Source organism: Cornus florida, unplaced genomic scaffold (genome assembly GCF_030987335.1).
Source record: "Cornus florida cultivar Cherokee Brave unplaced genomic scaffold, ASM3098733v1 CherokeeBrave_3.0.0_Hap2_Chr05, whole genome shotgun sequence".
NCBI lineage: Eukaryota > Viridiplantae > Streptophyta > Magnoliopsida > Cornales > Cornaceae > Cornus > Cornus florida.
This window is the reverse complement of record NW_026775575.1, coordinates 58,999,371-59,071,459: the sequence shown is the minus strand read 5'-3', so window position 1 is coordinate 59,071,459 and position 72,089 is coordinate 58,999,371. Positions and strand designations below refer to the sequence as shown.

At 35.3% G+C, this 72,089-nt stretch overlaps 1 protein-coding gene, 1 long non-coding RNA gene and 1 pseudogene across 3 annotated transcripts; 2 read left to right on the top strand and 1 right to left on the bottom strand.

Annotated features, from left to right (window-relative positions):
- Positions 1-15,611: 15,611 nt before the first annotated feature.
- On the top strand, positions 15,612-15,710 carry LOC132310821 (small nucleolar RNA R71; annotated as a pseudogene).
- Positions 15,711-40,433: 24,723 nt separating this feature from the next.
- Positions 40,434-53,614, bottom strand: LOC132306570 (uncharacterized). Of its 2 annotated transcripts, XR_009482045.1 has the most exons (4): positions 53,122-53,614; positions 51,841-52,018; positions 46,768-51,750; positions 40,434-40,929 (listed from the first exon to the last, which is right to left on the bottom strand). It is a non-coding gene; the product is annotated as an uncharacterized LOC132306570 (long non-coding RNA). The 2 variants fall into 2 exon arrangements; XR_009482044.1 differs by having other exon boundaries at positions 46,768-52,018.
- Positions 53,615-68,170: 14,556 nt separating this feature from the next.
- On the top strand, positions 68,171-69,390 carry LOC132309329 (secreted RxLR effector protein 161-like). Its single transcript, XM_059807646.1, has 2 exons — positions 68,171-68,428; positions 68,854-69,390. The coding sequence occupies exons 1-2, from the start codon at positions 68,171-68,173 to the stop codon at positions 69,388-69,390; spliced, it is 795 nt and encodes a 264-aa protein (XP_059663629.1).
- The last annotated feature ends 2,699 nt before the right edge of the window (positions 69,391-72,089 follow it).

The window sequence follows — 72,089 nt, the reverse complement described above, 5'->3', positions numbered from 1 at the left end:
CTCACGCCAAAAGGTGGAGGGCCCAAACTCTAGGTTAATAATTGAAAAAAAAAAAAAAAAAAAAAAAAAAAAAAGAGAAGAAGAAGAAGAAGAAGAAGAAGTTGCAAAAGCAAATAAAAAAAGTAAGGACTTCTCCCCAAAGGTGAGAAGTGGGAAATGATTAGATGTAGGTTATTTTGATTTGTAACCTAATTGATTTGAGCTTGTAAGTCCTTAGGAGTGTTTGAACACCTAATGCCCTAAAACCGTCTGGTTTGGGAGTCATTGACCTAACACTAGATCTCATTGATCGCTAGAAAGCTTAATAGATCAACACATTGCACTATGCTTCCATCTTTGATCCTTAAAATAAAAAAAATAATAATAAAAAAAAAATTCGAGTGAAAAGAATAGGCGTACCTAAATGAATAAAACTTTAATAAAAGGTCCACTATTTGTCTTGATGATCGGTACTAGATTTATGTGCTAGTTTGAGGATAAGGATGTGATCATTTCTTTAGTTGGCTTAGATAGCAACATATTTGATGCCAGTCCACTCGAAAAGGATTCTAGTATTGTTTTAATTTGCATGATCATTTTCTTGATGTGTGGAGGACCATACTTGTTTGCTTGATACTGAAATTTTGGGAGATTGCTTTGAAAGGGTTAAAAATTTGTATACTTGAGGTAGTTTTATCCCAATGCTTGTTTGCAATAATGGTGCCTCTTTTGTCAGAATGAGGTTAATGTTTGTGGGTATCATTTCTGGAAACCCTCACGAGACTATACTCGTCCACTAGGGGTAACCTAGGGATTTAAAAGGCTTGTTGCATGTGCTAAATGCAATCACGTTCCTTACGAAAGTGGCGTTATCCATTTTTGGCTTTCTAGTTCATAGTTGTATAGTTGTTCATTTCATCCTTTACTTTGTAGTTCACTGCTAGGGACTAGCAATATTTAAATTTGGAGGTATGATTGAGCACTGAAAATTGCGCATTTAAACCCTTTAAGTTTGAGGATTCTAGGACATTTTTCTATCTTATTTTCCCGTTTTACACTAATTTCATGTTATTGCCCTTTTCAGGCGCTTAACCCCAAAATAAGTCAATTCAGCCAAATTAGAGCATAAAAGAAGCAATCTCAAGCTAAATGGAAGAATGGAGCAAAGTGGTGGAAAACAGCAAGCTTCGATTGATCAGACATATTTTTGATCGATCTCAAAGTGATCGATCCAGCCCTGCCAAGATGGATCAAACCCACTTGTCCTTATCTTCAAGAATTTCCATCTTCGATCGATCCAACTTTTTTCAGATCGATCGAACTTCCTTAATCTTATCCCCACCTACCACTTTTGTCTTTTTCCCAAAATATCCCAAAAATATCTCAAATTTATCTTATTCCAAAAAGGCGCCGCCAAGGATTGATTAATCTGGCCTTACTTCGATGGATCTGGCCACAGTTTGATCGATCTCATCTGAATTCGATCGATCGAACCTCCTCAAGTCCGAAATAAAACAGAGTCCAGCTCATTAGAAGATGGCTCATGGTGCAATCATTGGAAGGGACCCTAGTGCACGAGACCTGACCATTGGGTGTGACGCTTGAGCTACCTATATAAGGATTTTGAGCCATTTTTACATCATATCTCAATATATCTCATATCATAAACTATCTTGGAGAAGAGGTTAGAGATTAGAGAGACATACACTATTTGGGAGTTCTTCCATTCTTCTAGGGTTTCCATCAAGAAGAAGATCATTCCTACCATGGAGATGGCCCATGAGAGTTGGATGACTACATCAATGAGTGGCCAAACATCTTCTTGGGGCTAGAGTTAGCCCTTAACATGCCTTCTAGACCTTGATGTTTTGTATTTTGAAGGGATTTGTGTTGTAATGTTGTCTTGACATTTGATTTATATATACGAATCTTGTTTTTACAATAATTTGTGTTGATTAATACTTTCAATTGATCATTTCATTCTATTCATATGTTTATGTATGCTAGAATAGATGTTTATGTGTTTATCTCTTGGTTTTGTGATATTGATGAATGTCTATGTGTATTGATGCTATGAATCTAGAGATTGTCAAGGCATAGTGCTTAAATAGAATATTCTTGTGATTTGTTTGATGGTCCATACTCATTTCTTGATGAATTGTGCCTCTACCTTAGTTTAATTAGTTTAATTTTCATGTCCTTAGCTTAGATGTAGTGTAGTTGCTTTACTTTCTTAGATGTGAGGACAATCCATACTTGTTATTTGATGTTCTATACTGTAATACCCCTAGTTTCAAAAGGATATAATTGAAAATTAATTCTTTTATTTTATTGTATTTTAGTTGTTTACGTGGCTATGTGTTTATGTGGTTTCATGTTATTTGTTTATTTGTGTATTTGCTTGCTTTTCATTAATCAATTTATTGTTTTATTTAATTGGATGGTTTGTTTAATAATTGGTTATTTAATTGTATTTTTATTTTCTTTAATTGAATTAAATTAGTTTTTAATTGTTTAAATGTTTTGTTAGTTTATTTAAATGAGTTAACTAAGTTTAATTATTAGTGTATTTAATTATAATGTTAAAATAAGGTTTTAGTCTTTTATGACTCACATATTGGCCGACTAGACTAGGAGTTAATTAGGTTTTCCATCTCTGATTAGAATTGGACCTAGGTTTTTATTAGTGGCTATAAATATACTATTATACGTCTTCAAAAAGGGTTGGAAAAACCCTATACACGAATAGTTTTATAGAGAGAGAAACAGAGAGGGAATTGGAGAGATAGCAATTAGGGTTTCTACTGTGGCTTAAAGGACGGACTTAGGAGGAGGGAAGGTTAACTAGTAGGAGGTTGACAGTGAACGGACGTTGTCGGAAAGCTTAGGAAGACGGCGACGAGGTTTTGATTCAAAACCACACATGCAAGTTCTATTTCTTGCTCTCTCTCTCTTTGACCTGTGTTCTATGCATGCCTAGGTAATCTCCAGGAACTGAACAGATGTTAAATGGATTAAGTATGCATGTTAAATCTATTTTTAAACTGTAAAATACGTGCTGAATGATTAAATTTAATTATCTAAATAACTTGGTTAAATTATGTTTTAAATTTCTATTAATGATACATATTGTGTTTTAAATATTTTCTGGGCAACTTGGGACGTTGACGGATTTCTGGGAATTTAAATAAGACATTACAGAGTGTTTATATCCATGTCGGAGGCGAAAACGATGACAGAATGCAAGGACAGAGCCGGCTCTCAAAGGAATAAAGCCGGCTACAAAGGAATTTGGACTACGGCTCTCTATGAGAGAAAGAGAGCCGGCTCCATGGAACTATTGAGCCGGCTCCCTAGCTCACAGAGCCGGCTCCCAAGGTAGGGGAGCTGGCTCTCAAGGGTGAGAGCTTGCTCTCTCATTTGTGAGAGCAAGCTCTTTTGCCAAATTTGCTACAGGAATGATTTTTCTATGGTTTGTAGTTGAGAGCTTGCTCTGTTAGTTTTGAGAGCATGCTCTTTTAGTTGAGAGCTTGCTCTGTTAGTTTGAGAGCAAGCACTTTTGCCAAAAATACTTACTGGAGTGGTTTCCCTACCGTTTTTTTTTTTTTTTTTTTTCAGAACTGTTATGGGTTGATTAAATTGGATTCTAAATGGTTCTTATGAGATATTTGGATCCCTTTATGCATAATCTTTATCAATATGCTAATGTCTTGAGTAATAGGAAAGTTTAACAATTTCGCATGCAGTTAATGGATAATAAATATTTAGTTGCTTAACCATATTTCAGCAACTTAAATGACTGGAAACTAATTTTTAAATCTATATGGAATGCATAATAGAGTCATATACATGTTAGATTTTGTTATGTGTATCTTAGATTTCAATTGAAGAATTAATAAATTATATTCTGTTAATTACATGGATGTTGGTCTGGATTTTAATTTGACGAAATATTAAATTATATTCTGTCAATTACATGAATGTATTCTAGATTTTTAATTATTGAACTATTAAACTCTATTCTGCAATTACATGGATTAAATGCTTTGGATTCTAATTGCTAAACTATTAAATAATGTTCTAGCAATTATAGGGATGTTATTTTGGATTGTAGTTGATGAACTGTTTAAATTCTGTTTTTATCAACTATATGGATTACGTGGATTTTATTTGATGTACTGTTTGAGTTGTTGCATCATTTACGGATCATATGCATTATATGCACCAGTATGGGACGGTGGAATATTAGGGACGGATTAAATCAAAACGCTAATTCCTACCTATTCATACATACGGAATGGATTAACTAAAATAGTTAAATCCTACATGATTGCATGTCCTGTCAACTAAAACAGTTGAACAACATATTGGATGTTTGTTTATATTTCTATATTAGGAAGGAAATGGGTTTAATTAAAACATTTAAATCTTAATTATATGTCATGTTTGGACGACGAACAGTTAACCGACATAACATTGTATTTGGATGGAAGTTATATATATATTTATGATAACGTGATATGAGCTTGAGTCTCAGGATCGTTGGTTAGAGAGCGTATATGCGTTGGGATGTGAAACTGGTTATGATGGTTGAGGTATACCCTGTTAGGTCTAGGTACTCATGCCCACCTATGGGTGCATTTTTGCATATTGCCTTCTATTTAGGTTTAGACCCCCATTGTAATCCAGTGAGAGTCCTACAGTGTGGATATATATATATTTACGGACTATATAGATATGGAAGAGATATCTAGGATGTATCTGCGTATCGGGTCTCTATTTAGATTGTAATTAGAATAGAACTTGTTCGTGGGCCTGACCTACTATTATTTTTTTCAGGTATCGGACGGTTCCAGCTTTAGAGCTTATTCATGCTGAGTTGAGACGGTCACTCACTCTTCCAACTGCGTAGGACTGCTATTTATATTTAGTTTTGGATTTCCTTATTTAGTTTAGTTTAACTTCAGTTGGGTTTTGAATAGGGGTCCACTAGATGGATTCCGGAGTTGTATTCATGAAGGACCAGTTGTATCAGAAGAGTTTATTTATTAATGGAAAGTTATTATAAGGTTTCATTTTCTGGATTATCATTTTAGTTTCTTTTTAGCAATTTTATTTATTCCTGTTTATCTTAATTGTATCCTGTGTTCGTTTATTGCTAATTGGTTTGATATCCTTGGGTAATCGGGCGTGGGCCTGGCCAACCCGCATTCGGAAATCCGAGGGTATCATAGTTGGTATCAGAGCATGCATTCCAGGTTCAAGTGTCCTTGGGAGTGTCTTTCGTTATAGGACTTCCGCGTTGCGTCTCTTAAAACTTAGAGCCATATTAGGATTCGTTGTATTCTATTTACGGTTCGTTAGGAGAAGTTAATGTCAATTATATTCTGTAGTTACAAAATAGTTGACACTAGGAGGAGGATTGGGTCTAAGGCGAAAGCAATAAAGACCCAAATGAGTAAAGGAGTACGTTATCGATTTCTTTGTCAGAAGACAGAATTAGGAATCGAAAGTTTAGTTTCGGTTGGTGCTACTTTTAAAAGTATAAGCTAAGGAAGGATTTAGGTGTACGTATAGGTCACCACATATCGGGGCCAACATTACTTTAGTTGTTTACAAAAGGGGGACAAGCGAAGTATAGGAATCCGAAGAGGATCCTAAGGGAGGAGATTTCAGCATATCCAAGAAAGATGATACTAAATCTTGAAGATGAAGGATCACATGGGAGTGATTTTATTCACTAGTAGTATAGTGAATGATATTAGTAGAATTGATGTGGATTAATTTACATGAAGTAAATTTTTGTAGCATCTCTAAAAGAGTTATGTAAGAAGTACTCTTCTGGAGTTTGGGGATGTAATGGAGTTCTTATCAGAATGAAGAAATGATTTTATATCATGTTCTGGAGAGTGGGGAATTAGGTTGTGACATACTAAGTTGCTTTATAAAGCCATATTAGAAGGTTTGCATTCCACGTATAAGGAGGATGAGGGTTAAGTCATTTGGTATTTGTTTGGGCAAATAAATGTTGCTTTTAAGCTATGTTGAAGGATATGTTTTGAGGTTGGATGATTACTTACGAAACTATAAAAAGAACTTTTGTGAAACGGTTTTTGCAAATTGTTTTTAAAGGAGGATTTCTTTTCTAGAATGGACGATATCTTAAGTAAAATTATATTTTGTTTTTGTTTTATTGTGTATCATACGTGTTTCATTTTTCGTTGTTATTCAAGATGTGGAATATGGTTTAGTTGGGGACACAAGTTTGTGATCAGTCAACTACTGTGTTTAATAACATGGAGTAATAGCGCTATGTGCGCTAGGATTGTGCACAGGTGGTCAGAGGATTTGGTAGAAATACATAATTCTTGCCAATTTATTTAACCTAGACATGCGTCAATAGGGTATGTTATTTAGGGTGGGATAGTTAAACCATTAATACAAGTCAAATAATCTAGTATGATTAGTTTAACGTACTTTATGCTAGATGGTGGTGATCTCGGGTCGTCATTCCCGAAACCCCAACAATTTGTGTGATACCACCAAAAGATAGTGGTATAGAGCTATGATGAATGTGGCCAAGTTTTACATTTAGAAATTGCCACTACTACTTTTCACTAAAAATATAGCTAGGGCAAGTAGGGATCGTCCGGAGGGATTAATGAGTCGTACTAGGTTGAGGAATCAAGATTAGGGTTAGTAGGTCGAGTGATCAAAAGATTGGTTGGTGGTTGAATTACACTAAGATATAATTTAAACTAAAGTAGGCAATTAAATGTAATGGAGAGAAAATAAAAGAGAGATCTTGGGGTTTAAAGATCACCACTAAACATAGGTTTTCTACACCCTTAATAAATATTTTATGAGGGGAAAAACATGTATTGCAATAAGGTATGTGTGTGTGGTTGTTTCAACAAGCATAGATGACAAATTAAGCATATATTGTCTAAGCAACATGGTGGATAGCACAACATATCAAATTAGGCCATTAATCCTTTCTTTAAGCTTACAACCAAACACATCACAAGGTTAGAGATATATGTTACTTGCTTTCATAAGTATGGAACATCAAATAACAAGCATGGATTGTCCTCCCATTTAACATCTAAACTACAACTACACTACAATTAAGCTAATGACATGAAATTAAACTAATTAAACTAAGGGATAGGTACAAACCATCAAGAAATGAGTATGAACCATCAAATAAATCACAAGAACATTCCATTAAGCACTATGTCTAGACAATCTTTAGATCTATAGCATTAATACACATAGACATGCATCAATAACACAAGAATAGAGACAAACACATGAACATCTATTCTAGCATACATAGACATATGGATAGAATGAAATGATCAATTGGAAGCATTAAACCATGTAAATCATTGAATAGACAAGATCTATATATATATAAGTGTTAAAACATGTATCACAATACAAATCCCCTCAAAAATACATAAATCAAGATGTAGAAAGCATGCTTAAGGCTAACTCTAGCCCTAAGAGGATGTCTAGCCACTCATGGATGGTGTCTTCCAACCCTCAAGGGCTAGCTCCATGGAAGAAATCTGCTCCTTGGTTGATGAAGAACCTCTAATCCTGTGTCTCTAGCCTCCTCCTCTTTTCTTCCTTGCTAAGATATGAAAATTATGCTTCTCCCCCTCTCTCTAAGTATCTCAAAAAGTGGCTCATATTCCTTATATAGGTAGGTCAAAATATCACCCCAAATGAGCTGGGCTCATACACCAAATATTCCTCCAATGATTGGATATGAGATAACTTTTAATGAGCTGGAATTTGGATTTTCTCGGGATTTAGGAAGTTCAATCGATTAAACTTGTGGAGAGATCGATCGAACATGGCTGAGATCTATTGAATTGAAACTGGATTGATCCTCTATGGCGGCGCCATTTTGGATAAAAACAAATCTGAGATATTTTGAAGATATTTTTGGGAAAAGGACAAAAGTGGTTGGTAGGGTGGTACAGCTGGATAAGATCAATTATTTAAATAAAAACAAGATAGTTCTATCGATCAGAGAATGAAGTTGGATTGATCGAACTTTGAGATCTTTGAATAGGGATAAACATGGCTCAGATCCATCTTAAAGTGCTGAGATCGATGAAAGTTGGATCGATCAAACTTTTCTTGAGATCGATCGAAGTTGCTGAAATTCCACCATTTGCTTCCTTTTGCTCTACTTTGCTCATTTCTTTGATTCATCCCAGAATTGCTTCATTTCTACTCTTATTTGGCTGAGTTAGCTTATTTTAGGGATAAGTACCTGAAAATGGAAATAGCATGAAATCAATACAAAGCGGGAAAATAAGATAGATAAAGATTCTAGAATACCTAAGCTTAAGGGGTTTAAATGCGCACTTTTCAGCGCTCATCATACCCCCAAACTTAAATATTGCTAGTCCTAGTAATGAACTAGAAAGTAAAGTAATGAAATAAACAACTATACAACTATGAACTAGAAAGCAATAAATGGATATCGCCACTTTCATAGGGAACACGATTACATTTAGCATATGCAATAAGCCTTTTAAACCCCTAGGTTAACCCTAGTGGACGAGTGAAGTCTCGTGAGGGTTTCCAGAAATGATACCCATAAACATTAAGGTCATTCTGACAAAAGAGGCACCAATATTGCAAACAAGCATTGGGAGAAAACTACCTCAGGTATGCAATGTTTCAACCATTTCCAAGCAATCTTCCAAAATTTCAACATCAAGCAAGCAAATATGGTCCTCCACACATCAAGAAAATGATCATGCAAATCAAAACAACTCTAAAATCCTTTTTGAGTGGACCGGCATCAAATATGTTGTTATCTTAGCCAACTAAAAAAATGATCACATCCTTACCCTCAAACTAGCACACAAATCTAGTACCGATCATCAAGACAAAGAATGGACATTTTATTAAAGCTTTATTAAACTAGATGCGCTTATTCTTTTCACTCGATTTTTCCTTTTTCTTTTTTTTTTTCTTTTTTTTTTATCCCTAAGTATCAAAGATGGAAGCATGGTGCAATGTAGTGATCTATTAAGCTTTCTAGCGATCCATGAGGTTGAGCGTTAGGTCAATGACTCCCAAACCAGACGGCTTTAGGGCACTAGGTGTTCAAACACCCCTAAGGACTTACAAGCTCAAATCAACTAGGCTACAAATCAAAACAACTTCCATCTAATCATTTCCCACTTCTCACCTTTTGTGAGAAGTCCTCACTTTTTTATTTGCTTTTGCAATTTTTCTTTTTCTTTTTCTTTTCTTTTCATTTTTTTTTTTTTTCAAGTTTAATTATTAACCTAGAGTTTGGGCCCTCCACCTTTCGGCACGAGAAGTTTAGTGCTTGATGAGGCTAAAATCCCGGCTACTTAGTGAAAAGGGGTTGTTATCCACATTTATCAAGAATGAAAACTTTCAATGCACTACTAGCCCAATTGGGATATAACCAATTCAATAATCAATAAAGCATGTACCCCACAAATGAATGCTAGTGTGCGCCTGTGCTAGTGTAGAATATTAGAGTGAATCTCAAAACAATCACAAAATCAGGATGATGTGGACCACAAGTGCAAGCATGATATCAATCTTTCAAAAAATTTACTCCTAAATGGCATCCATAAGGCATACAAGGAGTATTGGACTCTCAAGTCAAGCAATTTTAAAATTTTAAGCAATATAGTCCTCAAAAGATCAAAATCATAGCTAGTCATGGACCAATCATAGAAAATCCCTCAAATACACAAGTCATGCTCAAAATTTTGAATTTAAAAACAAACACTGCAAAGCACCATTAGCCCCAAACTTAAATGGCAAAGTGTCCTCAATGTGCAAAGAGAACAAAAGGGAAAGAGTATACCAGTGCAACTAAGTCAAAGAATGGCTGGGATAGAAGTATCCAAAGTAGGTGGCATAGCTCCCCCAAACTTGGGATTAACTGTGATCCTGAAATTTTAGCATTTAGATAAAACTCATCAGATAACAAAAGGGATAATAACAGTGCACAGTGGATATGCAAGTGTAAATGGGATAGCAACGGAAAATAGAAAGAGGTATAAGGGTGGTCCTGAAAATTTTGGGCAGTACTCTCTCTCACTGATGTCACTGCGATGTACCTGATGGATTCAATCACAAACAAATATATCAATACAAGGTATGACATCCAAAATATCATGGATAAAATAGAAAAACAGAATAAAGCACAGCACATCTAGTGAGATATCAAGGCCAACAGACTGGCCACAAAAATAATATAACAGTATCAAAGATATGCAGATATCACAGATATATAAGAGGAGTAAGAAGATATAGAAATTATGAAGAAGAGGTAAGACGGGCAGGTCGCACTCCGCGGATGTCTCTAGATAGATCTCTGAATGCGGTCATGACATCCGTGCGGAGGGAAGCAATGTCAGCTCTAATGGAGACAGTCTCTGCATGAATAAACACCACGGTGTCCTTCAGAGTCTAAAGTCGCTCTCCGAAGTCGGGAATGTGAGCAGGAGCCTCAGGTGTGGCTGGATCAGGAGAATGATGATCCTGAGCCTACTCCTTATCGTGAACGGGTGACCCAACTGGAGAGTGCTGCTCTAAGTCCTCTGCAGACTGCTCCAAATCAATATCATCCGTCGCCTGCGCTGCTGCTGCCTACTCCATCTCCTCTCTCTCTAATTCCTCAGCTGTCTCGGCAACGTCATCCTGCAGACTCTTGATAAAAGCGTTGTAGCTCTTATCCCAGTCCTTCTTTTTGAATGAACAGGCCCCAGACTTAGTCTGCTCCCGTGGCTGGAAGGGTATGCACTGGTCTCTCAGAATCTGTGTGATGAGATGGCCAAATGGGAGATACTTAGCCCTTTTGGGCTTAGCTTTGCTGATGTGGTCGACTTCATCATGACGTTCTAAATGAGCGTTGGGATAGATAGCCAATGCCCTATATAGAATGCGTGCAAAGCTGTCAGATAGTCGCCGCGCCTCTGTGTCTTGTGGCCTGCCATGAAAATATTTCGGTATAACACCGAATCGAAAAACCACAGGTCGTCTGGCAGATAAGTCCGGGTGGCGAAGGTCTCGCCACCGGTATAATGACCTGTGAGTAAAACGGCCATGTCTACAAATGATGGCCTGTAGAGAGTGGGATATGTGTCCTGTAGATCGGAAGGGTAGACGTGTGGACAGTGGCATGATCTGGATAATGTATCCACTTTGATAGTGATAGGATGGCCGTTGATGGTAGTCCGCAACTCCGCCAGGTTACTCGGGGCAGGCCGAAGGTTCTAGAAGAACATCCAGACCAACCTCGGGTACACTGGGTATGTGACAGGGGAAAGAATGGCTGTAAGGCCCCTCCGTAATATATCATCATATGTTGATCGGGTAAGTACCAATCGGGAAAAGAAATCTGTATCGAAGACCAACTCGTGCGCCACTCAAAGGCATGAGTATCTATGTAATGGCCGGTCTAAGTGCTGGGCTCGTTGAGCTGGCGGTGGTGATGGAGATGGTATGTACTCAGCCGCAGCGTCAGCTTGGGAAGAAGATGCCTCGGCAAAAAACTATAGTCGACTGTCAACTGGAGACTGAGGTGGAGTGGGCTCTGCTGGCTTCTCCTGAATAGGGTCCTGGGCATGAAATGGACCTGCCTCATCGTCCAAACTCTGCCTGCCCCTACAGTGATAGTGTCCGTGAGCTACAGTCTTAACCCTAGCCATGGCCTACAAAATAAAAGGAAAACTTGCAAAATGGGAGTCAATGCCAACATAAAGAATGAAAGCACAATTTATAGAATCATGTATGTCAAATAGGATAGACAAAACAAATAAGGAACATGAATCTATGCAAGTAACAAGGAATGAGTGACATGATGTTAAGCATGCTAGATAGTATAAGTATGGAATGCATCCAATGTGGAAAACACAGGCATTGGGCATGTAGAAAATAGCATGAAACATAAGAGATGGTGTGTAAAATATGTGAAGTATATCTGTGAAGTTCGATCGATCACAAAAATGTGAGATCGATTCAAGTTCGATCGATCAAGAATAAGTGAGATTAATCTGTTACAGATCGATCGAGTAAAAAGTTCGATCGATTGAACTATGAGATGAAACTCGAAAAGTCACAGATATGTGACATGGATGGCACGGGGCCTTCACGAACATGGTCATGGGCCCATCTACACAACAAATTAACAAATTGGGTCACTTGGTTAGGCCCATAACTCCCAAAATCAAATCAAATCAAAACCAATTCAAAAACATATATACATATATATACATAGAGCTCAAAGCTTCATCAATGGAGATATTCATCATCATAACAACTTAGATCTAACATTTAAAGCATGTATTTATTAAATCGAAGCATAAAATCACAAGAGTAGGATTCGAATCTCACCGGAATCAAGAGAGAAGTGGAGATGCGAAGGAGATCTACTATGGAAGAGAGAGGATCGATGCCTAGGATGGTCGCCAGAGTCTCGCCGGAGATGGAGAAAAGTTGGGATGCAGTGGCGAAGGGTGAAACGAGGGTTTAAGATCGATTCTTATGAAATCGATCGAATGACCCCGAATCGATTTTTAAAAACATTCCCTTACCAGTTCGATCGATCAAACTGAATCCTCAGATTGATCGAACTGACATCGATCTCTCCTCTAAAGTGACAAAATATTTTTGGGATTTTTGAAAAATAGAAAAATAAAACAAAAAGTAAAAATATTTTTAGAATTTTTTTTTTTTTTCAAAAATATTTATTTATACATATATATATATATATATATTATATATTTTTGAAAAATAAAAATGACAATAAAAATTAAATAATAATAATATATATATATATTTCTGGAATTTTTGAAATTAAGAAATTAAAACAAAGTCAAAACAAAGTCAAAATTGAAAAACAAAGAACAAAGATCGATCTCTCCAATATCGATCTCAGAATACTTTCAATCGATCGAGAATGCAAAGATTTGAAGAAATGTTCGATCGATGAGATAGAGAGGCTTTTGGATGCAGGTGATGCAGGTTCAAAAAATTTCTAAGTGTTGGAACTGCAGATCGATCCAAGATAAAGTTGGATCGATCGAAGAACTAAAGATCGATCTAGGAACAAGTTCGAACGATGGGACAGAGAGCTGAAATATGCAGGTTTTGTTCGAACGATTGGACAAAGAGTGATTTGGATGCAGGTTTGATGCAGGTGGGAAGTTCAATCGATCGAACCTCTTTTTAGATCGATCGAACAGACACAAAATGCCCATTTTCAACATGAAAGTGCATGCAGTCCTAAATCACAGTTCCTAGCAATGCATATGAACCCAAAGCCAATACCTAGACTTCGCAAGAAATGAAATTAAAGATAGAAATGAGGGAGGAATAGGGTTTTGACACTTTATGAAATATCTTATTAGTCTTTAACGTCTCTAGCAAGACGTTAGGCTCTTTTAGCCCGGATCAAAAATCTTATAATGCATCCCCTCCTTGTTGGGGTGATAAGTGTGTTGAACTCCACCCAACAAATGGTTCCCTAGGGAGCTTGTTGGATTAAGCTCAAAAGACATTTTCAGTCCTTCGTCAAAACAACCTTTAGGCTTCCATGCCCTTTCAAAACAAGACTTTAAAATAATTTTCTTAGAATGCAGGGTTGAAGATGAACCTTTTGAAACTTTGGTTTTACTCAAAAACTCTATTCCTTCACTTTTAAGGTCATGACATTTTTCTATAACATTAATCTCTTCATGCTTGTCAAATGAATTGGGAGTCGGATTGAAGATATTTAACTTCACCTTCATGTGGCCAAATGAGATCTTCATTATCCCCGTCCTACAATTAATGTTGGCATTCGCGGTTGCCAAGAAAGGACGGCCAAGGATAACGGGAATTTAGCTCTTAGGATTTGGGACCGGTTCCATGTCAATGACAACGAAATCAACAGGAAAGAAGAATTTATCAATCTTAATCAATACGTCCTCAATGATACCCCTAGGCTTTTTGATGGATCGGTCGGCAAGTTGTAAAACTACCGACATTAGTTTCAAGTCTCTTAAGCCTAATTTGACATATACCGAGTATAGAAGAAGATTACCACTTGCTCCTAAGTCAAGAAGAGCCCAATTAATGATATGATCTCCAATGATGCATGAAGTGGTAGGTGAACTGGGGTCCTTAAACTTTGGAAGAGTGTTATGCTGCAAAATTGAGCTTACTTGCTCGGTTAAGAATACTTTCCTAGGTGCTTGGCTTTTGTTCTTTCTCTTTTGGGTGCATAAGTCTTTTAAAAACTTGGCATAAGCCAGAATTTGCTTGATTGCATCCAAAAGTGGAAGATTGACTTTCACTTGCCTAAACACATCCATAATTTCATTTGTTTTGGCCTTTTGCTTGTCAATTGAAATGGATCTTTTTAAGGCATCCGAAAATGGAGCTCTTGGCTCAAAAACCTTTCAGACATTTTCTTTGAAGTCTCTTCAACACAAGAAGTTTTGAAATCATGTTGTAAATCTTTCTTTTCAAAATCACTTTTCAGATCACTTTTCAAGATATTCTCATTTGAAAAATCATGCATATGTAATGAAGGAGGAATAAGATGTGAAACGGGACGGGTGTCAACTTGTGGTTGCACCAGTTCACTCTCTTCATTGGACATACCCACTTGGTTGTCCACAATCTTCCCACTTCTCAAGGTTGTCACCACATTGACATGCTCTATTGTGTGACCTTCCGATGAGGAATGAGTCTCCATGACACATTGTTGCTTTAGTGGGGCATTCAAAGGCATTTTTCCTTTCTCTCTTGCATTTAAAGTGCTAGCTATTTGCCCGACTTAGGTTTCTAGCTTAGCAATGGATTGAGAATGAGAATGAAGCAATTGAGTGTTCGCCTCTAGAGCGCCTAGAGCGGTCAAAACTTTCTCTTCAAAAGCAGGACTTCTAACATTTCCTTGGGAATATGATTGATTGGGAAAATGAGAATTTGAAAATTGGTTTCCTAGTGATTGGTATGATGATCTAAAACCTTGGGAACCTGGGCCTTGCATTGGAGGTGGAATGTACTTTCCTTGAAACCCACCTTGGGAAGGGTTTGAGCCCTCCCATTGGCTTTTCCAAGAGAAGTTCGGGTGATTTCTCCAACTAGGATTATAATTATTGCCATAAGGATTGTTCCCTTGATTCACAAATGTTGCATTTACTTGTTCATGATGTTCACTTTGCACATGTCCATAGGGACAATTGGAAGTAGAATGTAAAACACTTGAACAAGTCATACATGTCTCATTAGATGCATGATGAGAATGGTTAGGGAAAGAAGATACTTGATTTGCCAAGTTTTGGTTGATCAAGAATTGATCAAACCTTTGAGATAATGATTTCATCTCGGCGGCAATTTCATTGGACTGGTCGACTTAATGTAAGCCATCACTCTTCCTACCACTAGAATTTCTACCATTCTTCGAAGATAAAGTTCGATGTAAAGAATTTTCACTCATGCTCTCATAAAGACGCCACACGTCATCCTCATACCTATCAATGTAAGAGCCACCCATAAAAGCATCAACCATGCCCTTGTAATTGACCGATAAGCTCTCAAAGAAATATTAAACTAATTGTCATTTGGGCATGTCATAATGTGGACACTTCCTAAGCAATTCATTGAATCTTTCCCATGCCTCATGGAATGTTTCCCCATCCCCGTGTGAAAACTCTCGAATTGAGGTTCATGGCATTGGTCTTAGAAACCGGATAGTACTTCTTCAAGAACTCTTATTGCATTTCTACCCAAGAAGTTATTGAAAAAGGTCTAAGATTGTTAAACCAATATTTTGCTTTGTCTTTAAGGGTGAATGGAAAAAGTTTAAGCCTTAAGACCTCTTCCGGCATGTCCGTGTATCTCACGGTGGAACATACTTCAAGATACTCATCCAAATGCTTGTAAGGTTCTTCACTTGGAAGTCCATGATAGTTAGGAAGCATTTGAATGGTTTGTGGTTTGATCTAATAGTGGTGTGCTCTAAATTGTGGCAATTGAATGCATGTGGGTGCATTATATTCATTAGGCACATAATGATCTCTTAAAGCAAGGGGAGGATTAGCAATTGGAGGTGCAACATGGGCACCTTGACTGCCTTGAATGATGGGTGGTTGTGGAGCATAGATTGGCCTTGGTATTCCTAATGGAACTTGGCCTTGTTGTTGTGGTTGGTGAATGAATGGTCTTGGCATGCCTAATGGTACTTGCATGTTATCATGATACACATTGGGATGGAGGATACCTTGTTGGTCTATGTGACTAAGGTCCTCGACATGGTCCTCATTGTTTACTTCCATTGTTGAAATGGATTAACTAGAACTTCCTCTTCCCCTAGGGTTTCGAACAATAGATTCAATATGAAAATTTAGAGGGACAAGAGTGGGTCTCAATGATCTACGACCATACATGCACAATGTAACACAACAAGCAATAATGACAAACACTTCACCTTCACAACAAATCAATAATCAACAAACGTCCTCCACATACAATGATCCTATACTCCCATGCTTTTAACAATATGCAAGAAAAGTAAATTGCCTCCACGTGGGCTCACGATTTATCTAAGAATTGAAATATAAGCCTCCACGCGGGCCAACGATTTAACTAGAGATTGAGTTAAGAAAGAGCTCACAAAGGGTCCTTTAGCACTTCAACTCCAAAAAATTTTAGCTTTTAGCTTAGCAATTTTTTTAGATTTTTAGCTTTTTCCTTCTTTGCTTAGCCCCTTTGCTTGGATGCTCATTTGCTCACCTTCTTACTCAATGCACCTAGTCAAACAAGAACCAACACAATAAGTAATGAAAATGAAAACAAAGTAAAGACACAATCAAAAGAGTATTAATTCCTAATTGATTCCACAAATACGATGTTGCCAATCAATCAATCCCCGGCAATGGCACCAAAAACTTGGTGGTGATCCCAGGTCGTCACTCCCGAAACCCCAACAGTTTGTGTGATACCACCAAAAGATAGTGGTATAGAGCTGTGATGAATGTGGCCAAGTTTTACATTTAGAAATTGCCACTACTACCTTTCACTAAAAATATAGCTAGGGCAAGTAGGGATCATCCTAAGGGATTAATGAGTCGTACTAGGTTGAGGAATCAAGATTAGGGTTAGTAGGTCGAGTGATCAAAAGATTGGTTAGTGGTTGAATTACACTAAGATGCAATTTAAACTAAAGTAGGTAATTAAATGTAATGGAGAGAAAATAAAAGAGAGATCTTGGGGTTTACAGATCACCACTAAGCATAACTTTTCTACACCCTTAATAAATATTTTATGAGGGGAAAAACATGTATTGCAACAAGGTGTGTGTGTGTGGTTGTTTCAACAAGCATGGATGACAAATTAAGCATATATTGTCTAAGCAACATGGTGGATAGCACAACATATCAAATTAGGCAATTAATCCTTTCTTTAATCTCACAACCAAACACATCACAAGGTTAGAGATATATGTTACTTGCTTTCATAAGTATGGAACATCAAACAACAAGCATGAATTGTCCTCCCATTTAAAATCTAAACTACAACTACACTACAATTAAGCTAATGACATGAAATTAAACTAATTAAACTAAGGGAGAGGTCTAAACCATCAAGAAATGAGTATGAACCATCAAATAAACCACAAGAACATTCCATTAAGCACTATGTCTTGACAATTTCTAGATCTATAGCATTAATACACATATACATGCATCAATAACCCAAGAAATAGAGACAAACACATGAACATCTATTCTAGCATACATAGACATATGGATAGAATAAAATGATCAATTGGAAGTATTAAACCATGTAAATCATTGAATAGACAAGATCTATATATATAAAAGTGTCAAAACATGTATCATAATACAAATTCCCTCAAAAATACATAAATCAAGATGTAGAAAGCATGTTTAAGGCTAACTCTAGCCCCAAAAGGATGTCTAGCCACTCATGGATGGTGTCTTCCAACCCTCAAGGGCTAGCTCCATGGAAGAAATCTGCTCCTTGGTTGATAAAGAACCTCCAATCTTGTTTCTCTAGCCTCCTCCTCTTTTCTTCCTTGCTAAGATATGAAAATTGTGCCTCTCCCCTTCCTCTAAGTATCTCAAAAAATAACTCATATTCCTTATATAGGTAGGTCAAAATATCACCCCAAATGAGCTAGGCTCGTACACCAAATATTCCTTCAATGATTGGATATGAGACAACTTTTAATGAGCTAGAATTTGGATTTTCTCAGAATTTGGGAAGTTCGATCGATCAAACTTGTAGTGAGATCGATCGAACATGGTTGAGATCTATCGAATTGAAGTTGGATCGATCCTCTATGGCAGCGCCTTTTTGGATAAAAACAAATCTGAGATATTTTGAAGATATTTTTGGGAAAAGGACAAAAGTGGTTTTTAGTGTGATGCAGCTGGATAAGATCAATCATTTGGATAAGGACAAGATAGTTCGATCGATCAGAGAATGAAGTTGGATTGATCGAACTTTGAGATCTTTTAATAGGGACAAACATGGCTCAAATCCATCTTGAAGTGCAGAGATCGATGAAAGTTGGATCGATCGAACTTTTCTTGAGATCAATCGAAGTTGCTGAAATTCCACCATTTGCTTCCTTTTGCTCTACTTTGCTCCACTTTGCTCCTTTCTTTGATTCATCCCAGAATTGCTTCATTTCTGCTCTTATTTGGCTGAGTTAGCTTATTTTAGGGATAAGTACCTGAAAATAGAAATAACATGAAATTAATACAAAGCGGGAAAATAAGATAGATAAAGGTTCTAGAATACCTAAGCTTAAGGGGTTTAAATGTGCACTTTTCAGCGCTCATCACTAAGTCTGGATTTGTATCTTTTTACAATATCTAGATTATAGTGGTTATTGATACTTTGGTACTCATGAGGTTGTGGTAGATAAAGACCACTGTAATGCCACTATGGTTTATCAAAGGTGTCGGAGGTGCAGAACATCTTCTTGGAAATTTCAGAAGTGGCCACCAAGATGGAAGAAGGATTTAGTACTCGTTTAGGTATTAGTACTCGTTTAGGTACTTATTGGCATGACACCTATTGAGGATAGTAGACTGATTAAATCTTCACCAGTCTATTTTTAATCAAGAATTTTATTCAGGAGTGTGTGTTATTAGAAGGGAGTTGCCAGGGTTGCATATCAAGGAGGAAGCAAGTCTCTTCGTTTGCATAAATAATATGAATTTTTGTTTTTTTAGGTCATATGTCGCAAAATTAGCTGTTGCTAAGGAATTGATGACTATATGGAGGATGGCAAAAATTTCCATATTCATTTGAAGCGAGACAAGGAGTCAAATTGACACTTACTTATATTAAAGAAGTAGGGTGTGTCAAAGATAAGACAGTGAGACTGATCACTAATAATAAGGAAGAGGTGCACGGTGCGTGCGGAAAAGTCATAGCTAGTTAACTATCAGTGAAAAGAATTACCGGTTGATTGTCATTATCAGTAAGTTTATCACTGAGTAGTGATGCATGGATTCAGTTGCAGAGTTAGCTTTTGACGATGTTCCAATTTAAACAATGGGTGCAGACGAAAGCTAGTGCTACCAGACTAGATGGTACTTTTTGTAGACAAATGGGGAGGAGGATGTAAGGACTGAGATTCACAACTCTTAGTTCTCTATTCATCCTGGTGAAAATAAAATGCTTCACAATATGAAGCAGATGTGTGGAGGATAGGCAAGAAGAGGGACGTAGTGATTTTGACACCATTTCTAATATTTATTAGATGATCGAGCTGGATCATTCGAGATTACTGGATCCTTGCAGCCATGTTATATACTACAATGGAAATGATAGAGCATTGTCACGGATTTAGTTGAGGGATTGTTGACTTTACAAAAGGGTCCAGATTTTGGTTGGGATATTGGATTAATTTCTAAATTAAATCAGCTAAATTCTTGTTTATTTTAAACTGGTAGGATATCAGTTCATATGAATAGAGTGGATTATGAGACGACTTAGATGCATCAAAGTGGTGATTCACACTTTGCATTAAGTTCTGTCTGGTGGAAGAGAATATAGACGTGGACGCTCTCAACAACCGATAGGATATTAATATCTTTCGATTCATTATTGAGTTCGTTGTTGGAGTTTTAGCCTGTCTAATAATGACACTGGCTATTATTGCGGACACTAAGGAAGTCAACTTCAATTATTGGGGCTGATCTTAGTGGAGGTGTATCTTACTTTGATAGAGCTTAAGGTACTAGAGGAGGATTAGTAGTTCTGTAAATGATGTCGGAGTGAATGAGATGTAAAACTTTGTCAATTCTTCTCAATGCAATCAGATTATTGTAAGGTTCATCAAGATATCAACTATCTATTCTAATGAACTGGTTAGTGTAAGGACATGCTTAATTGGTCTATCTGGATAAATTGGTCTTAAATTAATGCTATGCGTATGATATGCATGCTATGACTATGTGTAATTTAGTTCATTGTTAATTTTAAAACTCGGGACATGGTTAAATTGTCAGCATGGTCTATTTGCCAAAGTATAACTAAATATACTTAACGAGGCATGGTTGATTTGCCAAAGACATGGTTGAATTTTCGGCATGGTTGATGTGTCAAAGTATAAATAACTATACTTAAGGAGGCATGGTTGAATTGCTGAGCATAAAAAAATATATTCTTAATGGCATAGTTGATTTGCTAAAGCACAATGAAAAATTGCTTGGTTAAATTCGTTTTGGCTTTCGGTATTGCATATAGATTGGCGTTACCAAATTTGTTAGCCCTAGATGTATAGGAATGTTGCGCGATAATCCTATGGAACATGGAGGAATAGGGATCATTACCTTAACTACATATTAGGTACGATTGAGTCGTTGTTAGCTACAACCTATGAGTTGTATAATTGTGTGGTGTTTCTTAAATTAGGAACCTGGTTTAGTTTTGGATGCATTGGAATTCGGTGGAGCCTATACACAGAGGTTGAGTCCACACGAGAACGGAAATGAATTATAAAAGTAAATAATTCAGAGCTTCGTCAATTCCGAGGACGGAATTCCTTTTGTTAGGGGAGAAGAATGTAATACCCCTAGTTTCAAAAGGATATAATTGGAAATTAATTCTTTTATTTTATTGTATTTTAGTTGTTTACGTGGCTATGTATTTATGTGGTTTCATGTTATTTGTTTATTTGTGTATTTGCTTGCTTTTCATTAATTGATTTATTGTTTTATTTAATTGGATGGTTTGTTTAATAATTGGTTATTTAATTGTATTTTTATTTTCTTTAATTGAATTAAATTAGTTTTTAATTGTTTAAATGTTTTGTTAGTTTATTTAAATGAGTTAACTAAGTTTAATTATTAGTGTATTTAATTATAATGTTAAACTAAGGTTTTACTCTTTTATGACTCACGTATTGGCCAACTAGACTATGAGTTAATTAGGTTTTCCATCTCTGATTAGAATTGGACCTAGGTTTTTATTGGTGGCTATAAATATACTATTATACGTCTTCAAAAAGGGCTGGAAAAACCCTATACACGTACAGTTTTATAGAGAGAGAAACAGAGAGGGGATTGGAGAGATAGCAGTTAGGGTTTCTACTGTGGCTTGAAGGACGGACTTAGGAGGAGGGAAGGTTGACTAGTAGGAGGTTGACAGTGAACGGATATCGTCGGAAAGCTTAGGAAGAAGGCAACGAGGTTTTGATTAAAAACCAAACAGGCAAGTTCTATTTCTTGCTCTCTCTCCTTGACCTGTGTTCTGTGCATGCCTAGGTAATCTCCAAGAACTAAACGGAAGTTAAATGGATTAAGTATGCATGTTAAATCTATTTTTAAACTATAAAATACATGCTGAATGATTAAATTTAATTATCTAAATAACTTGGTTAAATTCTGTTTTAAATTTCTATTAATGATACATACTATGTTTTAAATATTTTCTGGGTAACCTTGGGACGTAGACGGATTTCTGGGAATTTAAATAAGACATTACAGAGTGTTTATATCCATGTCGGAGGTGAGAACGATGATAGAATGCAGGGACAGAGCTGGCTCTCAAAGGAATGGAGCCGGCTGCAAAGGAATTTCCACGACTCTCTGTGAGAGAGAGAGCCGGCTCCATGGAACTAGTGAGCCGGCTCTCTAGCTCACAGAGCTGGCTCCCAAGGTAGGGGAGCTGGCTCTCAAGGGTGAGAGCTTGCTCTCTCATTTGTGAGAGCAAGCTCTTTTGCCAAATTTGCTACAGGAATGATTTTTTTATGGTTTTTAGTTGAGAGCTAGCTCTATTAGTTTTGAGAGCATGCTCTTTTAGTTGAGAGCTTGCTCTGTTAGTTTTGAGAGCATGCTCTTTTAGTTGAGAGCTTGCTCTGTTAGTTTTCCTACGGTTTTGTTTTTTTTTTTTTATTTATTTCAGAACTATTATGGGTTGATTAAATTGGATTCTAAATGGTTCTTATGAGATATTAGGATCCCTTTATGCATAATCTTTATCAATATGCTAATGTCTTGAGTAGTAGGAAAGTTTAACAATTTTGCATGCAGTTAACGGATAATAAATATTTAGTTGCTTAACCGTATTTCAGCAACTTAAATGACTAGAAACTAATTTTAAATCTATATGGAATGCATAATAGAGTCATATACATGTTAGATTTTGTTATGTGTATCTTGGATTTTAATTAAAGAATTAATAAATTATATTCCGTTAATTACATGGATGTTGGTCTGGATTTTAATTTGACAAAATATTAAATTATATTTTATCAATTACATGAATGTATTCTGGATTTTTAATTGTTGAACTATTAAACTCTGTTCTACAATTACATGGATTAAATGCTTTGGATTCTAATTGCTAAACTATTAAATAATGTTCTAGTAATTACAGGGATGTTATTTTGGATTGTAGTTGATTAATTATTTAAATTCTGTTTTATCAACTATATGGATTATGTGGATTTTATTTGATGTACTGTTTGAGCTGTTGCATCATTTATGGATCATATGCATTATATACACCGGTATGGGACGGTAGTATATTGGGAACGGATTAGATCAAAATGCTAATTTCTACCTATTCATACATACGGAATGGATTAACTAAAAAGTTAAATCCTACATGGTTGCATGTCCTGTCAACTAAAACAATTGAATGACATGTTGGATGTTTGTTTATATTTCTATATTAGGAAGGAAATAGGTTTAATTAAAACATTTAAATCCTAATTATATGTCGTGTCTAGACGATGAACAATTGACCGACACAACATTGTATTTGGATGGAAGTTATATATATATTTATGATACCGCGATATGAGTTTGAGTCTCAGGATCGTTGGTTAGGGAGCATATATGCGTTGGGATGTGTCACTGGTTATGATGGTTAAGGTATACCTTGTTAGGTATAGGTACTCATGCCCACCTATGGGTGCATTTTTGCATGTTGCCTTCTATTCAGGTTGAGACCCCCATTGTAGTCCAGTGAGAGTCATGTAGTATGGATATATATATATTTACGGACTATATAGATATGGTAGAGATATTTAGGATGTATCTGCGTATCGAGTCTCTGTTTAGATTATAGTTAGAATAGAACTTGTTCATAGGCCTGACCCACTATTATTTTTTTCAGGTATTGGACGGTTCCAGTTTTAGAGCTTATTCGTGCTTAGCAAAGACGGTCACTCACTCTTCCAACTGCGTAGGACTGCTATTTATATTTAGTTTTGGATTTCCTTGTTTAGTTTAGTTTAACTTCAGTTGGGTTTTGAATAGAGGTCCACTAGATGGATTCCCGAGTTGTATTCATGGAGGACCAGTTATATCAGAAGAGTTTATTTATTAATGGAAAGTTATTCTTAGGTTTCAGTTTCTAAATTATCATTTTAGTTTCTTTTCAGCAATTTTATTTATTCATGTTTATCTTACTTGTATTATGTGTTCGTGTATTACTAATTGGTTTGATATCCTCGGGTAATCGCGCGTGGGCCTGGCCAACCCGCATTCGGAAATCCGGGGGTATCACACATACTTATGAATGTAAGTAGTATAATTCTCTAACTTGTTAATGTATTGATTATGAGCTTAAAGGAAGGAATAATGGCTTAGTTTGATATATTGTGTTATTCACTAGGTTGTCTAGACAATGTATACTTAATTAGTTAATCCATGCTTGTTGATTCAATCAATCACACATCTTTGTATTGCAAGACATATTTCCCCTCATTCATTACACATTGAGTATCTAGAATGGTAATGTTTAGTGGTGACCTCTAAATCCCAAGACCTCTCTCTCTTGTTCTCTACCCTTTATTTACTTCAATTGCTTTGTATTAAATTTATTTACATTGTAGCTTAATTAACCAATCAAAACACATTTTGATCACTCGACCTACTAATCCGATCTTGTTTCTATTTTAAGCATGCTCCCAATCCCTTGGGACGATCCCTACTCACCCTAGCTATATTAGTAGTTAAAATTAATAGTGGCACCTTATAAATTTAAACTTGGCCACACTTTCATTGCAATTTGGGTGTACACACGACCGACCGCACCAATGGCTAAGGTTCTTGCTCATTAATCTCTCAATCAAAAAGAATTTTTATAGATCTCAATTGTCCGGCGTATTGGTATTTACATGAGCATAATTCTATATGAACAAAGAAACTGAATTTGGAATTTAATCTTACTATCTTATTCTACTGGTAGTACCTTTTTAGGGACGTTGCATTCCATGGTTTGTTAACCAATCTACCAGCTATCGTTTCCAGAATGTATGCCCCATTTCCTATGGGTTCAACTATTCTGTACGGCCCTTCCCTAGGTGGCATCATCTTCTTAATGATGCCCACCTTTCTTTTCAAAACTAAGTCACCAGGTGCAAAGCTTCTATGTTTCACCTTTTTATTATGACAGTTCATAAGCGTTTGCTGATAAGAAGCGAGCCTTACTGCCGCTACATCTCTTTTTTCTTCCAATAAATCAAGGTTGAATTCTAACATTATGTTATTCCATTCTTGATCCTATGCCAGACTCTGAACAGTTGGAACTATATGTTCGACCAGTATTACTGCTTCAGTGCCATACGCCATAGCAAATGGGCTCTCACTTGTCAGTCGTCTAGGGGTTGTTTGATAGGCCCACAACATGTTCGGCAATTCGTCTAGCCATTTACCCTCCTTGTCTTCAAGTTTCTTCTTAATACAAGCAAAAAGTATCCTGTTGGTGATTTCAGCTTGTCCATTAGCTTACGGATGGCTAACTGCTACCAACTTTTGATTGATCTCATGTTCCTCCAATAGGCTTTTTACTTTATTACTATCCAGATTGGTACCATTGTCCATAACGATCGATCTCGGCATACCAAAGTGACAAATGATGTTGTTCCAGATAAAGTGTCTTACTTGAGTTTGAGTCACACTAGGGTATGGTTCGGTGATAAGCGCTAAAAATTGCGCTATTAAAATCTTTAAGCTCGAGTATTCTAGGACCTTTATCTATCTTATTTTCCCATTTTAGACTAATTTCGAGTTATTTCCCTTTTTAGGTCAATAAAGTTAAAAGGAGCTAAAAATGGTTTCTTAAGGCCTTTTTGGAGTTAAACTAAGTCTTTGTGAGAATTTGGAGCAAAAGGAGGCTGATGCTGAAAAACTGCCAAGTGAGATAGAACGCAGAAAAGTGAGATCGATCAGAGTTAGATCGATCGAACCCAGATCGGTTAAAAGTTAGATCGATCGAACAAACTCTGATCGATTGAAGAAAAGTTTGATCGATCGAAAATGTGCTGGCAATGAGCTGTCTAATTCCCGAGCGCACCGATTTCTACCTACCACATAATTGCGAGATTAGATATTTTTGGGTTATATTTCTGACTTAGTGACTAAGAAAAGGACCTTCTAAAGGGAAGTGACCCATTTTGTAAGAGAGCTTTTTATCATTTTATTTTTACATTGTAAATTTATTTTTCTCTCTAGAAAAGTTAGAGATTAGGGTTAGAAGAAAAGAGGGAAATGGAGGCTCATCTCAAGAACACATCTCTAGATCCACATACTCTCTCTCTCTAGAGCTTTAAAGAAGAAGAAGAAGAAGATGGAGCCATGTTTGGAGCTTGCCCTTGAGGGTTTCATGACCACATCCACTTCCTCCATGATTGGCTAGATTTACACTTAGGGCTTGGATGAGCCCTAAGTCTTGTGTAATCTAAACCCTTGTATTTTTATTTTTGGGGATTTATATATATTATTGTGATTAGTGTTCTAGCCTTGTTAATGAATCTTGGTATATTTCTATGATTTCTATTGTTTAATTCTTCCTATTAATTCTCTAATTTATTTACATGTCTATGTGTGATTAAATTAGGAATTATTTCTTACATAATTCATATGGATTAATTCTTCCTATTGATTCTTTATTTGATTATATGTTGTATTATATGTGATTATTTGGGGAATTGATCTCTACACTAGATTATCTATGTTAGTTGCATGTCTATGTGTGATTAATTAAGGATTTAGTGATGGCTAAGCATGGGTTTTCATTTAATAGGTTTGTAGATTAATTTGATGGATTATTCTTATACTTGATGGGTTATTCTACAATTTAATTCATGTTTGTCGGTAGGTAGACAATCTATACTTGATTTGATATTCCACGGCTTATTATTGCAAATTCCATGATTCTCTAGATTGATGTGTGCTACAATTGTGACTAGTTTGATGGGCCATGCTTAGATTTGATGGATTGTTCTACACTTAGTTTATTTATTGGTTAGGTAGATAATTCATACATGAATTTGATGGTCTATGCTTAATATTGCAATTAGTAGTCGCATTTTGTTCACAACAATGTATTCCCCATTAATGGAAAGTAAGTGGTTAATTACATGAGCTTAGTGGTGATTCCAACACCCTAAGACCTCTCTTCATATCTCTTAAATCCCTATCTCTTACTAGTTTAGTTTAATTACATTTTAATTTCCTTGCATCTTAGTTTAATCAACCAATCTCTATCTTTTGCAATCAATTGATACATTAGAGTTGAAGTTAAATTCCAACACGTATAATCTCTGTGGACAATCCCTACTCGCTATACTTCGTTAGTTGTAGTAGTGGTTTTATAAATGTAAATTTAACTAGAAAGGCTTCCGAAACCACAATCTTATTTTGACCTTGCGAAGCAACCTCTCGCATTAAAAAGTTCACTTTCTAAACACTTGGAAAGGGGCTTGTCATTCAGCTTCCACCCATTTGGTGAAATAATCCGTCACAAGCAAAACGTATTTATTCTATGATCTTGCCTTTGGCAGAGGGCCAACCACATCCATCCTCCATTACGCGAATGGCCATGGTTTGGCCATTACGTGTAAATCTTCAGGTGGTTGGTGGATCAGTGGTCCGTACCTTTGACATTTATCATATCTCCTGGATAACTCTTCTGCATCTCGTGACATATTTGGCCAAAAATATCCTTTTATCATTGCCTTGTGCGCCAGGGATCTTCCTCCCAAATGGTTGCTACATAGTCCCTCAAGAATAGCCCGTAGAATCTGTCTTGCCTCCGTGGGGATGACACACTTCAAGTAGGGACCTGAGAAAGATTTTTTATATAGCTGGTTAAGGATTATGGCATACTTTGTAGCATTTGATCTGATTTTCCTTGCCTCATCTTTTTTTTCGGGCAACACATTATCCCTTATGAAAGTCATTATTGGATCAATCCAACTTGGTTCATAAAGTATGACATTTACTTGTAAATGGCCCGAACTGAGCGGTTCTTCAAAGATAGAGGGCTGATGTAGCACATCAATAGGAATCACTCTTGCCAGCGATTCTCCAGAGCTTGATGCACTGCAAGCTAGCTGATCGGCATCCTCATTGTCTTCTCTTGGCAACTGTGTGAACTTAATCTGATCAAAACTTTCACTTCCTGCATAACAGCAAAACAATGTGCCTCCATTGTTTTACCTTTGGTACTCTACTCCCCAATCACCTGCCTAACAACCAGTTGTGAATCGCTGAAAGCAATCAAACTCTTGACCTTCAGTTCTTTAGCTAGTCTCAACCTTGCTAACAATGCCTCATACTCCACCTCATTATTGGTTGCCTTGAACTCAAGTCTGATCGTTTGACACAATGTTGTACCCTCTAGGGTCTGCAGTTTGATTCCCATACTTGCCCCCATTTGGTTAGAAAACCCATCAACAAAGAGTTTCCACAATTGATCCCCGAGGTCTTCTTTCACATCTTCTATATCGTATTCAAGTAGGAAATCAGCTACTGCTTGGCCTTTTATGGCTATTCAGGGTTTATACGTTATATCAAATGAGCTTAATTTAATGGCCATTTTGTCATTCTTCTTGATAGATCTGGCTTATGCAGGATGATCCTTATAGGAAAAGTGGTAAGAACAACGATAAAATAGGACTCGAAATAGTGCCTAAGCTTCTTCTTTACGTTCACCAATGATAGGATTACTCACTCAACTTTTGAGTACCTTCTCTCCGAATCTGCCATTGTTTTATTAACGTAGAACACCGGAAATTGTTTACCTTCTTCATTTCGTACCAGAACAACACTTGTCCCCATGCTCGATACCCTAAGATACATACAAAGCTTTTCACCTGGTTTTGGGGCAGACAAGATTGGCGGGTTCTGCATATACTCTTTCAGCCTAGCCAGTGCCTACCATTGTTCATCCCCCAAGCTTGCCTTCCATGGCCTCTTATTGTGTCAAATAATGGTTTGCAACGATCTGACAATTTAGAAATAAATCGACTTAGTGCCGCTATCGGTCCGTTGAGTGCTTGAACTACTTTAACGATTTTTGGTTCTGCATTCTTTATCAAGGCCTCAGCTTGAGCAGGGCTAACCTTAATCCCTCTACTGTTGACTATGTGTCCCAAGAACTGTTCGGAACCACCCCGAATGACCATTTGGTCGGGTTGAGTTTCATGTCGTACTTTCGTAACACCTCAAACACGTCTCGTAAATGTAGCAGATGTTGATCTTTCTTTCTACTTTTTACTACCATATCATCAATATAAGCTTTTATAGTTTTTCTCATTTGGCTTTTCAAAATCTTGATTACTAACATTTGGTAAGTGGCTCTAGCGTTCTTCAATCCGAACAACATGACCTTGGGACAATAGATCCCTCGTTCGGTTACGAATGATTTTTTTATTCATCGTTCGGATCCATGGGGATCTAGTTGTAACCTGAATAAGCATCTAGAAAAGTTAACCGTTCATACCCAGTGGTCGCATCCACCATTTGATCAATCTTCGGCAAAGGAAAACTGTTCTTTGGACAAGCTTTATTCAGGTTAGTGAAATCAATACAGACTCTCCACTTCCCATTCTTCTTCTGGACGACCACCATGTTCGAAAGCCAAGTTGGGTATTGGACCTCCCTGATGAATCCTACCTCCAATAATTTATCAACTTCATCGGCTATTATTTGATTGCGCTCAGGAGCAAATCTGCTTTGTTTCTGCCTTAGAGGCTTGACGTTCGGATCTACGTTGAGAGAATGACAGGATATGGAAGGGTTAATTCTTAGCATGTCCAAGTGACTCTAAGCGAACACGCCCACATTCTCAGATAGAAACTTGACCAACAATTGCCTCTCATCCGTTGTGAGCTTTGATCATACTCTTGTGGTTCTGTCCGGTCTTAAAGGATCAATTTGTATATCCACAAGGGGTTCTTCAGTAAGGATCAAAAGCTCTTCCTTCTCCCCAACCTCTTTGGGTAGAGGCCCTTGTAATTGCTATCTCGGGCCTGCAGGTCAGGCGAGCACCTTACCTTTCTCGCCGGCCTTAAGAGTTACAGAATAACACTCATTCGTTGCCACTTGGTCACTATGTATATCAATCACCCCGTTCCCATCCAGACTCATACATCTCATTACTTGATGCAAAGTCGAGGGGACTCCTTAGATCCGGTGAATCCACCATCTTCCCATCAAGAGGTTATAGGATTGATGGATTACCACGACAACAAAGCTTTCTATCAATTCCCTTTCTACAACAAGTACTAGCAACTCGACCACACTGATAGGCTCCACCCGCTTTCCGTCAAATCCTAACAGTAAATTTCCTATGGGTTTGAGATTTTTTTAGTCTATCCCAAGCCGTTCGAACGCCACTTTTGTCATAACGTTTACACCGCTCCCTGGATCAACAAGGACTCTTCGAACCAGGCATTTTGCGACCGGTAGGCTAATGGCCAGCAGATCCTCATAGGGAGTCTGAATTCACAAGAGATCTGTTTTATCAAACCTTATCTGAACTAAACTATTCTGCTTATGTATCGCGTTTACACTACCTATCATTTTCTTCATATGTACCTGATCGAGATGCGTTTGGAGTAATTCTTCTGACTCCTTGGCTGCTTCGGGTCGGCCATGAATTGCATTTATGATGCGGACAGGTTGACTATTATGGTAATTTGGCTTCTGGTTTCTCTTCATTTGCTTTATCGAGCAGTTTTGCTCTAATGCTGGCCCTTGCACATAACTAGCAAACTCCCCTTTTGCTATCAGCATCTCTACCTGCCTTCTTAAGTTCCTACATTCATTAGTTAAATGCCTGAAGTCACTATGGAATGCATAATGCTTGGACTGATCCCTTTGCTCAAGCGGTTGTTTGATCGGCTTGGGCTGGAGGAACTTATCTTTATTCTCCTGGTATAGCCTTGCCAAACTAACTTTGAGTGGAGTGACCAATTCTTCCTCCCGATGTCTTGTCTCTGCTCTCCAAGGGGTCAGTTTGGATGATGCAACTTGCCTCTGGCTGATCTTTGCTTTAGTTTTTTCTCCTAGTGCAACCATTGTCACTTTCCTTAAGTTGGTCGCCTCTTCTTCCTCCACGCGCACAAAACCTTCCGACCTCTCGTTCAACTCATCCATGGTTTTTGGCGTATTCACTACCAGATTTGTGTGGGACGGGGTTCCTCGGTTCATAACGAGTTTGAATGCTTGAACCGCTATAGATGGATGACATTCAATCGCTATGCTTTTTTTCTAAGTTAAACCGAGTAAGAAAGGCCTGAAGGCGTTCGCTTTCTTGCTGTTTTATGGTGAATAAACATAATATGTCTTTAGCCGGCCGCTTATTACTGTAGTACTAGCTTATGAATTTGTCACAAAGGCCTCTAAAGCTTTCCACCAATCCCCTTGCCAGATGTTTGAACCAACTGAAAGCAGGTCTAGTTAGGCTCGTAGGGAAGACCTTACACATCAAAGCGTCATCTCTTGTGTTCAAGGCCATCTTTAGTTGGATGTGATAAATGTGCTCAATCGGATCACTTGTTCCGTTAAACAAAGTGAAAACTGGCATAGAAAATTTTCTTGGATTCAGAGCGTTTAAGATTTCATCTGTGAATGGTGAGTCAGCAGTCCGAGCGGATGAGCGTAAAGCCTCATTATCTCTTGGCAGTGCCTTCTGTTCAAGATGCCTTTTACTCAAATTTATTTACTCTTGTGTGGCCATTATTGTCTGGTACGTCGAATCGAATATCTGTCCTTAGTCATCTCCTTCTGCCATGACGGTATGGTCTTGTTGTGATCGATCTCCATCTCCTCTCGTCTGATCCTTTCACGATGTTGATCTAGGTGAACGGATCCTTCATGATCCTCATGACGGTGGATATTTGGCGGCAAAATCTCCAGCTTGAACTCTTCATGATGAGGAACTGAGTGAACAGATCCTTCTTGTTCTTTCTGGCGAATGACTTGCGATGGCAACATCTTCTCACCTGTTGGTGGCGGTGGCCGTGGAATCAGCGGACCGTCGCGTCGTTCCATTCTGGCTCTCAATTCTGCATTTTCTCGTCTCAAGGTTTCAATCAAGCTCATTAATTCGTCAAGTTTCACATGCTGCTCACTTTCTTACGGATGAGAACTTTCACCTCCGAGCATAGTTCCTGACCAAAGTAGAGTCATCAACTGCTGAATATCGCATGGATCTGAACTTTCCTACCGTGAATCTATCAAATCCGGCTGTCATCTGATCAAACTCCAATCTCTATCAACTAAATCCAAATCTCCTCTAATTACACAATCTACACAGATCAGATCTTTAATCAGGACTGAGTCCTCGCAAACCAGACTTCGATCCCTCATAGATTAAACTTCAATCTTCGCAGATCAGATCTCGATCTTCACAGATCGGACCTTAATCTTCACAAATCATACCTCGATCTTCACAGATCAAAACTTAATCTTCACAAATCAAACCTCGATCTTCATAGATCAGACCTCGATCTTCCTGAAATTCCACCAATTCACATTACACACACGATAATTGATCGAATCGCTCTTCTTCGTTCCCACAGACGGCGCCAATTGAAGTTACAAGGAATCGTTCTATGAATGGAAAAACAATTTCTTACCCTTCAAAATATTTCCAACCCCTTCTCCCTCTCTTTTTTCTATATTTATAGAGCCTGGTTGACTATTTAGAAGATTCCTCTTTTTTCAGCCTCTCTGGGCTGATTCTTTGGGCCCCTTCTTTCACGTAGGCCCATTCATTCCTCTTCGAGATTGAGCCTGCTAGGTCATCTTTTGGTCGGGCTGAAAGCTCCTTATGGATCCAAGGGCCAATGGGACAGGTCACACCCTGCCTAACTGAGTCTGGTATCCTCAATGATGAATGACTAAGTTTGGCATTAAGATAAGGTTTGAAAATCTAGCAAAAAAAGGTGTTAGCAGTGAAGAGATTGAAGCTAAAGAAATCATATTCGAATTATATATATTATAACACTATAAATAGAGCTAAATATATTTCAACAAGGGGAAATGATTATTACACCGAATAGTTGCAGTGAATTACTAAACCTACTCTTTTAATTAGCCAATTATACAACAAATAAGGAAGTGGAGCCCTCACTTAGTTGTATTTGGTATAAATAGCCAATTAAAAGGTTATGCAATTCACTACAAGTGTTGGTGTGAGTATTACTACTTTTTAACAAGTTTTCTTTTTATTTTTTATTTGATATTCATCTCTTCCTTGTAGCAATTTTTAGTTAGGTTGTTTTTATCAATTATATACATTTTGTTTTCACACATAGAAAGAATAATTTCTCTTTGTTGTACTATAATTTTCTTATATTGACTTAAATTCATAAGTGATTGCATATGTTTTTTATTCCCTTGAATTTTTGAATTTTAATTTGGTTAATTAGCCTTGTTTTGAAGACAGGGAAATGAGGTACTATCACTAATTTATCACCCTTCTTCTATTGTTTGTATTTTTTATTATTGATTATATTTGTTTATATGACAATAATATTTTGTAGAAAAATTACATCCAATTTTAAATAATATATATAATATTGATAAAATTCAACATGTCAATAATTTACAATTTAGTGACATATTATATGATATATAATCACGTACATAGTTCATGCCTTTTCCTAGTATACATAAATATTGTACTGTATGTTATACGGAGTATATAATAACAGTCAATGTTTTTCACAAGATTTGATTTTTTAGACAATATTTGAATTTTTAGAATTAAGACTATAAAGGTTCATTGTACTTTCAAGGGACAACACCACCTTTAATAACATAAGATAACAATAAATTAGTACTATATATAAATGGGAAGTTTTTAAAAATTTGATCGGACTACTTTCATTATCCTATACAAAATCACCATAAACAATAACTAGTACTAGAGTTTTAATAAAATTTTGGCACCCACTAATCTTGTGGTTTCACCTTATTGTTATTTATTGAATTTGACCAAAGTCTGTTATAATTATATTTATTATGTCACATTTTATTACAATTGTTGAATTTTAATTAAAGTAATAATTACTATCTATATTTCCAATCCATAATATTTTTAGATGAATTAGTACCATACTTTTAATGTTCTTAATGCGATATGATAATGTTGTGCTAATCATGATTTTGCAGAAATAGCACAAACTTAGATTCTTAGATTAAAACGAAGTAAACGAGTCCTCCATCAATTTTATAGACATTCAAACTTAGTGAGCGTTAGTGATGTGTTGTGATGGACGGTGTAGAGTACTCCACCAAAATATTCCGGATATTTACAATCTTTGCAACCACGCCCTCGAAAGTTTACCATACAAATAAGCACTTGTGCATCACGACATAATGCTAATGATTTATTGGATTCCACAAAACTATAAAAATGTCCCGAGGCATCCAAATGAGTTACCAATATCTGTAAAGTAAATGAAGTACCAATTTTCTATCGTATTACATGGCATTCTAATTTCCTAACATAATTTGTGTAGCTTTGCACAAAAAGACTGATAATGGCTGGTTGATGTTCTACAGAGGAATTAATCATGGAAGCATTAAGACAACTACTAGATCCACAAAAAGTGTCTTTTTATTTCTATGTTATTATTTAATTGACAGCTGCATGAAATTCTTTTCATCACACATCAAAAACACTAGAATTTAGTTAGAGAAAAGGCCACATGAAATACAATGGACTTCACAATTTTTATTCTAATGTTGCAGAAGTTCAATCGGCAATAATTGTATGATCAAATATACAAATAGAGTGCTTTTTAATTTAGTTCCAAAAAAAAAAAAAAAAACACAGATCTGAAAGATCTATGTTCTAATGCGATGTTAATATTCAGTTTACACCAAGCAACCAAAATTTCCTTACCGGCATTTTTGTAATAGGCAAAGACCACTTTAATCAAACCTATCCTTGTCCTTAACAAAACCAGAAATCTGAGTGCCGAACTGTGATGGTTGGAAGCGAATCAAAATCCTTGCTGGTCTATTGGACCATCAAGTGTAATTTAAATAAAGTATGCAACACCAATAACAAAAAATATAAGCACTCACCCAATACATTAACTTCAAATATGCAACACTCACAACATATTACATCTCGCAAACTGTAACACCACTAAATCAAAAATGCAAACACATTTATGCCTTTATCAATTCTTCAATTTGATGTTGTGTGCTCTCCAGCACTGCGACCACCTTAAATCTACCAGAAAGGTAAATGATTGCTACCAGTATTTTTTATTTATTTATTTTTAAGTAAAAAGAAAAGTACACAACCTGATGAGACGTTGCTGAATGCCTGAATGAATAATCACAAAAAGATCAATATTCAATGTAATCTTGAGCTCAATACACAGTTCATTCCATTTGAGTCCGCTATAGTACAGCCATTACTCTTTTTCTATGACCTAAGCGGTCGCCTAAAATCCAGTCCATCGACAATTAAACCCAGATTTTCATTTGTACTGCCATCTACTGATCATAAATACTTCAAGAACATAGAACTAAAGAACATCACATCAAACTATATATATATATATATATATATATTTTCATACCCAATAAAAAAGGAAGGGTCATTTGAGCCAAGCCCAAAAATGCAACCAAATAACCACAGCTAAAGCTATGCACAACAATTTAAAAAGCTAGCAGTTGGTACTCAATGGTTTCAGATGTGTGGTAGCTCGAAGCAGAGATCCAACATGGACTCTTAGAATTTTCAATGGGGGTGGGAATGTTTAAGAGATCCCAAAGAGTTCCTAAAACTATAAATTACCCGAGATGATGTACTGTTGGAGGGAGAGAAGGCTGACATCTGTTGGTGTTTCTGAACAAAGCTGTAAGAGAAGCAAAGGTCGGAAGATTTTGGCATGCCTGTCTCTTCACAGATAATATACAGAACCTGCAAGGCCAAGTCTACTAACAAATTTCTTGTTACACTCCTCTGCCATTTCGCCAATTACTAACAAATAACAAAATGGATACGTGAAAGTCGAAATTGAAATCCTTCAATTATAAGGATATAATGTATACGACTCCTAAACTACAAAGAATTTCATTTAAAATTTATACTGGTACGAGCAAATGTGATTCAGTCACTATTAGGTGAAGAAATCTAGCAAAATTGCATTACTAAGAAAATCTATAAGGGCCTTTATGTGGAGCCACTCTTAACTGATCCAAACTTGAAATAGCACATGCATGAGAATGAAGTGACAACTTTTAGAATAGATTAACTGGACGCAACACACCAAACAATTCCACACATGGGAGAGCATGGGTTACATCAGGTCGCTAATCCAAGAGACCTAGCTGGCCGCACTCTTGAGGGAGGGCGGTACTTTAACATGAATTTTACAACAATCAATGTCGAAAGATAAACCGGTTTTAAGGGCAATAGAATCCATACAATGTATATAAAGAAAATAGAAAAATGGTCTAGTAGTTGAAAAATCTAAAATGGAAATTAAAGCTGGGAAGCCTGCAAAGCGTCCACCAAATATTTATAATACAGTTGAACAAATTTATATAATTAAGTAAAGGATCCAATGTTGAATAAACAATTATAAATAAATAAAAAATAAGTATGTCAAACTGAAGTTAATGAAGGAAATTAATGAAGTTAATGAAGGAAATTAATGAAGTTAATTTCAGCATCAAATTGGTAAAGAAGTTAATGAAGGAAATTGTCCAATCCATTTAACATGATTTCCGAGTTGAATGTAAATTTTGACCTCAGGAAGCATATAAATCAAAACTAGTAGCTCAAATGGGACAATCTCATTCATCCTAAATCATTCAGAAACTTGGTCTCAAGTAATCGTTTCTACACACACATTTTCAGGACTCAACTGACACATTTCATATCACAAATAGATCAAATATCTTCTTTGTGCCTCATGTCTCGACACTGATGCTAGTGTTTATAATTATTTATTTATTTATTGGCGATGGATTTCTCAAGCCCTTGCTTTACCTAAATGGAATTAATTTATTGATTATATACATCTATATAGTAGAGAGAGAGAGGAAGATTATTTTCAATCCACGCAAGAGCTTTTTAAATAATGCTACACACCAAAGACCACCACTCGTAGTATTAATGTGTTTGAACCTCATCAGTTGCTGACCAGAAGTCTGGAAGTTATAGTCCCTTAAAGAGATTTTTCTTGAAGGATCCCTCAATGCAAAAAGGTTCCCACAAGGATTCTTGGCAGTGTCTTCCCAAAAATGAAGAGGGTCTTGGGGTTTAGGTTTTAATCTCCTGGAACAAAGCAGCTTTTGCAAAACACATTCAAAAGCTTCTTAACCACAGAATGGACAATTATTTATGGATTACCCGGTTGAAATTTTTCTTGTTAAAAGAATATTACTTTTGGTTAGTTAAGATTTCTTCCTCTGTTTCTTGGTCGCAGAGGAAAATTTTGATTCTAAGAAATATTCAGACTAAAAATTCCAAAGTATTCAAACTTTAAAATAGAGGATTTTGATTTAAGCAGGTAGATGTTTTTCTGCTGAACTCACACAGAATCAGTGGAGTGTCACTCCTGCTTCAGAATTCGTGAAGCTATCCCACATAAAATCTTTGATCTGGTTACATTTGAATGCACCTTTTGCCGATCTACTTCTTAAGAAGGATGGAAATTATTTCATATATATGTATATCACTTTGGTGTGCCACACATTACTTACATAGATTTTTTTGCTTGATTGAAAATTTTCTTGTTAAAAGAATATAACTTTTGGTTAGTTAAGATTCATTCCTTTACTTTGAGAAATATTCAGGCCAAAATAAGGAATTTTGATTTAAGGAGATAGATGTTTTTCTGCGGAACTCGTATAAAATCAGTGGAGTGTCACTATTGCTTCAAAAATATTCGTGAAGCTATCCCACATAAAATCTTTAATCTGGTAGCATCTAAATGCACCTTTTGCCGATCTGTTTCCTAAGAAGCATGGAGATTATTTCACTTTAATTGATATATCTATATCATTTTGGTGTGCCACACACTACTTGCATAATTTTTTTTGCTTGGTTGAAAATTTTCTTGTTAAAAGAATATAACTTTTGGTTAGTTAAGATTCCTTCCTTGGAGGAAAATTTTCCTTCTAAGAGATATTCAGGTTAATAATTGAAGAGTATTCAAACTTCAAAACAAGGAACTTTGATTTAAACTGGTAGATGTTTTTCTGCAGAACTCACGTAGAATCAGTGGAGTGTCACTTCTACTTCAGAATTCTTGGAGCTATCCCACATAAAATCTTTGATCTACTAGCACATGAATGCACCTTTTGCCGATCTGCTTCCTAAAAAGAATGGAGATTATTTCCCTTTAATAGATATATCTGTATCACTTTGGTGTGTCACACCCTAGTTGTATAGATTTTTTTGTCGATTAATTAAATATATAGGTTCCATACGGTACAAATAGCACAAACTTTAGACTTTTGGATTAACTAGAGAAAGAAACTTGTATTACTATGTAAACAATGGCTAGACTTTTGGATTAACTAGAGAAAGAAACTTGTATTACTATGTAAACAATGGCAGTCTCACACCGTGACATATTCAGGCCAGATCTCAGTTGTTGCTTTACACACCGTTGTGGCTTAACGAAGCAAATGAGGCCCTCCCATCAATTTTATAGACATCCACCCTTGATGAGGGTTAATGATGTGTCATAATGGACGGCAAAAATCAACTCTATAGAGTACTCACCAAAATATTTCGGATATTTACAATCTTTGCAAGTCCTTCATTTCTCTCTATAAACGTCTACACAATTGTGGAGCTCTAAAAACTCCCTCGAAAGTTTACCATGCAAATAAGCACTTGTGCATCACGACATAATGCTAATGATTTATTGGATTCCACAAAACTATAAAAATGTCCCGACATAATGCTAATGATTTATTGGATTCCACAAAACTATAAAAATGTCCCATGCTAATGATTTATTGGATTCAACAAAACTATAAAAATGTCCCGACATAATGCTTATGATTTATTCGATTCCACAAAACTATAAAAATGTCCTCCAAATGAGTCGATTCCACAAAACTATAAAAATGTCCCGAGGCATCCAAATGAGTTACCAATATTATCTGTAGAGTAAATGAAGTACAGACAAATGAAGTACCAATTTTCTGTCCCGACATAATGCTAATGATTTATTGGATTCCGCAAAACTATAAAAATGTACCGAGGCATCCAAATGAGTTACCAATATCTGTAAAGTAAATGAAGTACCAATTTTCTATTGTATTACATGACTTTCTAATTTCCTAACATAATTTTTATAGCTTTGCACAAAATGTCTGACAATGGCTGGTTGATGTTCTAAAGTTGAATCAATCATGGAAGCATTGATTCTTGGTCAGTCCATGGAGAAACAAAAACCAAATGAAGTAAATTGTCAGAAAGCTCGCTGGAATATTGATTTTTTATTTTATTTTTTTTAAACCAAAAATGGAGTTATACCTTTATACCATGTGGACGCCCTCATTCTAACAATGCACCTTCTCTTCACGTCTTTTAATAGAATTCATAGAGGAAAAAGAATAATGGCATTAACACAACTACTGGTGACATATGTTATTATTCAATTGACAGCTACTTGAAATTCTTTTCATCACACGTCAAAAACACTTGGATTCAATCCAAGAAAAAGCCATATGATATACAATGGACTTCACAATTTTTTATTCTAATGTTGCAGAAGTTCAAGCGGCAATAATTGTATGATCAAATATACAAATCAAATGCTTTTTAATTTAGTATAAAAAATAAAAATAAATAAAAAAACCAAATCTCAAAGATCTACGTTCTAATGCAACGATAATATTCAGTTTACACCATGCAACCAAATTTCCCTCAGGTATTTTTGTAACAGGCAAAGACCACTTTAATCAAACCTATCATTATCCATAACAAAACCAGAATTCTGAGTGCCGAACTGTGATGGTTGGAAGGGAATCAAGATCCTCTTGCCGGTCTATTGGACCATCAAGTGCAATTTAAATAAAGTATGCAACACAGTTCAAATATAATGGAGAATATAAACACTAGCATATAAGCACTCGCGCAACGCATTTTCTTCAAATATGCAACACTTATAACATATTACATCAAGATATAACTGTAACACTATTAAATTAAGAATACAACATATTTACAACTTTGTCAATTCTCCAATTTGATGATGTGCGCTCTCCAGCACCGCGACCACCTTATATCTACCAGAAAGGTAAATGATTGCTACCAGTATTTTTTATTTAATTTTTTTAAGTAAAAAGAAAAGTACACAACCTGACGAGACATTGTTGAATACCTGAATGAACAATCAAAAAAAGATCAATATTCAATGTAAGCTTGAGCTCAATACACCGTTCATTCCATTTGAGGCCGCTATAGTACAGCCATTACTCTTTTTCTATGACCTAAGTGATCGCCAAAAATCCAGTCCATAGATGATTAACCCCAGATTTTCATTTGTACTGCCATCTACTGATCATAAATACTTCAAGAACATAGAACTAAAGATCGAACATCACATCAAACACTAATAAAAATGCGTCTGCATTACATGCATGTCACCCAGTGAAAGGATCCCAACATGGTGAAATTAAGTACTCCATTCAAATCAGAAAGTCAAACTTCTTTTTTTTTTTCTTCACTACCCAAGAAAAAAAGGAAGGGTCATTTGAGCCTAGCCCAAGAATGCACAACCAAAATAACCACAGCTAAAGCTATGCACAACAAATTTAAAAAGCTAGCAGTTGGTACTCAATGGTTTCAGATGTGTGGTAGCTCGAAGCAGAGATCCAACATGGACTCCTAGAATTTTCAATGGGGGTGGGAATGTTTGAGAGATCCCAAAGAGTTCCCAAAACTATAAATTATCCGAGATGATGTACTGTTGGAGGGAGAGAAGGCTGACATCTGATGGTGTTCTAATCAAAGCTGAAAGAGAAGCAAAGGTCCGAAGATTTTGGCATTCCTCTCTCTTCACAGATAATATATAGAACCTGCAAGGCCAAGTCTACTAACAAATTTCTGGTTAAACTCCTCCGGCATTTCGCCAATTACTAACAAATAACAAAATGGAGTTACCTGAAAGTTGAAATTGAAATCCTTCAATTATAAGGATATAATGTATACGACTCCTAAACTACAAAGAACTTCATTTAAAATTTATACTGGTACGAGTAAATGTGATTCAGTCAGTATTAGGTGAAGAAATCTAGAAAAATTGCATTACTAAGAAAATCTATAAGAGCTTTATGTGGAGCCACTCTTAACTGATCTAAACTTGAAATAGCACATGCATGAGAACGAAATGACAACTTTTAGAATAGATTAACTGGACGCAACACACTAAACAATTCCACACATGGGAGAGCATGGGTAACAGCAGGTCGCTAATCCAAGAGACCTAGCTGGCCGCACTCTTGAGGGAGGGCAATACTTTAACATGAATTTTACAACAATCAATGGTTTTAAGGGCAATAGAATCCATAAAATGTATATAAAGAAAATAGAAAAATGGTCTAGTAGTTGAAAAATCTAAAATGGAAATTAAAGCTGGAAGCCTGCAAAGCGTCCACCAAATATTATAATACAGTTAAACAACTTGAAATAATTAATTAAAAGATCCAATGTTGAACAAACAATTATAAATAAATAAAAAATAAGTATGCCAAACATGGGGAGGGGATTTCAACATCAAATTGGTAAAGAAGTTAATGGCGGGAATTGTCCAATCCATTTAACATGAGTTCCCAATTGAATGTAAATTTTGACCTCAGGAAGCATATCAAGCAAAACTAGTAGCTCAAATGGGACAATCTCATTCATCCTAAATCATTCAGAAACTTGGTCTCGAGGTGATCGTTTCTACACACACAACACACTTTGTCAGGACTCAACTGAGACATTTCATATCACAAATAGATCAAGTATCTTCTTTGTGCTTCATGTCTTGACACTGATGCTAGTGTTTATAATTATTTATTTATTTATTGGCGATGGATTTCTCAAGCCCTTGCTTTACCTAAATGGAATTAATTTATTGAATATATACATCTACATAGTAAAGAGAGAGCGAGGAAGATTATTTTCAATCCACGCAAGATGTGTAATGTACATTGCTTTTTAAATAATGCTACACACCAAAGACCACCACACGTTGCATTAATGTGTTTGAACCTCATGAGTTGTTGAACAAAAGTCTGGAAGTTATCTTAAGAGTTTTTTATTGAAGGGTCCCTCAATGCAAAAAGGTTCCCAAAAGGATTCTTGGTAGTGTCTTCCCAAAAATGAAGGGGGTCTTAGAGTTAAGGTTTTAATCTCCTGGAACAAAGCAGCTTTTGCAAAACACATTCAAAAGCTTCTTAACCACAGGACGGACAATTCTTTATGGATTACTTTGGTTGAAAATTTTCTTGTTAAAAGAACATAACTTTTGGTTATAGTTAAGATTCCTTCCTCTGCTACTTGGTCTTGGAGGAAAATTTTGCTTCTAAGAAATATTCAGGCTAATAATTCAAGAGTATTCAAACTTCAAAAAAAGGAATTTTGATTTAAGCAAGTACCATGTTTTTCTGCAGAACTCACATAGAATCAGTGGAGTCAGGAGTGTCACTTCTGCTTCAAAATTCGTGGAGCTATCCTACATAAAATCTTTGATCTAGTGGCATCTGAATGCTCCTTTTGCCGATATGTTTCCCAAGAAGTATGGAGATTGGAGACCGACACGGAACATTGACAAATACATGTTTTTCTGCTAAACTCACACAGAATCAGTGGAGTCAGGAGTGTCACTTATGCTTCAAAATTCGTGGAGCTATCCCACAAAATCTTTGATCTGGTGGCATCTGAATGCTCCTTTTGCCAATCTGCTTCCTAAGAAGTAGGGAGTTTGGAGACCGACACAGAACATTGACAAGATAAACATGGATATGCTAACACGTCAAATTATAAAAAAATAGGATCCAAACACAGTGTGGACATGACTAATATACATATTAATTTTCATTTATATATCTATTGAGTAAGACAATTGTAGTGTTTCACTAAAGTTAATTAAGTTAGAAGATTAAGCTTTTCAAATATAAAATATATATTATATGATATTACTCTCTTATTTTGTCATTATAGTTATATTTTTTTTCATTACATAACCTGACATGCTGCCAATGTCAATTTTTTACAGAAAGAGATTAAACACTTTGATGTGTGTTCATAATGTTGTTTCTAGGATTGTCATGTTTTTGTTTTATATATTACGAAGAGAGTGGAATGTGTTGGTCGAGTGTTCAAAATATGTTGACCACTTTGTCCGAGATGTGTCAACCAAGTGTCCGAAATAATAAAAATTAGTTTTAAATTATGGACACGGCTATGAAATGCCAGAAACATGTCCAGGAGGGTCCATGAAGGGTCGGTGTCTAACGACACAACTTCTTCAAAGAAGTGTTCGTGCTTCTTAGTCTGCTTCAATGGATTGCTACTAATTTACATAGCAATAGTTACGGTATCCGAGCTTCTATTTACCACCTCTATCTATCCATTTGGAGAGAAAGAAACAACAGGCTGCAGCTTAATCAATATGGAGATATAGCAACAATTGTGCAGAGTATTTTTGATAGATGTAAGGCGTAAATTATTGGGGTCAGTAGGTATAAAGAGTCTTGAAGTAACAGGTATATCAAAACTTTTGGAAATTTTCTAAATCAATAAAAAGATGTAGCAACAATTGTGCAGAGCATTTTTGGTAGGCGTAAACTATTGGAGTCAGTTGGTATAAAGAGTCTTAAAGTAACAGGTATATCAAAACTTTTTTGAAATTGTTCAAATCTATCTTTAGATAGCTGAGTGTTGACCACAGGACTTAAGTTGGCGTATTTCGTGGATCAAACTAGAGTTTGTAAATTTGTTTTGATTGTTAGTTTAGTTAGAATTTTAAAGTTAGTTACCTCTTGGTCATGGTCAAAGATGGAATTCAAGCTTTAACCAAGGCAAAAGAGTAATTTTTAACTTAAAGGTATAAAGGTAAATTGACACTACTATGCACTAGGCTACTAGCCATGAATTAGGGTTTTGAGAATTCATGTCTTCATTTGGAAAATCCTAAGTGACAGGCGTCAAAAGTGTTTTTGGGATTTTACAACAAGATGAAGAAGCCTTTTTCACTACTACTTAGGTAGGATCATGAATCCTTTGTTTTCATTCCGCTTTATTTATGGTCAGATTCTCACTCAAACCACATGCTATCATATCTTTCGTAACTAACTCTACCCACATTAACTTTGGTCTTCCTCTCTCCTTAGAATTACACTCAATCTGACCTATGTCAATCTTCCAAATTGGTGCATTTAAAAGGTGGTCTTTGCACATCACCAAACCATCTTAACCAATTTTCTCTCATCTTATCTCGATTTGTGCTACTCTAATCATCTCCCGAGTGTATCCTTTCTAGTCTTACCGCAAATCCAACTCAACATTCACGTTTTCACCACACTCACTTTATGCATATGTTGTTTCCTAGGTGCTCAACATTCTGTGCCATAAACTATGGCTGATCTAATAGCTGTTCGATGGAACTTTCCTATCAATCGCAAGGGGATACACCTATCACACTATATACAAGATGCACTCCTCCATTTAACCTATACTGCCTAACATCCTCTCCAATTTCTCATTCATTATGAAAAATTGAGCCTAAATAGCGAAAATGTTCACTTTTTTGTACCTCTAGATTCTAAATCCCCACTACATCCTCATTTGTATTTCTAGATTTACTAAAGTTACACTTTATATTTTCAGTTTTATTTCTACTTATTTTAAACCCTTTTAGTTCTAAAGCTTCTCTCAAAACCTCCAAGTTGGAATGAACTCCTCTAGTCTCATTGACTAAAACAATATCATCGACAAATAACATACCCCATGGAATATCATCTTGGATGTGTCTTGTTAGCTCATCCATAACCTAGGCAGAAAAGGTATGGGGTGATATCATTAGTAAGTCGACGTGAGAGTTCCACAAGCGTCATTTTTTTGTTCATTTGCTTTGGTTGGGAGAATACCGCTTTAATAGAACCCCTATTTGGGATGTATCCCTTTGTAACTCATTTCTCTTCTAAAGCCCTCCGTATTAGATCTCTAGGTACCCTATCATAGGCTATCACCAAATCGATAAAACCCATATGGAGATCTCTCTTCTTCTCTCTATATCTTTACATTAGTCTCCTCAATAAATACTCTTTATCATAGTACAAATCCTAAGATATATAGAACATACATTAAGATGCATACATTAGAGAATTTGGCAGCACATTTTGAGTGTATTCATATATTTTTCTTTTATCATTCATCAATTGAATTAGATTAGTAAGTGTTATATTAGTGTGTTGACATCATAATTGCTGTGGAGCTGATTTGAGGAGTTCAACACAAATATGCAATTGATCAACCGAGATTGGAATGGATGACTAGTCTAGAGATCAGAAATACTATTGAGGAAGCAAATTCATCAGGAGTAGTGTCTGTTGACAGAATGGATACTGTGCCTAGAGACTGTAATTGGGAGTTTGGTGGATCGGACCCCTTAGGACAGGCTTCCAACAACCTACCACCTAGCACTAACTTTCAGGCCAGAAGATGTCTGGCAGAATCGCACCCTGAACATGCTGTGTGGATAGAATCAATCTGTTCAACCTCGGTGGGAAGTTTATGTCGAGATAACTAGGAGTTTTGGGACACGTAAACTTTGACCTAGTGTAATCTCTCTTTTTTTATAGTGAATTTTTAATCTAACTAGACCAAGTCTCACGGTTTTTCTCGTTCAGGGTTTCCACTTTAAAATCTTTTTCTCCATTGTTCACAGTTCAGATAACTTTGGTTTAATTTAGTTTTGATTGAATGGTTCTTATGATTCACATAATGGATTGATTGGTATTTAATTATTAACTTTAATTTAAATTTGAATCTTCGGTTGGTTAGTTAAAAATTCAAAAAGTAGTTATTAGTTAAAAATTCAAAAAGTATTTTCCTAGTATTTTCCACAATGTGAACTACATACTTTTCTTAACTCCATCTTAACCGATTTTCTCTCATTTTATCTCCAATCTGTGCTACTCCAACCATCTCCCAAAATGTGATTTTATAATTCTATTTTTTCTAGTCTTACCGCATATCTATTTCAACATTCGCATTTCTGACATTGTAACTTTTTGCATACATTGTTTCCTAGCTGCCCAACATTAATAAAATTGCTTATTTACCCCCAAAAAAAATTACTTCCTAGGTATATCAAGTATGACACTAGTTCTAGTTCTCAGAATTTTGTATTGGTGGACACATGTAAGCATTGTGTTTGGAAAATGCAGCGGTGAATATGCAGTGCATACGTGGACCACATGGTATTTGACATTCTATTAAACATGAAAAATCAACAGTTAATACTTATTTCCACTACCAAGCAAAAAACTTAAATGACATATCAAAAGAATTATCATTATTTTGGCTGCCCATAATTTGAAGTCCCTTCAAAAGACGAGTCGTTTTACCCAGAAAAGAACCCATTCCAGTGAGATTTAGATCCTTTTTTTACCAAAAAAAAACCGAGAACTTGAATATTTTATAACTTCAAAAAAGAACCCATTCTAGTGAGATCTAGATCCTTGTTTTGCCAAAAGACCTAGAACTTGAATATTTTAAGTTATAATATATGTTGAAGGTATAAATATTAAAGTTACACCCTCTCTATCAGCTTAAGCTTTTAGAGTAGATGGGTAGTTAACATGGTATCAGAGCCAAAAGTCTCGAGTTCAAACCTTATCGTCACCCTAATTAAAAATTGAAAAACGCGTGAGGAAACACAGGCATCCTTCAAATATGAGAAAGAACAATAAAGATACATAAGATGGTTCAAGACATACAGAGACTTACAGATTTATGCAAGGACGAGTCAGAGACTATTGCATTTCTCTTGACGATAAATCACAGTTGGGAAAGAAGACGGCACATACTTCGGACCAGACAATCCCTCCACCACCCTGGATACAACATTAAAAAAATAACATCAAAAGAAGGGAAGTCATATCCATATATCATAGAAGGTGATCAAATGTTATATGTTGACAAAGTAGATAAATTAGAATATTTAGATTTTGAATCGAAAAGAAATTATAAACATAAATACTTTCATTCACAACGATTTTCATCCTAATGCAAATAAAAGACCGGATAAATTACACAAACCTCTCCCGAGGTTTGAAAAAATTACATGCACCTTGGAGTATTTTTCACAGTCAACCTCATTTGTGATTTTGTTGGAATTTTCTAGATTCCCTTTGGTTATGAATAATTATTAAGAGTTTTTAAGAATATATCACAAAATGTCTAAATGGCCCTTTGTTTTAGTGGAAAGACTTGAAAAGCCATACTTATTTGAAGATAACATCTTTGCACATCACCTAAGAATCTCAAAAGACTAAATTACCCCTAATTTGCATTTAATATACATTTCAATACATTAGATTCTTAATATACATATCAATACATTAGATTCTTAAGAGGACAAAATTTGTAATTTTTCAATCTATTTCAATGAATATAAAAAGTATTATTAACCAGTGTGCAAGGGACAGATTGGATATAAAACTAACCATTGACACTATTTGAATAAAGTGACTGCTCTTAGCATTCTAACCATGTTCTCAGGCTTGGCCGCTCAAGAATTTTACCATTATATCAGGGAATTGAAATTTGGCAAATTGGAAGACTTATAAATCTGAAAAAACTTGTTATTACGTGCGAGTGCTGACAATTTCATAATTCTAACAATGTTTTCTTTATCTCATCATCTGAAACTGAGTATAACTTATAAAATGGTCATACTCTGCACTTGTGATGATGAATGGCCGGCCGGTGGGTTTATTCCATTATAAATGGAGGTGGTGACAGTGAAAATGAGCTATTTTTTGTAGAGTTCTTGAGGAAGGAATAGAGTAAAGAGCTAGAGAAACATGAAGCGACAAGCAAAATGCTGACCATGAAAAGTGGTGGCTGCAAAGAAAGTGGTGGTGGACCGGTGGTGGAGCAGAAAGTGCCGTGATTATGTGGAGGTGGACATGAGGAAAAAAGAGAACTGGGAAGGAGACGACAGAGCAATGGAAATATAAGTTACAGTGGTGGTGGTGAAGGGCAGTTAAGGAGGTCTAATAGAGAGTAGAGAGAAATATGGAGCAGAGAGAGTAGAGATAGAATGGCTTGAAGGTGCACTAGTCATTTTCCTTCTATATTGTCTTTTTCTGATTTATTATCCAAAATGTCAAAATAACTTGTGGGCAAAATTTTCAATTTACACCAGCTGCAAAACAGACTCTAATAGGAGAGTTCAGTGTAATTGTGACCCATGATCTACATTCACGCAAATTAGTCAAAGCAAAGGAGAGATTTGCGTAACTTACCCTATATTTACAGTAATTAACAATGGATTGATGAAAAGGAACCATATAAAATAGCTCTTTGCTGGATATGTAAGTAATAGATTTTATTCTGATAGTTATAAACAAGTGTAGAATCTATAAATGTGTGATATCAAATGACAAAAATATGAACAAAGTACAGCATAATAATGCATTCCTTTTTTTTTTCCAAGACATAGAAAGACAAGTGTATAATATCTAATATTCCATTAATTTTTTGCTCTCATCCCCTTCTACCTTACCTTCAAACAGGCAGTATCCAGAAAGTATGGACACTCCTCTAGGAATTCTGAGGCCATGTCCGACACATGTTCAACACGAACACATGTGACACAGCCGGAGTTGTATTCGACACAATTAGATGTATCTTGGAATTTGAACTTATAAAATAATATATTATTTTTTATTATTTTGATGTATCCCTGCGTTATCAGTGTCTTATTTAAAAATTAAAAAATAAATAAAAATAAATTCGTGTATGTTGTGTCTGTATCATGTAAAATTCTTAGCAGTAAAATCCTTACTAACCTAGCTCACTTAAACAGAATTCCTCATAGAGGAGCTGCCCGAGGTATCATAGAACTTGAAGTAGCCTGACTGTTGATAGTCAGTGGCTATAATATTTGTTCAGGATTATCTCATATTTAGACATATGAAACAAATTTAAAATATAAGCACAAGTGAAATAATAGAAAATTAAACAAATGAAATGAATCCAAGGGCCAATTTTGTGCAAAACCACTGAAGAAGAAAGAAAGAAAAAAATCCCTTAAAGAACATGCTTTGCTCAGGAATAATTAAATTGTATTCTTACCAATGACAACCGTCTGAAGGAAATACAATTTTTAAATGCTTTGTCTATAACAAATGAATTTAACTCGAGAGGATCGGCTGGAGATATTATAGAACTTGAACTTGAAGTAGCTCGACTGTTGATAGACTGTGGCTATAAACTTTGTTCAGGATTATCTCACGCAAATTAAAAAGAGAAGCACAAGTGATACAATGGGAAAATAAACAAATGAAATGAATCCAAGGGCCAATTTAGTGCAAAAGAACTGAAAAAGAAGGGGAAACCAAAAACAGAAAAAAAAAAAAAAAAAACAAAACAAAACAAAAAAACAAAACAAAAACAAACGAAACAAACAAATTCCCTTAAAGAACATGCCATGCTGAGGAGTAATTAAATTGTATTCTTACCATTGACAACCTTCTGAAGGAAGCAAATTTTAATGCTTTTGTCTATGATAGTTCAATTTAACTTGAGAGTTAACAATTCAATAATATGAAACTAGCATGATCACTTGTATGCAATTCAACTCAAACAGCTAAACAAATTATTCCTGATGCTGCTTGCCAATCCATTTGTAAATGCCCAACCATGAACATAAAAAGAAGAAACACAAACACCTTAGCTGTGAATTATTTATGAACAAATTATTATTTTTTAACTTACAGACATGCATTTTTTGACAACAAAAAATCCTTATATGTGTCATGAATTTTATTGACAGTATTTGACATATAGGCATGATTTTTCACTTGTTTATCCTGATCTTGAATTAACAATATCACTGTATTGTTATTGACAGTATATGACATATAGGCATGATTTAAATATTAATGAATGTCATGCTAATTTGAAGTAGTTTTTTTTTTTTTTTTTTTTTTTTTTAAGAAATAGGATCTTTTTCAGGCTTTTCACTTGTTTATCCTGATCTTGAATTAACAATATCACTGTATTTAGATATTATACCTGAAAACAACGAAAGCTCCTTAAGAAGCCACAAACTTTAGTGATTTCTTTGTCCTCCTTTGATCATTAGACCAAGAGAAAACAACCTTCAAATGACCACCAAGTCTACTTCCATTTTTCCAGCATTGTAGTTCTAGTTTGTTTCTAAAAGGAACAACAAAACCAAGAAATTTTTTATTAAAAGAGGTTGCTTAACTCAAAACTCCTCTTTTTCCATTTCACTTCTAGTGTTTTTTTGGGATTGTGACTAATGGAAGTGGGAAGGTGGTCAGATGCTACTTCATCATAAAGAGACTCAGGTAACTGGACCTCCAATGTTTTTGAATTTGGAATTTTATTTTTTTTAATGTTGATAGTGGTCTAGCTTTTAACTCAGTCCCCAAGCCTTAAAAACCTAAATATAGGCAACAGACGCAAAAGAATGGGGCTCCATACTCCTTTAAGTTAGTAATCTACGAAGGATGTTGACAAGCCTTCTGTAATAATTTGTGAAATCAATTATAGCAATAAATTTCAGTAAAATATAATCATATCAACTTGTAATAATAAGGCAAAAGGCTTACTAGTTACGTCAATAATAAGGCAAAAGGCTTACTAGTTACGTCATGGAAACAATTACAATACATAAAAACCATTATTTCGTGTTACTGCAGCTCATGCTTACTTTCAAACATTTGATAAAGCACCTAAATTTCTTTTTGGATCACCTTGGATAGAACACACTTCCACAGTTATTAGACCAAATATCTCTGTATCGTAGCCATAGTTATTAAAGGCTGAAGGCACACCAAGGTGCTAATGTCCCTTGAAACCTAAGTGCAAGGAGCAATGAAAGGCACTAGCCTAAAATGATATAAGTACAGAAAAACAATTTAAAGTATGCAACACCAACTAGTTAATATCAAATAAAGGAAGTTCTCACCGTATCAATTTAATGGATTGCTATATCAATAGATATACATTTTCAGTTTACACATGCTTTCAATTAAATCAATGTAGAGTTGGATCAAATCAGGTTATGAAACACAACTAATCAAAAGTTTTTATAAAATCAAAAAGTTTGGACATCAACTAAAAGGTAAATCAATGTGCATAAATCTTTTTTATATGTATATACAGTTACAGAAAACTACCATTAAAAATATGCCACAAAAAGAAAACAATCTTGTAGATTTTGAACACATCAAATTATCATAAGACACAATTATCTTAGTCAAACGGTAGCTCATAAATTCTTTCTAATATATGAGAAGGATTAAACAATATGATCCAAGTTTGGAAATGCAAATTAATGGTTATTTTGAAAAATGAAAACTATTTGAATGGATGACTACAACTAAAATTAATTAAGAAGTGTGATTTTTTTGAGCCTGGAAGATCCTGCTTAAAGAGTAAAAGGTAATAGCCTGACAACTTTATGTGAACCTAATTGAAGGAACCTGACCCATATATAGTAGGTTGAGGCACCTTGGCTGAACTTTGACTAGCCTGGAAATTGTATGGGTTCTTCTATTAAAATAATAGAGTGACTGTATTTCATTCCGATTAACTTTTAAGTGTCGGAATTCTATTAGAAAAATACTCTTAACCTTGCAGATCAAGCGAGTCAGTTACCATTAGTAACTTTTATTTTGGGAATCCACTAACTGCAAAAGCACAACCCAAGTGATAAGAAGTCCGTCTTTACTGAAAAAAGGAACCACAAATTTCAAAATACTGATAACAACTAATTAAGCTAACATTAAATTTTAAACTTTAGGTTAAGTTCACAATCACCTGTCTAACGCATGTACCAAGAAAAAGTGCAGAAAGAGAAAATCAACCTGCCTTGAGAAGCAGATCGCATGACAACGATAGAAAGCACGCATGTACGCAATCATGTTATGCGTATGAATACTGACAAGCGTGCTCTCTCTCGTTGTCAAGCAATGGACCGTCAAAACTTCGGAAATATCTGCAATAAAAAATTAAAGATATATAAGTACCAACTATAGCCAGACTGAATCATCATACAGACTCATTGTTTTCTGAATTATAATCGATGAAAAAATTGCGATAATTAAAAGGATATGTTTGTTACAATACTCTTTAATGTTCAAGAGGCCAAAAGAAATTATCGGAATCTCCAAATTAATCTACCATGAAAACTAGAAAGAGATCTTAAATCAGGAACACGGAGACGACAAAAATCAGAAAATCTCTTACTAGATAAGAAGTATGTATAATATTCCAAGCATGAAATACTACAAATACCTCAATCCGCACAAGGAAATCAAATTGATGAAACATGTGATTACAATCCCAATATTTTGCAGCATAAAATCTCAAAATAATAATAATAATAATAATAATAATAATAATACGAATTAAGGAAAAATAGATAGCCAACAAAAAGATAAAAAGAACATGAGAACTTAAACATGCAAAAACTCTAACCCTAAACTGACATAACAGAAATCAAATAGAAATTATCAAAAAGCTGCAATTTTTCAAGTGCACAATCACAATACAAATTAAACGAAAAATTATGGACAACAATCCAAGATCTTCTCATCACTGAACCTAAACATGAAGAACTTAACCTAAACAGAAATCCACTTCCATATACAAAACTCAAGACCCAACTAACAAGCAAAAACTTTTAACTTTTTTTTTTTTTTGGGTAAGTAACTTTGAACTTTATTTGAAACCAATTAGGAAAAAAAATTCTCTTTGAAACCCTATCCCCAACAAATAATTTCAGTGATATCAATAATATTGCTAAAAGTTTCAGCCAAAAAAAAAAAACCTAGAATAAAGGCAACTTGAAAAACAAAGTGAACTAGAAATTATCATTACAGGAACCCAAAAAGATTTGCATAAAACAAAGATTTACAAAACAAACACATACATACATACACACACATATATATATTATAAGTATAGGGTTCATGTCTGCTAATAAATTTCTTAAACATTAAATAAAGATATATTCTGCACTCACCACTCAAAACCCAGATCCAAAATGAAATGAGCAAAAAAAATATAAAAGAAGAGAGAGAGAGAATATAATTAGACCTTAAAAGTTTAAGAATGCATAGCGATTCAGCATCCAAACCATGGAGAGAGGGTGCGAACTGTGAAAATAGAGAGATAGGATAGGACCTTCTTGAAAGACCAAGGCAGTTGTGAAACACGAGGAGGCCAACAGTTAAATCACCAGAACGAGAAGATAACGATGACAGTCAAAAATAAGTGCTTTTTTATTTTTATTTTTATTTTTTCTTCTTAACAAAAATAAGAACTAAGGAAATGAAAGAAAAAAAAAAAATCATAAAAAATTTCTGATTTTGAGTAATGAATATTTCCTAATTCATAATTTCAAAAACATGAAATTTACAAAAAAAAAAATAAATAAATAAAAATTTCTTTTTTGCCCTTTTCTTGGTAAGTTGCCATAAAAAGTTATGTACGAGTATAAATTATGGAGGGCTGGATCGTAGGGTACCACTTCTTTTAGGTACGGTCCATATTTGTTCTTATCTAAACTCAACGTACCATCGTGCTTGATGTCGCGTTGAACAGCCGAGTAGCGGGACCCATATCGCTGACCATTGGACAGGTTTTACTGGAGCAGTATTGCTACGCTCCTCTATATCGCTTGATATCCACGACCCAATAAGAATTTGTTACAATGGCAAGAAACATTGACGCCACTCACACACATTTTGTCCAATAAGGTACACATTTTGTACCTCACGAGCCTTGAGGTAGACGAGACACATTATGCCATAAGACCTCGATAATTGAATCCTCCATTTGAAAGTTGAAAAAACATACTACCATGCCACATACCTTTGTGGTGACTTTTTTTGTTTTTTTTTAAATTTATTGCTCACAAGAGAAGTTATAAGATGATTCTGAATGATAAATGCTTCTGTGGTTTAGTTTAATAAATAAATAAAATTATAATATTTTACTTAAATTTTAGAGAAAATTACATATAAATGGAGTTAAAGTTCCATATTTACTTAGAGGCTGAGTCAAAGTTCCATATTTCTCTAAAATGGATTGCTGAGGTGGCACATGGTTTTTTACTGTTTAGAAATTGTGGTGCCTAAAATACCCTTCCACGAAGGTACTACTTTTTCTTCGAAGGTACTACTTTTTTGAACTGAAGGTACTACTTTTTGGCGTCCAGGTACCATGTTTTTTAAATACCGCGAAGGTACTACTTTTTCTCCGAATGTACTACTTTTTTGAACTGAAGGTACTACTTTTTTGAACTGAATGTACTACTTTTTTGTTAGGGAAGGGCATTTTAGGCACCACAATTTTTTAAACAGTAAAAAACCATGTGCCACCTCAGCAATCCATTTTAGAGAAATATGGAACTTTGACTCAGTATCTAAGTAAATATGGAACTTTGACTCCATTTATATGTAATTTTCCCTAAATTTTACGATACTATACCTAACAAAATTTGAATACTTAACCTCATTTTGGGGTTAGATCCTTTTGAACTAATTCGAAATGGTGAATGTGGGTCAAATTTGACAGGCACAAACCATACTTAATCCATATTATTTATATAATATCTAAACAAATTCTAATATAATAAATGGATGAATTTGGATCAAATCGGCATGTAAATTTGAACCCACTTTATACTTGTATCCAAACGTGAACAAATCATAATTTTCTTTTAATAAAGATACATATTGGGTGCATTTTTAAATTAAAATCTGATAAAAATGGAATTGATACGGATAAAATATCCATTCAAACCTGATTTATATCACCTTCCCAACTTAAAGGGATTTTATCTCTAAAATTCAGATACATCCCTGAGGAGAACCAATCTAGGACACCCGCACTAGTCACCCTTCTAAAGACATATCATGAAACCTCAAAATGACATTATCCTACACCATGAAATCCATAAGAAAGAAAAAGTGAATGATTAATCATCCAACCCCAACATTATATCCTCATTTCAACATGAAGTCGTGCACCATCCAGCTTCAGCACAAAACAACTCCAAGCTAATCACCTTACCAATCAACCTCGAAGGCACATCAATTAGGACATTCACCACAAAGGATGACAATCAACAAGCAATTGTATCAAAATCATACTATCTACAATGACAACCTAAAAATAGGAGAATCATTATCATCACAAAAATAAATCATTCTCCCAAGTGTGTCAATGCATAATTCAACATCCACCACCTTAAAAACACTCCAAAGAGTCATCCACATTGAGTATAAGTATCTCACAAACTCGTCAATATGGAAACACTACCATTGTCTAGTACCCTACCCACGACATACTTATCAATATGGTAGCAACGTCGATATCTAATACCTTCTCACGGCACAATCGTCAGTATGGTAACATAGCTAGTACCTAACACCTGCCCACACATATGTATGAGTACAATATAGAGCTTTGGCACATGTCTCGATGTGTGTTTGAGTTACAATGTATCTTGACTTGTTGATTTCGAACTCTATTTGTCAAGTTGATTATTATGATTATAATTATAACTTGCGGCATTTTATATTTCATCATCTTGTATATGTCTACTTGTGATGAGATAGGTTTCTTTCCTCGTTAAAGCATGATGATGTGTATGCTAGTTCTATGAGTGATACCTAGCATGTTCCAAGACTTAGACATTAGGAAGTATGATCCCTTTCATTGCCTAACATACTTTTGTGTTTGTTGGGTCCAAAGAATGTAGCTTATTTGTATACCATTCTTTTCTACTGGGCATATTTGTTAACCCCTTTTATTTTTCAGGAAAATAACCTCTTTTGGAGGACACACCTCATCCATAGTTGATGTTACTTTGGTGGAGCTTTTGGATGTTCTTTGATGCTGTAAACATGTTAATCACAATGGTTGGCCTTCTTTCATATTTTGCTTCCGCATTCGGACTTGGATTAAAGTCTCTTCTTCTTCTTCTTCTCTTATTTTTATTTTTTATTTTTTTTGTCCCGTTGAATGGAAGACCAATGAGAGGGTAATACACATCCCATTACTGATTTGAGAGAAGAAAAACACAGGTTATGAAATTTATTTATCATTAAACCTTAATCATTGTCATTCCTACCTTTATCCAATATGGGGTTCAATTACATGAACTTCTATGTGACGGCCCTGATTTTTAGGCCAGTGCGTCAGTGATGAACCGAAAGGATGATCCGATAACGGATCCGAATGCAGAAGTGAAAACAGAAAATAAGACTCTAAGAAGTCAAAGTGACCTTCCATGAGGTCGTGGAACTCAACAAGAATTGATGCGGAAGCAAAAGATCGAAAATATGACAAATAAGCCCCTAGGGGCAAAATAATCATTTCTAAAAACTATAGATTCGGGTGCCACCGAGCACACCGCTAGAAGGATAACGAAAAACTAATCAAGATGGACTCAAGAATCGCATGATTCAGAGTCCGGACGAAGGAGAAACGGCATGACGAAGAAAAACGAGCACTTAAGGCAAAAAGGGTAAACTGGTAATTATTCAAGAAGAACCGGGTGCAACCGAGCATACCGTTAGAAAGACAGCAAAAAATTAGTCAAGTTCAAAAAAAAATTCACTTGAATCGGAGTCCGAACAAAGGAGAAAAGCCCAAAAGAAGAATTGACGTCGCGGCGGCCCGACGAGGGGCCATGACAGCCCATGCGCACCACGCGCACGCTGGGTGCACACATGGCTGGCAGCAGCCTATAAAGCTGCTGTGTGGTTTTTTTTCAGAAAAATCAGGAACAGAGGCTGAATTTGGAGGCCTAGATGAATTTTTTTGCAAAAACACAAAGAAGAAACCCCCCCCCCCCTCAAAATTGAGTTTTCTACGTGACTATAAAGAGAATTTTAAAAAAAAAACTCACTGTAAAATGGCCAAAATGCCCTCCCAAGAAATCTGGTCAAAAGAGCTAAAAAGTTGCTAAAATGAAAACTGGAAGCTAAAACTTCACAACGGTACCAACACAATGTTTTCTGGAAAAATACGAAGAAGAAACTCTTTCTAAAATTACGTTTTCTAATCGACCATATTGAAAGAAGAAAATAAAACTGATGTGAAAGGTCTAAAATACCCTTAGATCAGACTATGCAACAAAACCTCAAAATGAGTTCCTAGGAGGCTCAAATTGCCAACGAAGAGGTTTTTATTGAAAACGATTATGCACGCAAACGTAACTTACCTATTAGGACGTGCTACAATGGTCCATGGCTTAAAAATACCACCGATGCAAAATCCGACCCCCCAACGGGCAAAAAGGCAAAGATGAACAAGAAAAGTGAAATTTGAAAACCAAAAAACAAATGATTTCAAATTACCGTTTGGCCCTTGGCCACACTTTATACATGATTAATGAGATCCTATGAAATAATAAAAATGGAATTCCCACACCCAATGCAAGCATAGTGAAGCAATGACTCGGCATTTTTCAATATTTTCATAATATTTCATAAAGTTAAAAGTTACATAGGATACAAATTTGATGTCATTAGCCTATGGCCTCATCTCATACATGTCAAATACATTGTAAAAAGTGTACTTATGTACACATTACAAAAATAGAATCAAATTTACACATTTTGACATATAAAGCTATAAATGGCATTTCAAGCCAACATTTACAAGAAATGAGAACTTCAAGTCTACAAATCATCCAAGCATGATGTGAATCCCGAATCTTGATCCTGGTACCTGAAAAATGTCTCCACTACGTGGGTAAATAACATAAAGCTACTCGTAGGAGATGAGCATGCATCGACCTAGCGTTTTACAATTATATCACCTTAAGGTGAAACATATCAAAGGGGCTTATGCCACATAACGTCTATGTCAAGTGAGACTCAGGGATCATCCTAAGCTACTCATGCAATTTAAAGTGAACAACGGCATATAAGTATACATGCTTAAGTATACTAAACAATGTTAGACATGTTACACAACATACAAGCATACATTTCCAAGTATACTAAACCACATTAAGATAAGTCATACAATGTCTAAGCATATTTACACAAGTATGCATTTTATATGAAAATCTCGTAAATCAAGTATACAGACATAAGTACACTAAGCTAAGAGAGATACGCCTAAAACAAGTATACATGGCACAAGCATACTAAATGAAATTTAAACTCACAGAGCAAGCATACAAGTTCAAGTATACTATATGAGATCTAAATGCACAAAACAAGTATACAGTTTCAAGTATACTAAGTAAGATTCAAATATCCAAAGCAAGCATTAATTCTCAAGTTACAAGTAATCCATGATTAACAACTTGAAATTGAATGCGAAATCAAAGTAAAAAGACTAGGACATGTGGTCACTAGACCAAGCAAGTGTTTCCGGGTAATTACGACCCACAAGGCACTACCTAGTGCGCACATGCATAAGTTATTCCGGGTAATTACGACCCACAAGGCACTACCTAGTGCGCACATGCATAAGTTATTCTGGGTAATTACGACCCACAAGGTACTATCTAGTGCGCACTTATGACTTAGAAGACTCTTGTCTCCGTACTAAAGCCAAACCCTAGCCATCACGTGAAATATGTCCTTATAAGCTTTCCAAAATCAATAAGTCCAAAACTTATACAAAAATCAATAAGTTAGACCAAACTTCTACCAAATCCACTAATGCATAAAGCCATCTTCCATGCACAAATAAGGTTGAATTCACACAAACCATGTCATACAATTCAAGTCTAGATAGCATATGACATGTCAAGCCTCCAATATGCAATTTATACACCAAAACAATAATATTTTACAACAATTGAACCACATTAGCACACTAAGCCACAAGTACTAAATAAGTCCTAATTTAGTAACTAACTTCCAAGGTAAACAATTGTAATATTCTAACAAGCTATACACCTACACAAGATCTATCTAAACATGCTATGCAAGTCAATGATATTCTATATCATGCTAAGTCCAATTACCATTTCAAGATGTCTCAAGTACTAATTCTACATCAAATCAGTAACATTTTCACAAGGTGATTAAACAGACCACATTTCAAGTGATTATCAACCTATTACCTTCAATATCAATTTAAGTGACCAACACACTTAAAATAAAATTAATTAAGCTCGTTAATTAATTTTTCTCTAGATTTTCAAACATATCTAAATGTCCTCAATTTAATATATGTTAAAGAACTCACAAAGGTCTACTTTAATATCACATTACAAGTTGATTCCATACTTGATACAACTAGGTGAATTAAACTTTTACAAAAGATAAATATTAAATAAAATTTGCAATTCTTATTCAAATAACCCCAATTTAATATATATCAACCACCATACCAAGGCCTAAATTTCTAGCATGCCAAAATTTAATTCTAAGTTGCCTAGCATCATGAGAATTAAATCTTAAACAAAGAAAATAATTAAATTAAATTCTAAAAACTTGAATAAGGCATGCTCACAAGTTGTATATGCTTATAAAACAATCAATACAACAATAATATAAACCTAAGACACCTCCTACCTCAATTTGAGATGAAAATCTCAAAAGCCATCAAAACGAAACGGCTCCGAATCCTACAATACTTTGAGGTTTCGTCGGGGATAACGCCATGAACGATAAACTCCAAAGAGGACCATGAAATCACAACTTGACTTCAAAACCAAACTCAAAATTTGGCCAGAAATGGGTTCTAATAAGGGTGAAAGAAGCGCGTAGTCAACGTAAACACAAAACGCAAAGGCCCTACTATGTTTTGACAAAGAAATGAAGTTCAAAAGAGGAGAAAGAAGGTGGAAGCCTCCCTTGGGCTGCCATGGAAGCTTCAGGTCGTGCAAGAGAGTGGGGAAGATGAAAATATAAAATATCTCATCCCCTTTTTTATAGAAATCTCAAAAAGTGCCCTGAAAGGGCCCCGCCGGGTCCGGAAAAGTGAAATTTGAGCAGACGCACTCAAATGATGAAACTCTGTGAATGAAAAAGATTCAAAATGAGAAAATAAGAATAATGAAAGAAACGGCTATAAAAATTGAGTCCCGAGCAAAAAGTTATGCCCCAAACAAGTTTGGCGCAAACTAGGGCCAGAAACCCTGAAACTGGAAAATATCGTCCAGAAGGGACTTCTAAGAGTTTACGACTCTACGAAAAGTGAAAGTGAATCCTGTACGAGGATCCAGGCTCAAAATAAGATAATTTGCAATAACTTTCATTAATTGCACAATGGCCCCCACAAAAAGGGTTCACTGCAAAACTGCCCCAGAATGAAAATATCTTCCAAAAGATATTTTCTTAGATACCCCTAAAATAAAATATCTTCAAAAGATATTTACGAAAACACCCCAAGAAAATAAATTAATTTCAAAGAATTATGCATCCATACCCCTATGGACACCGGGAGCAAGCAGAGTACTTTCCTACAAAAATAAAGATACGTATTTCGTGAAAACCACTCACGATAAAGATAAGTGAAGTCAAAAACCAACTCCGAGCACAAGAAGTGAGCTTTGCCAACAAAGTGACAAACGGGAAAAAGACGAAATAGGGAAAAGGACGAAAAAGTGAATAGTGTCAAAAAACGAAAATTGTGGAAATGACTCGGTCCTCAAAGGAAGTTGTCAATCCACGGAAAAGAATCTCATAAACCATTTCCGAGTACTCGAGACGACACTAAGTGACGAAAAACCATCCACAGAAAAGAAAAGACAACGGAAAAAATTTATCCGCAAAATTTGAGGAAAAAGGAAAAGGAAGAAAATAACCGGGTCATTACATTCTATGTCTTTCTACTACAAGTTTTTTCTCCTATTATTTTAAATTTAAAAGTTATTTATAATTATTCTATTTCATTGCAGGTTCATTATCTTTACTATTTCTTATAAACTTTTAATTTGCAAATTTTATAAAATAATTAAAAGAATAAAAATTAATGGACAATACTTAGGTCCTCACCTCACCGGTGAGAACCTAAGTCATCCTAATCACATATGTGGCACAATCGTATAATTATAACACATCATGATCAATAAAAAATAAAAGGAAGTGAAGCCAACAAAACATGAAATGGGTCAAACTAATATGACTTTCATTCCTCTTTCTTTTCCAAATTTTATATTGACAACTAAAGATGATGTGTCATAATAATATTGTGTTATACATGTAACATGTAAGACCCAGTTTCATTTTTTTTAAAAAAAAAAAATTGGTAATTTTTTATTTTTTGGTGTTTTATTTTTTATTTTTTTTCCTATGCATAGGGACACATGCCGAGAGATTCCGGGAGTAGGTTGGAGCATTTATTTGGGTTTAGAACCTTTAGAAATCTATTTGGAACCATTTCGGACATTTTTAGTTTTGGGGCTCGAGAGGTCCGTGTGCGTAGGTTGGGTTTTCAAGCTTGAAAATTTTGCCGAGTTCATTTCCATTTCCCTATTTTCTTATTGGAGTGTTTATTATTGTGTTTGTGACTATATATATATAATGGCGTTGCGGTGGTTGTGACTTTACACAAAGGGCATTTTTAGAGAATTTGGAGGTTAAGGTGGAACCCACCATTGACCAAGTGAGACAAAGGATACCACAGTCCGATTTTTTTTTTTTTCTCTAATCTCCTCTCCCCCATCCGTGCACACACATACACACACATATATCCTTGTTTGATTTCATCTCCTTATAGTGAGTTTTGAGAGAGTGATAGTTACGAAAGCTTAAGAGCTTCACTAGAGCTATGAGATGATATAAATTTTGTGGCCATTGGAGCACATTGGGGCTTCGGCCTAAGCAAGGGCTTAGGCTTTTGGGGTGGCTTCAAGATGAGAAGTTGTTTGATCACCTCTTACTCCTCTTCATTTTAGTGTTGGCTACTTGGATTTGGTGGACATTCAAGCTTGGAGGAGCTTAGGGTTTGCTCATCTTCAAGAGGTAGGGATGTTTAATTTATGGAATCCTAGGTTTTTGTGAGTCTTCCTAGATTATGATGTGTATAACATGTTAATTTGGATATACTATGTTAAAATGTTTACTTAGTTTACCTCCTTGTAGAAAAGTATGTTCTTATGGTGACAATTGGTGGATTCATGGATTAATTGTTATTAGTATGTGGATTGTCATATTTTATTTGATATTACATGTTAAGTTGTTGAGGTTTTATGTTTGTGTTGGTGTTGGTATTAAAATGATGAGTTGTTGAATCTATGTGTTAAGTACTTGTCATTACATGCTATCTTTATTATATCCATGATTGTCAACGAGCTAACATTGTTGGGATTTGTGTGCCCTAACATAGCAAATTCTTATTTGGAATGTAAAACTCATGGTTCCTTATCTGAATATTATTATTAAGGCATTATACAATTGGTGAATAAAATGTATTATATTTTCGATTCATTATGGAATTGATTATATTCACTTAATTACAGGGTATATATATATATGTATGTAATGGCAATTAATACTCAGTTATAAATTAATAATCATAAATGGTTCAAAGTCGGTAAATATGGCTGGACATTTAATTAACTAAGACTTGAACTGAGTCCACGATAGGTTGAGATATATTACGAGAGTCATCGTATGCAATTACTTTCTATCACAGTCATGGCTTTTGACTCTCAAGCATGAAAGAAGTATAGATTCTTTTATTAAATAAATAATTACTTTGATTTGTTCGGCGAATACTTCGGGATCCTTAAACCGACACTTTAGGTAGTTATGTAATTAATAGTTAAAGGGTTATATTCTCAATTTTTGCATCAATGTTACTTGTATTTATTTTGTTTTAATTATGGTTGATCACAAATTAAATTCGAAGGCCTTCGTATGTTTTAGACAAAATGTTTTTTATATATTTATTTAGTAAATTATTATTTTTGTCAAACAAATTTTTATTGTGATCAAGTCAGAAATAATCAAAGGTAACAAAATAATTATATTAATTATGTTGTCGGATTGATGGCTTTATAATCTGATAAATAATTATGCATAGAGGGGTCAAAGTGCAACATTGACTTAGATGTTATTTATTATTTAATTGGAGTGCAATTATTTTCTTTTAGTGGAGTAGAAATTAATTTATGAATTAATTGAATTGTATCCATGGTTTAATGGATCAGACCAATTATTAATTTATAATTGCCAAAAAAATAGTAAGCCCAAAGGATTTTCACCCATAGCCCAAGTTGATATTGAAGTCCTATTAGAATTGAGATATGTGAATTAGATATTGAGAAGGATATATTGTTTTCTTTCTTTATCTTTATTTTGTTTATATATACATAGGTCCATGTATATTTTAGGAGAGACTTGGAAAAACAGTAGCATATATTTTTTCTCTCTAATTTTTTAGGGTTTGTTTTCTCTTCTAAAGGAGGCTACCACAAGTCTTGCCTTCAAGGTTATTCATTAAGGTATATGGGTGATTCCTAAAGGGAAGATCACTACTAAGAAGATAGAGAAAGGATCTTGTTAAGGGATCTACAATAAGTGAGAATATTCACTTTAGAGGAAAGATTTAAAGATTTGCTCAAACCTTTGATGTAAGTATTCAATCTATTAATTGAATGATAAATCAATTTTTTTTTTTTATATTATTGTTGCATAAAACTTGTCTCTATGTGATGAATCAAGATCTATATATGAAAATTTCTCAAAAAGTTTTAAAAACTTGTACATTTCCCAACAGTAGTATCAGAGCATGGTTTGATTCATTACTAGAGATCATGTTTTTATGAAAATCATCATTCATGGATCCAAATTATATGTGCATATATATATTTATTGATGTGTTTTGATGTATGATTTAATATGTTGATATATATTGATACATGATGATGATGTATGTATAAGTGTGAATGGATGATGATGTATTTTTGGGCCATAGATGAAGTTTATAGGTTTAATGTAATTTTATCTTTGGATGAATGTAATTAAGACTTTGATCTACCCGTTATAAAGTTTAATGATTTAATTTAATTATTTTTCATTGTATTTCATATGTATAATTAATTTCAAAGCCATGTAAACTTCATCAATGGGTACTCTGAAGCTTCAAGAAGGTCCAAGAGGATTAAATAAGGTCCCTGGAATTTTTTGAAATTTTTTTGGAATTTTTTAGAATTTTTTAAGGCTTTTTTAATTTTTTCGAAGTTTTCTACAATTTTCGACGCAATTCCGGCAACCGAAAAATGGCCGGTGGCGAGGGCGGCGCTGGAGAAGGGCTATCGAATTCGGTGCAGCGCGATACACCATAGTATCGTGCGCTCGGATCCAGAACCGTTGGATCAGGGGCGTAATCCAGTACAGCGCGCCTCCATTGAAGAATGGAACGCCAACCAGCCTTCTGGCACATGAAGAGCATGCGCCAGACAAAGTCAAACATTCCCCGCACGTGCAAGCACGTGGTTGCGGTGCCACGCGCTGCTGCGCCTTCCAGGCGAATGCTGGGGCTTGGAGGCATGTACCACGCACTGCTGCAACCCCCAGGCGCGTGCAGGTCCCTCCAGGCGCTTCCCAAGCGCTGTTTTGCTTCTCCAAACGCGTACCAGCTCCCTGCAGGTGTTAACAAGCCAACGGTGGATGCCAGTACAATAAGAATAGTATTTAAATGTTAAAAGCTTATTCCATTCGCCATTTTATTTGCTTTTGTCTGTTATTTAATCATTTATATGATGCATAGAATAATTAATTGTTAATTATTATTGTTCATACATTAGATCCATGATTTTTATCTAAATGAATTGGATTTATATTAATTAAATTATGAAAATTAATGGTATTTGATTACTAATTAATTAGAGGGCACTTATTGGAAAAAGAAAAATTATTTTTTAAGTGTGCCTCAAATTAAATATTAGTGAATAATTTAAAAGTACAGATATTTTCTAAATTTAATTGGATTAAAATTAAGGCATTTTACATGTATTATATCATGAATTGAAAACCTTAATTATAAATAATTAAAAATTGAGTGGGAGTGGGGATTTTTATACATTACCCCATGGCCTTATAATCATTGTAATTAGATCTTTAAAAATAAGGCCACACGCATGATTTAAAGAGTCTATATTACAAGAATGGTTGTCTTACGAAAATATATTTATTAAATATTCATTATAGTTAGATCTTTAAAAATAAGGCCCCACGCATGATTTAAAAAGTCTAAGCTTATAATGGCAATATATTTAATATTTGATTTTTCGTTGGAGCATTAATAACGTTATACATTTAATCTAAAATCAATACTATTGGTTCCCCAACGGAGTGGTCTATATTAGGTGAATTTAGAAAGGCTAAACAAAATTGGGAATTATTTCATATATAGATAAGACATTTTCTAAAGAAATATGGAAATAATGAGTTTTTCTCGTCAATATCAATAATGAACTCCGCCAACCGGATAAGTTATTAGCATATTGATTGTCCAATTTTTCATGCAATGTGGTTAAGGAACCCACAATTAATTAATTATTTTATTTTGCATGATTATTTTTATTCACCTTATTTATTATATGAATGCTTTTATTTTCAGATTTATCATGACTAGTCCATTCAGTCCACTTGCAAACATACTAAAAGAAAATCGATTAACTGGACCAAATTATATCAATTAAAAAATGCAACTAGATATTGTACTCACATATGAGGGGTTCAATTATGTGCTTACTACTTCCAGACCTTCTCCACCTTTGCCTGAGGATCCTCTTAAGAAGCATGAAGTTTTTAAGAAGTGGAATAAAACAGATGAGATGACTAGGTGCTACATTCTTGCTTCACTCTCGAATGTGCTTTAAAGTTAACATCTTTATTATCTCACTTTCTGCAGACTTCATGCTTAACCTCAAGGAAATGTATGGGTAAGTTGGTAAGAGTGCATACCAAACTGCCATGACAAACTTGATGACCATTAAGATGGTCTAAGGTATTCCAGTTCGGGATCATGCTTTAAAAATGATTGGTTTTCTAAATGAACTTGAGATCCTTGGATGCAACTTGGATGGTGAATTTCAGGTTGACATGATTATCGCTTCATTGCCAAACTCATTCAACTCTTTTAGGGTTAATCATTCTATGAATAAGCTTGAGTACTCATTCGCTGAACTTCTGAATAAGTTGGTAACCTTTGAAGGGATAATCAAAAGTAAGAGTGCATCTATCAACTACACTCAGTCTGTTGGACCATCCACTTCTAGGCTCAATAGGAAGGGGAAAAAGAAGAAGAATGATGGTGCCCAAACTGTGGTTGTGCCAAACAAAGTGATCCAAAAGGATAAGGGAAAGAAGAAAGTGCAGGTTGAAGGCGAAGGAAACTGCTTCCATTACGATCAACCGGATCACTGGAAACCTAACTGCCCAACACTTCGCACACAAGGCAAAGGAAAAGGTATATTTGTTGTTAAGGCATGTTATGTGGTTGAATCTATAGATTCCTGGTGCATAGATTCTAGAGCCACTAATCATGTTTACAATTCTTTGCAGGGATTCCAGGAGTCCAGAAGCCTCAATGAATGAGAGATATACTTGCATATAGGATCTAATGCCAAGGTGGAAGCTAAAGCAATGGGAGTGGTTCATATGCAGTTTGATAGTGCGATGAGCCTTATTTTAGAAGATTGTCTTTATGTGCCAAATGTTAGGCGTAATTCAATTTCAGTTTCTTCGTTGGTTTGAAAAAAACTATATTTTTACTTTTAGGAAAATTGTTTTAATTAAATTGAATGGTTGTGTTATAACTTCTTATGCATTGAAAGATAGTCTATACATTTTAACTCCTAACTCATATCAAATGCAAAATTATGAATTAAATGCAACTTCATCTAGATTGAATGTTAAAAGAAAGACAGTTTCTCCAAACTCGTTGTATCATTGGCATCTACGATTGGGTCACATCAATCAAAATAGGATTCGAAGGTTGGTTAAAGAAGGTTTATTACCTTGTGAGGCAGAGGAGCCTATGCCAACGTGTGAATTCTATATTGAAGGAAAAATAACTCGAAGGGCTTTCTCAGCCAAAGGATATTGAGCCAAAGAACAATTAGAGTTGGTGCACACAGACGTGTGTGGTCCTATGAACACCCAAGCGAGAGGAGGGTTTAAGTACTTCATCATTTTCATTGATGATTATTCACGTTTTGGATATATTTACCTAATGCGACACAAGTCAGAAGCTTATGGAAAATTCTGTGAGGCGAAAGTGGAACGTAGATTAGGTAAACTCATCAAAGCACTTCGATCTGATTGAGGAGGTGAATACCTCTTGGGGGAGTTCAAGGATTATATGGTCAATGAGGGTATTGTGTGCTAGTTATCCGCACCTGACTGCCCCAACAGAATGGAGTGGCAAAGAGGATAAACAGAACTTAGCTTAATATGGTTAGATCTATGATGAGTTTTGCTACATTACCTCTATCATTTTGGGGATTAGCTTTAGATCAGCGATGTACATCTTGAACTGTGTTTCATCCAAGTCTATTTCAGGAACATCATATGAGTTGTGGTTTGGACAGAAACCTAGTTTAAATCACATGCATATATGGGGGTATCCAGCACACGTGTGTAAGAAATAGGTAGACAAGTTAGAAGCAAGATCAGATGCATATTAATTTATTGGCTATCCTAAGGGCACTAGAGGTGGATTATTTTATGATCCCAGGGACGATAAGGTTATTGTCAGCACTCACGTTATATACCTGGAGGAGGATTATATTATGAACCACATATATAGTAGCCGAATAGTGTTAGAGGAGATGGTTGGCACATCAGATATACCTCCCATGGACACACGCAATATAAATACTGAGAATGATGAGACACAAGAAGTCCCTGTTGAAATACCATCATCTAGTATATTGATTCATACACCGGTCCTTCGTTGTAGTGGGAAGACTATCATCCAACCCAACAAACTAACGCTTTTGGGTGAGGCCTATTAGGCCATCCCCGATAAGCATGAGTCGGACCCAGTAAGCTATGCGAAAGCGTTAACCGCTATAGATGCGAATCATTGGAAAGATGCCATAAAATCAGAGTTGGGATCTATGTATTCTAACAAAGTCTAGGAAATTGTAGAACTTCCTAGTGGGATTCAGCCCATTGGTTGTAAGTGGATTTATAAACGAAAGATAGGAATGGATGGGAATGTTGAGACATTCAAAGCTAGACTGGTTGCCAAAGGCTTCACTCAACGTGAAGGTATTGATTATGAGGATACATTCTCACCAGTTGCAATGCTTAAATCTATTTGCATTCTTTTGGCCATTAATGCTCATTATGACTATGAGATATGGCAGATGGATATTAAGATGACTTTTTTAAATGGCTATCTTGAACAAGACATCTACATAAGGCAACCAGACGGTTTCATAGCAGAAGATTGTGAGGACTGTGTGTGTAAGTTAAATAGGTCTATTTATGGACTTAAGTAAGCTTCACGCACATGGAACATTTGTTTTGATCAGGCAGTCAAATTATTTGGCTTTGAACAAAATGTGTTTGAACCTTGCATTTATAAGAAAAAATAGGGTAATGTCATCATGATTCTTGTTTTATGTGTTGATAACATCTTACTCATTGGCAATGATGTAGAGGCTTTGTCATCAGTTAAAAGGTGGTTATTCAATAAATTTAAGATGAAAAATCTTGGAGAAGCAAGCTATATTCTTGGGATCAAGCTTTTGTGAGATTGGTTAAAAAGAAAATAGGCTTGTTTCAAGAGTCTTACATTGACAAAGTTCTGACCAGGTTTGGAATGGAAAACTCTAAAAAAGGGTTTTTACCATTTAGACATGGATTAGCTCTTTCTAATGACCAGTCTCCCAAGACTGATAAGGAAATTAAGCAAATAAGGCGGATACCATATGATTTAGCAGTTGGCAGTCTCATGTATGCTATGGTCTGTACCAGACCAAACATCTGTTACTCTATAGGGATTGTCAGTAGATATCAGTCCAATCCTGGACTTGATCATTGGTCAGCTGTGAAGAATATCTCAAAATACCTTAGAAGAACTAAGAGTCTCATGCTCGTTTATGGAGGTGATGATCTGGTTCCAGTCGGATATACAGATTCTGATTTCCAATCGGATCCAGATGTCAAGAGATCTACATCTGGATATGTGTTCAAACTCAATGGAGGGGTAGTTAGTTGGAAGAGTGTAAAGCAGGGTTGTACTGCTGACTCAGCCATGGAAACAGAATACATTGCAACCTCTGAGGCAGCAAAAGAAGTTGTTTGGTTGAGAAACTTTTTAATTGAACTGGAGGTTGTGGAGCATATAGATCGGCCTATGACACTTCATTGCGATAATAGTGCGGCTATAACCCAAACCAAGGATCCTAAAATTTCATAAAGGAACAAGAAGAATTCAGAGAAAACATCATGTGGTTCGTGATATAGTAAAGCGAGGAGATATACTTATGGCTAAGATTGCATCGGAATACAATCTTGCTGATCCATTCACAAAGGCTTTACCAATCAAGATGTTTGATCGTCATATGGAAAACATGGGAGTTAGATGTAATTCGAATTGGTTATAAAGGCAAATGGGAGCTGTTGGGATTTGTGTACCCTAGCATAGCAAATTCTTATTTGGATTGTAAAAGTCATGGTTCCTTATCTGAATATTATTATTAAGGCATTATACAATTGATGAATGGAATGTATTATTTTTTTGAATCATTATGGAATTGATTGTGTCCACTTGATTACAAGATATATTTATATGTGTATGTAATGACAATTAATACTCAGTTATAAATTAGTAATCATAAATGGTTCAAAGTCGGTAATTATGGATGGACATTTAATTAACTAAGATTTGAACCTAGTCCACGATAGGTTGAGATATATTGTGAAAGCCGTCGTATGCAATTGCTTTCTATCACAGTCATGGCTTTTGACTCTCAAGCATGAGAGAAGTATAGACTCTTTTATTAATTAATAATTACTTTGATTTATTCGGCGGATACTTCGGGATCCTTAGACCGACACTTTGGATAGTTATGTAATTAATAGTTAGAGTGTTATATTCTCAATATTTGTATTAATGCTACTTGTATTTATTTTGTATTGATTATGGTTGATCACAAATTAAATTCGAAGGCCTTCATATGTTTTAGACAAAATGTTTTCTATATATTTATTTAGTAAATTATTATTTTTGTCAAACAAATTTTTATTGTGATCAAGTTAGAAATAATCAAAGGTAACAAAATAATTATATTAATTATGTTATTGGATTGATGGCTTTTTAATCCGATAAATAATTATGCATAGAGTGATCAAAGTGCAACATTGACTTAGAGGTTATTTACTATTTAATTGGAGTGTAATTATTTTCTTTTATTGGAGTATAAATTAATTTATGAATTAATTGAATTGGGTCCATAGTTTAATAGACCAGACCAATTATTTATTTATAATAGCCAAGAAAATAGTAAGCCCAAATAATTCTCACCCATAGCCCAAGTTGATATTGAAGTCCTATTAGAATTGAGATATGTGAATTAGAGATTAAGAAGGATATATTATTTTCTTTCCTTATCTTTATTTTGCCTATAAATACATGGGTCCATGTATATTGGTGCGGTGTCGCCGCCTAACACCAAAACTTAGCAAAAGAGATGTTGGACTAAGATGAGTGTGGCCAAGTTTTACATTTATAATTTGCCACTACTACCTTTCACTAAAAATATAGTTAGGGCGAGTAGGGATCGTCCCAAGGGATTGGTGGGTCGTATTAGGTTGTGGAATCGAGATTAGGGTTAGTAGGTCGAGTGATCAAAAGATTGGTTGGTGATTGAATTATACTAAGATGCAATTTAAATTAAAGTAAACAATTAAATGCAATAGAGAGAAAATAAGAGAGAGAGATCTTGGGGTTTAAAGATCACCACTAAGCATAACTTTTCTACACCCTTAATGAATGATTAATGAGGGGAAAAACATGTATTGCAACAATAGTGTGTGTGTGTGGTTGTTTCAACAAGTATGGATGACTAATTAAGTATAACATGGTGGATAGCACCATATATCAAACTAAGCCATTAATCATTTCTTTAATCTCACAATCTAAACACATCACAAGGTTAGAGACATATGCTATTTGTTTTTATAAGTATGGAACATCAAACAACAAGTATAGATTGTCCTCCCATTTAACATCTAAACTACAACTACACTACAATTAAGCTAATGACATGAAATTAAACTAATTAAACTAAGGGAGAGGCACAATCCATCAAGAAATGAGTATGAACCATCAAATAAATCACAAGAGCGTTCTATTAAGCACTATGTCTTGACAATCTCTAGATCTATAACATTAATACACATAGACATGCATCAACAACACAAGAAATAGAGATAAACACATGAACATCTATTCTATCATACATAGACATATGGATAGAATGAAATGGTCACTTGGAAGAATTAAACCACACAAATCATTGAATAAACAAGATCTATGTATATAAATATATCAAAGCATTTATTATAATACAAATCCCCTTAAAAATACATAAATCAAGAAGTAGAAAGCATTCTTAGAGCTAACTTTAGCTCTAAGAGGATGTCTAGCCACTCATGGATGGTGTCTTCCAATCTTCAAGGGCTAACTCCATGGTAGAAATTGCTCTCCTTCTTGGTTGATGGAAGAGCTCCAAGCTTGTGTCTCTAGCCTCCTCTCTTATTTTCTTTCTCACTAAGAATATGATATGGAAATTGTGTTAAAAGTCTCTCAAGTATATGTCTGGATATATCTCTATGTATTTTTCTCAAGAATCGCTCATATTCCTTATATAAGTAGGTTAAAATGTCACCCCCAATGACCTGGGCTCATACACCAATATTCCTTATGAGACAACTTTTAATGAGCTGGAAATTGAATTTTCTCGCACTTGGGGAAGTTCGATCGATCGAACATTCTCTGAGATCGATCGAACATAGCTGAAATCTATCGAACTTAAGCTGGATCGATCCTCTATGGCGGCGCCTTTTTGGATAATGACAAATCTGAGATATTTTGGGGAATGGGACAAAAGTGGT

Excerpts from the sequence above, each read along its gene's own strand:
- LOC132309329 (XM_059807646.1), top strand. The coding sequence starts at position 68,171 with ATGGATGGGAATGTTGAGACATTCAAAGCTAGACTGGTTGCCAAAGGC. Across the intron at positions 68,429-68,853 it reads CAGAAGATTGTGAGGACTGT|TCTCCCAAGACTGATAAGGA; the intron begins GTGTGTAAGTTA and ends TCTAATGACCAG.